General features: G+C 51.3%; 2 protein-coding genes across 4 annotated transcripts; one reads left to right on the top strand and one right to left on the bottom strand.

Moving 5' to 3' along the window:
* The first annotated feature begins 1,738 nt into the window (after nucleotides 1-1,738).
* On the top strand, nucleotides 1,739-39,155 carry ADAMTS14 (ADAM metallopeptidase with thrombospondin type 1 motif 14). Of its 3 annotated transcripts, none has more exons than XM_071564017.1 (22): nucleotides 1,739-1,885; nucleotides 2,293-2,699; nucleotides 10,190-10,346; nucleotides 11,271-11,467; nucleotides 20,616-20,699; nucleotides 22,649-22,805; nucleotides 26,061-26,166; nucleotides 26,890-27,033; nucleotides 27,646-27,778; nucleotides 27,900-28,013; nucleotides 28,674-28,822; nucleotides 29,033-29,208; nucleotides 30,380-30,513; nucleotides 30,693-30,816; nucleotides 30,913-30,993; nucleotides 31,143-31,306; nucleotides 31,783-31,948; nucleotides 32,692-32,824; nucleotides 33,955-34,162; nucleotides 34,801-34,927; nucleotides 35,393-35,503; nucleotides 36,095-39,155. In XM_071564017.1, the coding sequence occupies exons 1-22, from the start codon at nucleotides 1,813-1,815 to the stop codon at nucleotides 36,406-36,408; spliced, it is 3,459 nt and encodes a 1,152-aa protein (XP_071420118.1). In that variant the 5' UTR covers nucleotides 1,739-1,812; the 3' UTR covers nucleotides 36,409-39,155. The 3 variants fall into 3 exon arrangements, with proteins under 3 accessions (XP_071420118.1, XP_071420117.1, XP_071420116.1); XM_071564016.1 differs by having other exon boundaries at nucleotides 30,910-30,993; XM_071564015.1 differs by having other exon boundaries at nucleotides 30,693-30,993.
* Nucleotides 39,156-43,313: 4,158 nt separating this feature from the next.
* On the bottom strand, nucleotides 43,314-56,745 carry LOC139675623 (microsomal triglyceride transfer protein-like). The gene is made up of 19 exons (XM_071563542.1): nucleotides 56,665-56,745; nucleotides 55,362-55,482; nucleotides 54,094-54,275; nucleotides 53,750-53,893; nucleotides 53,148-53,255; nucleotides 52,406-52,522; nucleotides 51,202-51,341; nucleotides 50,969-51,122; nucleotides 50,352-50,509; nucleotides 49,956-50,121; nucleotides 49,416-49,523; nucleotides 49,076-49,288; nucleotides 48,756-48,970; nucleotides 48,056-48,153; nucleotides 46,824-46,945; nucleotides 46,207-46,434; nucleotides 45,763-45,887; nucleotides 45,337-45,507; nucleotides 43,314-45,058 (listed from the first exon to the last, which is right to left on the bottom strand). The coding sequence occupies exons 1-19, from the start codon at nucleotides 56,734-56,736 to the stop codon at nucleotides 44,911-44,913; spliced, it is 2,790 nt and encodes a 929-aa protein (XP_071419643.1). The 5' UTR covers nucleotides 56,737-56,745; the 3' UTR covers nucleotides 43,314-44,910.
* Between the last annotated feature and the right edge of the window lie 4,203 nt (nucleotides 56,746-60,948).

Genomic DNA, 60,948 nt, shown 5'->3' with positions numbered 1-60,948 from the left:
TCCAAGGGGTTCCCCATCCCCACATCTGGATCCTTCTCTGAGGGCTCAGCAGCCCCATCATCCACCTCACCTGCAGCAGAGGTAAGCAGAGCATTCCAAAGGTGGCTTTTCCCAAATGATGGTTCTCTCCTACCATTCCTGGCATTGCTGGGTTGGGAGCAAAGCTCCAACTGAGGTCCTACCAAGGAAATCCAAAGCAATGAACCTTAAGGGTAGAGCTGATGGGAAGCTTGTAGCCTGGCATGTTGTTTTCCCTGACTGCCTTTCCCATTGTGTCCTGGCTTCTGTGGCAGGTCGGACTACAAGGTCAAGGCAGGGGCAGGTTTAGGGTTGCTCAGCCCCTCGGGCTGTGCAATCCATGAACAAGCAGCACAACTGGTGTTATCAGTGCTGCAGCACAGTCCACTCCCTGGAGCTGGCCTTGGAGTCCTGTCCAGAAGAAAAGTTAGACACAGCAAATGGAAAAGGCACCAGAAGGTAAGTTCCTCTATGTTGATGGATGGCCCATCCCTGGAAGTGCCCAAGGCCAGGTTGGACAGGGCTTGGAGCAACCTGGGCTGGTGGGAGGTGTCCCTGCCCCTGGCAAGGGGTTGGAATGAGATGATCTTTAAGGTCCCTTCCAAACCATTCTATGACACTGTGATATGGGAAGCCCTGTTACCATGAGGTGCCTTTTTTTTTCCATTTTGTTTAGGTTTTTTTTTGTTGGTTGGTTGGTTGGGGTTTTATGTTTTGTTTGGGTTTTTTTTGTTTGCTTGTTTTGTTTTTTTTAGGGGAGTAGTTAATTTATTTGCCCCTTGTGAGGGTGGTGATGAGACAGAAAGCACAGCATTTACTGAACTGTGTGGTCCCAGCTTTGGAGCTTTGGTGATGCCATTGGGAAAACTTAAGTGGCTGTGAGGGGCATCTCTCTCCTGCCAGTGCCTTCTCCCAGCTGGCTCCTCCTTAAAACAGAGAGGGTAGAGAGAAAAGAAATAAATAATGCAATCATGGAATGGTTTGAGTTGGAAGGGATCTTAAAAAAATCATCTTATTCCACCTCCCTGCCATGGGCAGGGGCACCTTCCATTATCCCAGGTTGCTCCAAGCCCGGTCCACCCGGCTTTGAACACTTTCAGGGGTCGGGCATCCACAACTTCGCTGTTGTGGATGTTTCCACATCTGGAAAACATCCCCAATGTTTCCAAACGGGATGTTTACCTCCACCTCACGCCACGGCAGCGCTCTAAGAGCTGGGAGACGATTTGGTTCTCCCTATGGAGCATCTCTGCGCGGGGTCCCGCTCTAGGACGGGGTCGGGAGGTGGGATTTGGGGAGAGGGATCGGGGCAGAGCGAGGTGGGGGAACTCCGACTCCCGGCGCGTCTCGCCTTTGTTCGGGCAGCGCTGGAGCCGGGCGGCCGCGGGGCGGGGAGGGATGGGGAGGAGGGATGGTGGGAGGGCGGGCGGGCTGCCCGAAAAGGCTTTTTTTTTTTCTTTTTTTTCTTTAAATCTCCCAGAAAAAAAAAAAAAAAAACAACGATCCGGAGGCAACGCGAGAACTTTTTTTTGGCGTGTTTAATAAGAAAAGTAAATTTGAAAAAAAAAATCGAGACATTAAAAATCTAAAGGAAATGAATTAAAACAAGCCCCAACTCCCACCCCCTCGGCCAGAGCCGGCCCCCGGCCCGCCCCACGAGGCGGCAGAGGCGGCAGCGGCGGCGGCGGGAGCGCCGGCGGCCCCGGCGGCGGCGGCGGGGGGGAGGCGGTCGCCGGGCGCCGCCCGCCCCGCATCCCGCAGCCCGCCGGCCCCGCAGCCCGCCGCCGGCCCCAAATGGATTATCTGCGGCTGGTGCTGTCCTGCCTCGTCCCCCTGCACGGCTGCCTGGCCGCCGGCAGCGCCCCAGGTACGGCCGCTGCCCCGCCAGCGGGGCCCCCGCCGGGGTGCGCTGGGATGGGAAGGGGGGCACTGACAGGTGGCTGCACCCCGGAGAGTGGGGAGAAAGGGAGAGGGAATCTGCCGGCGGGGGGGTTTGGTTTCAATGGGAATTGGGGGAGATGGAGGCTGGGCGAGAAATAGTTGGCGTGCTTGGCGTGCGAGGGGACGTCAGCCCGAGTTCCTTCTGCTACGTTGGGCGCACCCGCTTAAAACTACAAAGCGGAGCTGGGTCGGGACGGAAAAGCAGTTGTTGGGTTTATCGAGCTCCGGCGGGGCTCGCCAAGGCTTCCCCCGGTCGCATTGGTCACCGAGATCCCGATGCCTGAGCGGGATGCTCCGTGCCCACGGCTCTTTCCCTCCGTCTTGTCTCCGCAGAGCTGCTCCTGTCCGGCAAACTCAGCGAGTATGGTGTGATCGTCCCGTTCAGCGCCGATTGCCGGGGTCGCTTCCTCTCGCACGTGGTGTCCGGGACTGGGGTGGAGGAGCCCGACGAGCCCTCCTGTCCCCCCGATCCATCCCCACCGCACCGCCGCGTCCCCCGCAGCCCCCCGCATGGGTCCCCGCAGCGCCGCTTGCTCTACTTCAACGTCACGGTTTTTGGGAAGGAGCTGCACCTCCGGCTGAGGCCCAACCGGCGGCTGCTGCCCCCGGGCGCCGTGGCTGAATGGCAGGAGGATTTCGAGGTGCTTTTCCGGGAACCCCTCCAACAGCGGTGCCTTTTCACCGGCGACATCTCCGGCATGCCCGGCGCCGCCGTGGCCATCAGCAACTGCGACGGACTGGTGAGCTGGGGGCTGGCGGGGCTGTTCGTGTGTGGTGCCTGTGGTTTGGTGTGGTTTTCCCCTGTGTGGTGCCCTGAAACCTTTATTTTTTGGTGACCGCACCGTGCGTTTCCCTTTACCCGCCGGCTGCGGCGAGTGGGTCCCCTTTCCCCACGTGGCACAGGGTTCTGTTCTCCTTTCCTGCTCCATCCTTCTGCTGGCTGTGCACCGGTATTTATTTAAAGGGCTTGAAAACATTGCCAGTCCCGTGCCTGAGCTGTCCACCCCCGGGCAGGAGACTGTGCCAGCTGCTGGCACACCCACGGGCTGTGCCCTGCTCTGGGATGCCAGTAGTGCCGTTCTATCCTTTCTCCCCCGTGTTTTACCTTGGGGTAGCTCCAGGAACTTTTTCTCTGCTTTTCCTGCTTCTTAAATGAGCCTGAGTGAGCTCGAGCATCTCCTGAAATCACTGTTAGCTGCAGTGTGGCTTTCACTAGGTGTTTGACTCTTTTTTTTTTCCCCAGCCTCTTGGCTTTCTGAGCACAGTTCAGCATCAGTAACTTGCTGCCACTGTGCTTTAATTCCTTTAAATTGCTCTCCTTACCCCGGTGTCTGCTCTGCCTGTGAGTTTCCTATCTATGATATGCTTGGGGAATTGCTTATTATTTACTACCTTTGGCCCATTGCCCTTCAGATTTCCTTTGAGCCAATTTAAATCTTGTTTTAGGTGCCAGCATTTGCTGTTTCCTCCTAGTACCACTCAATGTCACTTCTGGGTTGGAATAAATTTCTTATTTTGTGTCCTTTTGTTCTTGATATATATTTCTTTTTTGGTTGCTTTATTCTGGGAGTTCCTTAAGCCAATTTTGGCTCCTAGCATGAACAATTTGGCATTCCTTTCTTTTTATACAGCACCCAGTGTTACTGTACAAGCAGAAATGATAGAGCAGCACAGCTAGAAATACATATTTCGCCTACGTATAGTACTTAAATTTTTTTAGCACATAATCCACACCTTTTGAAGCATCCTTTTGGGAATTTTGCTAAGGCTGTGAACTTGCAGACACTTCTCTGTGACATGGATCACGCTGGGGCTGGTGAGTTTGGGCAGACTTGGAAGATTTAAAGGCATTTCCTTTAGCTCTAGTAAATAGTGCCATGTCTGGAATGGAGACCTGGATTTTAGGTGTGCAGGTTCTGTTGAAGGTCTCATTCCCTTTGGCATCATGAGCAAAGGGATGCTGGAAGCAACTGGAACCTGATCCATGTCTTTCTGTATCTGGGAAGCAATGAGAGAATTTCTCTTCCCTGGGGTCCACAGTGCTGTCAGCATCCATCCCCAGCAGGTTTTAATTGAACTTTTCTAGGCTTTAGCCCCAAGTTTTCCCCTCTCAGTGCCTTTCACACCTTCTCAGTGGGGTTTGTTGTTATTTTTGCCCATGTTCTGGCCATTGCTTGGCTGCTGGTAGTAGCAGCAGTGCTGGGTGGGGATGTAGCTGGAACCACAGGATGCTTTTCCATATGGATTATGCAGCCATACTTGTCCTGCCACCCATGCTACCTCAAGCCCACATAAAGGAAGAAGTGATTTCTCCCCTAGGATAAGGATTTTTTTTCCTTCTTTCAATGTGTTTTTTGCTCTGTGGCCAAAAACTAAATACTCTGACCTCAACCAAGAATTTCCCATTATCTGAGGAAGGGCGTGAGGCTGGGGAAAGAGTTTGGGAGGTCAGAGTCCAAGCAGGGCCTCTCCTCCCCACCCCAATAAAGAGGGTTTTGTGTTACATCCAATGTCACAGTTGGTTTCCTTCTTCCATGGATTTTTCTGGTGATAGGATTGTCTGGCTAAGGCAGCCTGACAGTTTCAGTCTGCTCAGGATCCATCTGCTTTGGACGACTTGGGAGCCCAAGAGGATCCACAAAAAGCAGTGGAAAGAGCTTGATTTAGGCCATGGAGCAAGAAATACAGTACTAGGTGTGGATGGGGTAGGAGGAGGATGTTTATGATCTTCAACATGACCAGAGAAGCAGCAGAACATCTGGAAAGGCTGTACATGGTCAGGACTGTTGTTACTGTGCTCCCCACTGGAGCACTGGCTGGAGGAAGCTCTTCCACAAGCAAGGAGCAGAACATCTGGAAAGGCTGTACATGGTCAGGACTGTTGTTACTGTGCTCCCCACTGGAGCACTGGCTGGAGGAAGCTCTTCCACAAGCAAGGAGCAGAACATCTGGAAAGGCTGTACATGGTCAGGACTGTTGTTACTGTGCTCCCCACTGGAGCACTGGCTGGAGGAAGCTCTTCCACAAGCAAGGAGCAGAACATCTGGAAAGGCTGTACATGGTCAGGACTGTTGTTACTGTGCTCCCCACTGGAGCACTGGCTGGAGGAAGCTCTTTCACAAGCAAGGAGCAGAACATCTGGAAAGGCTGTACATGGTCAGGACTGTTGTTACTGTGCTCCCCACTGGAGCACTGGCTGGAGGAAGCTCTTCCACAAGCAAGGAGCAGAACATCTGGAAAGGCTGTACATGGTCAGGACTGTTGTTACTGTGCTCCCCACTGGAGCACTGGCTGGAGGAAGCTCTTCCACAAGCAAGGAGCAGAACATCTGGAAAGGCTGTACATGGTCAGGACTGTTGTTACTGTGCTCCCCACTGGAGCACTGGCTGGAGGAAGCTCTTCCACAAGCAAGGAGCTCCTCCATAAGCAAGTCCATTGCTGTGGACTTTTGCTGGAAGTTTATCCACAAGCTTTGAAAGGGTGTTGTGGCTTTTGCCTCCCAGTATAGCGTGCGTGGGAGGTGCAGGACCAGGCTCAGCCACTGGTTCCTGGTCAGAGGAAACGTTCTGGGATGCTGCAGATGACGGCTGTGTACACAAAGAGATCAGGCTGTGTATAAACAGAGACTGAGATTATAAATAACAAGGGAGAAAAAAAACCCAAACCAGTTCTTGAAAAAGACAGTACACACAAAGTCTTTCCTAAATCCATATTTAGCCACGTAAGTGAAGCTGATTCTTTTCCCAGAGATGCCAAGCCCGTGGCACCTTCCACGGCTGTTTTTCACCCCGCGCATCCACGCGGGAAAATCCTCCCTTTGAGGTTTTTTTTTTTTTTTGCAAGGGTGTCTCGTACCAGGGTGGGAAGGTGCTGTGGCCCATAACATAATTTCAAAGCTGGTCTAAGCCACCGAATTCCTAACTGGTAAAGTAGCATTAGGCAGAAATCTCCCCTGGCAGGCACGTCTCGCTGCAGCAGAGGCATCCCATATCTTTCCATACTGGCTTCAGCGGTGTGTGGTCAACCTTTCTTCCTTCCTGCTTTGCTGGTGCAGGGATGGGTGAAGGATTGTCACCCAAGGCACTGTATTTACTTTTTGTGGATGAGTTTTCCCCCCTTTTTTTTTTTTGCTGTAGTCCCATAAACTGTAGAGCCAGCGTTTTCCAGCCCTGTGGCCCTGGCCTGCTTCAGATGGGTGGCAGCAGATAAGCAGAGCACAAAAGCCCTCAGGAACAGTAATTCATAGGGAGTGAAGGGAGAAACAGTCCCCAGAATGATGCCCCAGTGAAAAAAAGTATGGCTTTGTCTTCCAGGATTTTTCTTGCAGCTCCCGAACTTGTAGGGTTACTTTGGGAAGAAAAAACAGTGTGAGATGTCTCTTTGGTTACATAGATCCCACTGGCCTCAGCTGGTTTGGGTTTTACATGGGTGTGAGGGCTTTTCTTTGGGGGGATAATCCTAATTTTTGGCAGTGAGATGCAAACCAGACCCTGTTTGGGCTGAAAACCTCATTAAATAGCACTGAGCATGTCTTTGTGTCTTTACCCCACCAGGAGCTACATTTGAGCCCTGACTTGGGTCACCTGGAAAATCCAGGTCTGCAGCCATCCCAGAAATCTCTTGCCTTGGCAGGAAGACCAGGGAAAAGGAGTCAAGGAGGGCAAAGTGTGGTGTTTGATAGGCTGCAAAGCCTGTGCTGCAGGCAGAGAGGTCCCAAAATAGTGATGGAGCACCTGTGGACTCTGCACCCTTCTACCAAACCCACCCACGCTCTCACCAGGCAGTCCCTGGAGGGAAGAGGAGCAGTGGCTAATGGTGGTGTCTCTGTTCACACTGCCTGGTTTTCTAGGACTTTATGTCCAAATTAAGTGTGAACCTCATAGGAAAAATACATACTCTGCACGCAGTTGGCTCTCCCGCTCCTCACCACTGTTTGCTTCTCTGGCTGAGTGCAGCAACTTTATTAATTTTTCCACATGTCAGCTCTGTTGAAGTGTCAGAATTTCCTGAATTCCTGTGGGAGTTGGAGCTTTTTACCCAGTGGTGGTGGAGGAGTTGCTTACCCAGGGCTCTGGAGGGTCTCCCTTGGTGAGGCTGGAGTTCATCTCTTCCATAGTCTGGGGAGCTTCAGGAGAGCTGGAAAAGAGACTTCACCATCTGTAAGCTGACAGGAGTGAGTTTGGTGTTTTCCTTAAAAGAAAAAAAAAGGTGTGTTTTCCCTATTTCCAGTGGAATTGTCTTTAAAGGACCATTTTCTAGTTTGGGAATTACTTGCACCAAGAGCTGCAGACAGTGATGATGGTCCCACCGATCGATTTCATTTGATTTGGTATTATCAGACCAAATTAAAATCAAGGATGGGAAGCACATGGCAAATTGATCAATGAGGATGGGATTGATCTCTTGGAAAGAGCCCAAGCAAAGCTGAGTGGGGCTTTTCTGGCCTCTCTTGATGACTCCCTACAGTTAAAACCTTCCCAAAATGCTGAAATACAACCTAAGCTGCTCTTTAAGACCAAGCAGGTTGGTGCACGACTCTTGCAAAGGTGTTTTTTGGGTTCTTTGGTTTTTAATTAACTTGGTAAATGCCAAGGTGGCCACTGTGGTTTCTGTTTCATTTCCTGGGCTGCTCTGATCAGATGGGCACACCAATCCTTGCGTTACTGGCTTTGCTGCTGGTCAGCCCCGGAGTCGGCAGCATCTCCTGCCTTTGGGAGCAAGTCTGGGCTGCTTTATTTCTTGAGCCACATATAATTAGTCACGAGCTGCAGAGCTGCTCAAACCCAAGTGGGCTGTGGCTCAGGACCAGGCTCTTTCACGTTTTAATCCAGCCTTACCCTGGCGCGGTGGTGCAGCTTTTCCCCCGGCCGCCTGACTCAGCAAGTCCCGGCTTTCGCCATAAACCGGCTTTGAGGTGCCTGGTCCTGGGTAAAATGCCCCATGGCAGGGCTGGCAGGGGATAGTGGTGTCCCAGCAGAGCTCCTCCTGGGGCAGGGGCTGCTTCTCCTTCTCTTATAACATACTCTGTATTGGTGAGGTCACACCTCGAGTGTTGTGTTCAGTTCTGGGCCCCTCAGTTGAGGCAAGAGATTGAGGGGCTGGAGCGGGGCCAGAGAAAAGCAACGAGGCTGGAGAAGGGACTGGAGCACAAGTGCTGTGGGGAGAGGCTGAGGGAGCTGGGGGTGTTTAGCCTGGAGAAGAGGAGGCTCAGAGGTGACCTCAGCACTGTCTGGAACTGCCTGAAGGGAAGTTCTGGCCAGGTGGGGGTTGGTCTCTTCTCCCAGGCACTCAGCAATAGGACAAGGGGGCACGATGGGCTCAAGCTCTGCCAGGGGAAATTGAAGTTGGAGAGCAGAAAAAAATTCTTTGCAGAGAGAGTGCTCAGGCATTGGAATGGGCTGCCCAGAGAGGGGGTGGATTCCTCATCCCTGGAGGTTTTTAAGCTGAGATTGGCTGTGGCACTGAGTGCCATGATCTGGTAAAGGGACTGGAGTTGGCCCAAGGGTTGGACTTGATGATCTCGGAGGTCTTTTCAAACCCAATCCATTCTATGATTCTGTGATAAAGAGCGATGGCTTAGAATGGGAAATTTGGAAAAATTTCTCCATGGAAAGGCTTGTCAAACCATGTCGAGGGCAGTGGTGAATCCTCCTGGAGGGATTTAAAAGATGTGTGGATGTGGCTCTTGGAGATATGGGTTAGTGGTGGCCTTGGCAGTGTTAGGGGGTTGGTTGGACTTGATAATTTCAGAGGGCTTTTCCAGCCTTAATGATGCCATGATTCTGTGACCTGCCCCATCATCATGGACTTTTCAGCTATCCCTGAACCTGACTCGGGGGCTTGTTCTCTGCCTTATCACCACCACCTTTCCTGGTGCTCCAGCCTCATGACTGAACCTGGCTGTGGCCTTCATCTCCTTGGCTGAGGGTGGGGGACAGTCCCTGGCTGGAGAGGTCCTGCCCTGGTTTGACCTGAACGTCTCCCATGGGAAGGACCTGACATCCGTGTGTCGGGCAAGTACTCGGATTCCTCAGGAAGGAGGTGTAAAACAAAACCAGCCAAAAACCTGCTTTGCAGAGGAGTTAAGCAGCTCCTAAACCTCAAGTGAAGCAGGAAATTTGATGTAGTCTAACAGAGCCAGGTTGGCCGACGTCACGATGAATCCAACAGCATGCGAATGGGAAGGAGATCCAAAGATCCAGGCGGGCTTGGAAGAGCCTCAACCTCTGTCTAGAATATACCCATATATACATTTTGGGTTTATTTTATTTGATTTGGTGAAAACTGTTCCAATACCCCAGCCCTGATGAGGACTGCAGTAGGCACATGCTGCTGAAGGCTTTGCTGTAAGAACAGATCCATATGTCCTGCTGGGGCTTTCCAGGCAGCAGTTTGACAACGGGCAGAGCTGGAGGAAGGAACGCACGCGTGCGTGGTGGAGGGAGCTGGGAAAAATGCCTGGCTGGGGGAGCTGCCCGTGGGATGGAAGCCAAATCCTGGTGATCCTTTTCCTTGCCTGAGGTCTGAGCCGGCCGACGCAGCAGGGTATGAGAGCTCAGGCTGCTGTAAGGGGGATTTGATGGAGTTTGGTGTTAATTAGGAGCAGGTCGGTAGCCAGGACAACATTTCCAGCGATGTTTGCTCTCTCATTGATCTTCCCTGTGTTTGGGAGGTGGAGTTGTAATGCTTTCCAGCTTCTCCTCCAACGGGGTTCCCCTGTGCTAATTCCCAAGCATTTTGTGGGGCAGAGGATGGTTTCTTTTTCCTTCTTTTTCCTGCAGATCTTGGCATTAGTGAAATGGCAGATTTCCTCACCGACACATGGGGATGGGATGGGGAGGGTGCAGGGAGGTGAAGCTGCTTGTATCCTGTATCCCTCGAGTCCAGGGCTCATCAGAACTCCTCACTGATGGGAAGAAAGAGTTTCATAACCATATAAAGACATAACTTGAATTGAGGCCACTTTTTTTTTGTTGGTTAGTTTTTCCCTAGTTTCTTTCTTTTTTTTTTCCATCTACAGGAGAAATTAAGGATTGTCATAGATGAACATGGTAAGGAAGCCCATCCCAGTGTCATGGAGTAGCATCAGGGCAGGTTTATTCGGGAAACTCTTCCCTCTTGTGTGTGTATGCTCTGCATCAATATTTAACAAGTGTATGTGGTGTGTTTGTCCACCTGTGCTTATATAAAACCACACCTTTTTTTTCCCTTATTTCTTTGTGGGGTCCAGGCTGGCCTGATCCGGACAGACAGCAATGAGTTCTTCATCGAGCCCCTGGAGAGGGGACAGCAGGACACGGAGGAGCACGGCAGAGCCCACGTGGTCTATCGCCGCTCGGCCATCCGGCAGGACGGCGCCGCGCCGCGCCACGACCTCCACCCCGAAGGTAGGGGCTGCTGGAATCTGGTCATTCCCAGCAATTGATAGTAAGTATTCCTTGTGGGGGCAGGATTTCTCCTTCTGTGTGCCCTCTGGCTTGTACATCTCGCTGGTTTTGACTGCCAGCAGGGTCGTAGGTGAGAAGAGAGGAATAAAAATGCTGGGCTTTGGAGGGGCTGCAGTCTTGTTTTAATCATCTGTGTTGTGAAATGAGGGTGGTGGGTCACTGAAAGTTGTTGCCCAGAGAAGGTGTGGCTGCCTCATCCCTGGAAGTGTTAAAGGCCAGGTTGGGCAGGGCTTGGAGCAACCTGGGATGGTAGGAGGTGTCCCTGCCCACCCAAACCATTCAGTGGTTCTATGATGATTCTATGAAATGTGGCATCAGTTAACAGATCACAGAATCGTTTAGGTTGGAAAAGACCTTTAAGATCACAGAGTCCAACAATTAACGTGCATTTTAGCGCTGGTGCTCCCAGTTCAGAGCCATTCCCCCAGCACAGAGCAACCAGTCAGAGTCAAATATCCTTTTGGCGTTAAATACCCTGTCTAGTTGGTGGGGGTTGGTCTCTTCTCCCAGGCACTCAGCAATAGGACAAGGGGGCACGATGGGCTCAAGCTCTGCCAGGGGAAATTGAAGTTGGAGAGCAGAAAAAACTTCTTTGCAGAGAGAGTGCTCAGGCATTGGAATGGGCTGCCCAGAGAGGGGGTGGATTCCCCATCCCTGGAGGTTTTTCAGCTGAGCTTGACCGTGGCACTGAGTGCCATGATCTGGTAAAGGGACTGGAGTTGGACCAAGGGTTGGCCTTGATGATCTTGGAGGTCTTTTCCAACCCAATCCATTCTATGATTCTATTTTCTCTGCCTCATTGCTGTTTTTATGGAGTGTCACCTCAGTGGCTGTTTGTTTTTCTGCCCTCCATGCCTTGCCCAGTGCCAGGGCTGCAGGTGGGTGATCTGCCCAACTCCCTGGAGCCGCTGACGGAGCGCTTGGGGGACACGGAGCGCAAGAGGCGCCACGCCAGGAAGGATGACTACAACATCGAGGTCTTGCTGGCCGTGGATGACTCAGTCGTGCGCTTCCATGGCAAGGAGCACGTCCAGAACTATGTCCTCACCCTCATGAACATAGTAAGGCTTGGCTTTGGGGGATGTGGCTCCCACCCTTCCCTTGGCTTAGTGCTCTTCTGATGCTGCAAATCTGTTACCCTGGGAAAATGTGGGTTTGGGAGGGGGAGAAGTGCCGCAGGAAGGGCTGTGCCTTCACACAGCTGGCTCTGGCATTTAATAGCTGTGGGAATGGGAGGGATGGAAAGCAGAGTCCTTTGGTGTTCATCATGTTCCCCTGGCCAATGTGTTGGTGCTGTCACTGTCTGTCACCTGAGTCTAAGAGCATCTTCTCTTTCTCCTGGCTGAGAACATCTCCTGCTCATCACTGAAATCTCAACAAATGCTAGAAAGGAGAATGGTTATTACTTATTTTGTTAGAAGTTATGGTATTTATTATTTATTTTGTAATGGTGATGTTGATAATTTATTTTGAATAACATTTGTTGATGGAGGAAGTACTTTTACAGCTTTTCAGAAGCTTTTTCACGCCTTTTGGGAAACCAGTGCACCTTGAGAGTTAGTTAGATGTGTTTGAAAAGGAGTTTAAAGCAGCTTTACTTTACAGCCCCTGTACCTCTCCTCACTTGGAGGGATGGAGCAGCCTGTGCTGCTTCCCTACGTGCCTTTTCTTTCCTTCTAAAGATAAAATCATCCATATTCCCTGAGTCCTGAGAGATGTGGAGGGATCAGTATTTATTCACATAGTCATCTCACAGGAGGTTTGCTCTGCCAATACACAAATGTCAGCCAAGAGGGTCTGTGTTCAAGGATCTCTTTGTCCCTCTCAGTTCTGTTTTGTTTTCCATGTTTTATCTTTGTTTTCCATGCTTTATCTTTGCCTCTGTTTATTTGTTTTTCTTTAAGTATTCTCTTACATGGTGGTGGAAACTGTTGGAAAGACTCAACCAGCTCAGGAATAACCAAGTTACAAGGATGCTTTTGGTTTTTGGGTGGTTGGTTGTTGTTTTGGATATTTTTTCGGGTAACGAAGGGGAAATTATCAACATGGGGGTAAGGACTTGCAGGATTAAGGGATGATGGGGTGAAGGATGAGTAATGTGGCCTCTCCCAAGTAGAGAAAATGTTGGTTTAAAGAAGCAAATGACTTCATTGTGATGTTTTATTCTCCAGCATGTTGTCCCAATGCCTGTGGTTGGACACTCAGCATCACTCAAATTCACTCTCTGAACATTTCTCCCTTGTCCTTACTGAATCCTCCTGCAAGGGGGGAGCCACAGAGTTCCCTGCTCTGAACTCAGGCTCTTCCCACGTTAGGGGGGTCGGAGATGATGTAATTTTTCCTTTCCCAACTTGGGGGTGGTGGGATGGACGGTTTGGGCGCCTGGGGATTGTCAGCTCTAATCAAAAGGTTGGTTTTCAGGCGCATTTCGTGGTTCCTACCCCGCGGGCAGGACTTTTCAGGGAGTGAATGCAGGGGATGCTGTGCTGGGAGAAGGGAGGGTGCTGCCTATTCAATTAAAGGCAGCACTGGAGACCATAATGAATTAAATAAAGGGGGGCAAAAAAGCAGCAGCAATAAAAGAGGGGAGGAAAAAAACCCCAGGATAATTCAGGAAACAAATACGTCCCCCAAGTGTTATTTCCTTTTATATATTCTTCCCCCACTCGCTTCCCTTTCTTTCTTTCTGGTTTTTAGTGCATTTTCTTCCCAGCTTTGCCATGACCTCCATCCGCCTCCTCCTCCCTTGGCGCCGCCTCATTTCCTTACCGGCTCAGATTGCCTCAAAATACCCGATTCAGCAGAAAAAAAGTGTCCTGCTTTCTGGCCTGGATGGCAGAGGGAGGGAGAGAGGAGGGTGGTGGGGAGGAGCGTGCTGGGACCACACAGCTGTACACTAATCCCATTACTTGGAGGTAAGAGGAAGGAGAAGGGGCTTGGCCAGCCCTCTGATGAGGAAAGGACTTAATGAGCTGGGCTGGAGTATGCTGGGAGATGCTGGGAAGGTTTTCCTGTCTAGGAGTTTTCCTATCAAGATATGTGAGTGGGCAGTGGGCTTGGAAGTTGATAATTAACTTCTCTGGCTCTTTCTGGGGTCTCTGTTGGGTGCTGAGACAGGGGTAGGACTTGTACCCCTTCCCAGCACTGCTGTAGGTGAGGTCCTGGGGCTCTCCCAAGACACAAACTCCATTATTAGGAACTCAGTGTTGGCTGAAGCTCAGTGATAAATGATTCGTCACGGAGAACTCTTTTTTAACAACCCCCCCCAACCCTTATTTCATTGCCAGAAATGTGGATGGTTTTCATTCAAGGGCACTGTGTCCATCCCAGGAAGCTGACAGGAGGATGACTGCTCCTTTTGTGCACTTAAGAGCTTCCCTGCAGGCAAGCTGCCTTCCCTGCTATCTCCCAGCCTGTATTCTCAGCCCATCCTTCCCTTCTTGGCTCAGATGCCACACAGGAATCTGGGGGCAGTTTGGAGAGAGTGGGAAATGCATCCTTAGCCATTGCTTGCCAAGCATATCTCAGTGCTCAGAGCTGAGCATTGCTGCGTCCACCATCCCGGAACCTGTTCCATCTCCCTGTCACTGGGCTCTTGGGATGAGGAATTAGTGATGTGGTGCCTGGGAGAAGCTATTCCATCACCTGCTTGCTGCCTGTGGCAGGGATTGCAATGTTATGGAAGGAAAATTAGCATCCCCCAGCCAGGGTGAGAGCTGAGAGCGAGTGCTGGGAACAGTAACAAGGGCCACCCCAACCCCCTGCAGCGCTCCAGGCTGGGCACGAGTGGCTGGAGAGCAGCCAGGCAGAGGGACCTGGGGGGACTGAGGGACAGGAAGCTCAACAGGAGCCAACAGTGTGCCCAGGTGGCCAAGAAGGCCAATGGCATCCTGGCCTGGATCAAAACCAGCGTGGCCAGCAGGCCCAGGGCAGTGACCCTTCCCCTGGACTCTGCCTTGGGGAGGCCACACCTTGAGTGTTGTGTTCAGTTCTGGGCCCCTCAGTTGAGGAAAGAGATTGAGGGGCTGGAGCGGGGCCAGAGAAGAGCAACGAGGCTGGAGAAGGGACTGGAGCACAAGTGCTGTGGGGAGAGGCTGAGGGAGCTGGGGGTGTTTAGCCTGGAGAAGAGGAGGCTCAGAGGTGACCTCATCACTGTCTGGAACTGCCTGAAGGGAAGTTCTGGCCAGGTGGGGGTTGGTCTATTCTCTCAGGCAACCAACATTAGGACAAGAGGACATGGGCTTAAGCTCTGCCAGGGGAGGTTTAGGTTGGATATCAGGAAGAAGTTCTTTCCAGGGAGAGTAATCAGGTATTAGAATAGCCTGCCCAGGGAGGTGGTGGATTCTGACCCTGGAGGTTTTTAAGGTGAGACTGGATGTGGCACTGAGTGCCATGATCTGGTAAAGGGACTGGAGTTGGACCAAGGGTTGGACTTGATGATCTTGGAGGTCTCTTCCAACCCAATCCATTCTATGATTCTGTGAACTGGGAGTGGATCCAGCACCCTGCAAGGGGGAGAGGAGAGGAAATACTTTGCGTCCTGCTCTGCTTCTCAGCCTCTTGTCATGCAGTTGGGCTCCTTGGTTTTCTCCTCTGGGCTTCCCACCACTCGTCCCTGATCCTCTCAAGCCTGGGGGTGCCCCCACTCCCATGGGAAAAGCCAAGCCCTGGGCTGTGTTAAGCCTGGCCCTGGCCTCAACTGCTCTGCTGGGTTTTTGTCGGATATTGCCCATGATTTGGTTGAGGATGCAAAGGTACTTGGTGTTTTCCTGTTGTTTCGGGTTACTAGGGAAACCCCATGAGTCAGAGCCCTCTCCAGGCTGGGACTTGCCTGGCTCCAGCTGAAATTATTGTTCCCAGGGGCTGAGCAACAAAGAGTGTCACTGAGACCCCATGGAGGGGAGAGGGTTTGGGGAAAGAAATTAAACCTTCTGCTGTAATTTTAACCTGGGCTTATCTGAAAAGCCAGACTGGAGTGTGGATTGCTCAAGGCATGAGCTTGATGCTGTTTCAGGAGGCCAGTGTAAAATAATAGGAAATTCTAATTCTTCTGGTGTATGAGTTTTTTGGGGGGGGTTCATGAGTCACCTCCTTGCTAACTGCTAATAACAAAAATACCTCTGATGTCTCATGTGTCCATGCACTTTTTCCCACCCTCTCACAGGCTTGTGTGCCTGTTGCTGTGTTTCTGGGACGACATACCTTGTTGATTAGAGAGCTCTGATAAAATCTAGAGTCGTGCCCTGCAGAGCAAACCCCCCTTCCCTCTGTTCCCCTGCACAGATAACATGGCTCAGCCCTTGCAGAGGTGTTGACAGCAGCTTTGTGCATCCCTATAGGGAATGCAAGCCCAAAAATGTGATTGGGGGACTTTTCCCTCCATTCCTAACCCCTCAACCCCAGTAAAGAGCCTCAGGGTGAATCCACCAGCGTGAAAACTGAGCCAGGGAATAAAAGAAAGGAGTTTAAAGATGACTTGGCTGTTGTGAGTAAGCGATCTGGGCTTTTGAAATGTCAGCTATTCTGCTGGTTTGGCAAATTCTTGTCGTGTCTCTCCCTTTGTTTTCCTTCCCTGAAGAACGGCGAGGTCTAGACCTCGTTGCCAGTGCGGTTTGCTGTCGGGATCTCACGTCTGGGGCTGCAGACTCGGGGCTGGCCAGAGGCTTGCAGGGGTTTGGGTGGGAGGCATTCCCTGCTCCCGGCACCAGCGAGGGGCTGAGGTGGGTCCCATGCACAGGATGAGCTCGTTGAGCACTTTGGAGAGGGTGCCCAGGGCTTTAATGTTCCTTTCACTGTAAAATATTTGTGCCATCCGTGTGGTGAGGATGGTCCTGTGGGCTGGTTTTCCCTTTATTCACTGTGAGCCTTAAGGGCTGGGCTGTTTGTCCGTGGAAAAATTCCCTTTTAAATGAAATAGGAGAGCATTTCTTGCCAGGGGACAGTGTGAAACAGGCTGGGCATGTAACCACAAGGGCAAGAGGGATAAGAAGATCTCTATCCTGTGTCTTCAGGGATGTGGATCCCTTTACCAGAGCCCTTTGTGAATAGGTATTTTTTTGGGGGAAGGGGTTTCTCTGAAGCCACTGACTCACATAATGGCATCTGCAGAGGGCAGGGGGAGTTGTGCCAAGCCTGCAGACTGCTCTCTGGGCCAGTTTCCATCCCCTCTGCTGGCCTGAACCAGCTCCAGGGTGGGCTGATGGGGAGCAAGGAGGTGATGCCCAGTTCTCCTTCCCAAGGCACTGGAGCCCTTGAGGGGATGCAGACCCTGCTTATTCCCTCCCCAACCCTAAAACTTGGGGACTGTGGGGTCACAGACCCCCAGCAGCAAACACTAAGCCCTTTGGATATGATTTCCCCCCCCTCAATCAATTATTTATGTCTGAGTGTTAAGTCCATAGCCTTGGGCAGTCTGGTTTCACATCTGCTTTCTGAATTAACCCTGAAGGTCACTGCTGGGCTGGTATTAGTTGGGTACAGATCCCTTTCTAAACCCTGGACTAAACAGGGGCTGGGGTTTAGGGTTAACCCTTCAGTTCAGAGGCTGAGGGGCTGTACCTGTGAGCTGGAGCAGAGTGGGATTTAGCACTGCTTTATAAGGAAGATTTAGGGGCTTAAATCCCACCTTGGAATATTAGAGCTTCTTTCTTGTTCTTAGTCCTTTAATGAGCTGTTTCCAAGCTGCTCCTGGTCCTGCTGCTTCTCCAGCGAGGCTGAGGAAGGATGTGCAGTGCTGACAGGGTGGTGATGAGCCTATTCATCAATGCCTGTAAAAAATACTGCCCCTCCCCAATTTTTTTTTCTCCTAGGGCAGCTAATGTTGTTTAGAGTGCATGGCTTGGGGCAGGGAGCTCCTCTCAGACCTGGGGACTGTTTGTAGGTCCTGCAGGTTGGAAGAGCCATTGCTGAGAGGAGGGGACTGCCTGCCATGGAGCAAAGAATCATAGAATGGATTGGGTTGGAAAAGACCTCTGAGATCATCAAGTCCAACCCTTGGTCCAACTCCAGTCCCTTTACCAGATCATGGCACTCAGTGCCACGGCCAAGCTCACCTTAAAAACCTCCAGGGATGGGGAATCCACCCCCTCTCTGGGCAGCCCATTCCAATCCCTGAGCACTCTCTCTGCAAAGAATTTTCTTCAGATCTCCAACTTCAATTTCCCCTGGCAGAGCTTGAGCCCATCGTGCCCCCTTGTCCTATTGCTGAGTGCCTGGGAGAAGAGACCAACCCCCACCTGGCCAGAACTTCCCTTCAGGCAGTTCCAGACAGTGCTGAGGTCACCTCTGAGCCTCCTCTTCTCCAGGCTAAACACCCCCAGCTCCCTCAGCCTCTCCCCACAGCACTTGTGCTCCAGTCCCTTCTCCAGCCTCGTTGCTCTTCTCTGGCCCCGCTCCAGCCCCTCAATCTCTTTCCTCAACTGAGGGGCCCAGAACTGAACACAACACTCAAGGTGTGGCCTCCCCAAGGCAGAGTCCAGGGGAAGGGTCACTGTCCTGGGCCTGCTGGCCACGCTAGTTTGGATCCAGGCCAGGATCCCATTGGCCTTCTTGGCCACCTGGGCACACTGTTGGCTCATGTAGAGCTTCCTGTCAATTAGTACCCCCAGCTCCTGCTCTGGCAGCTCCTCTGCTTGTGCTCCTTCCTTGCCTGTGTGCAGCCCTCCTCTTGCTGGCTGGGGCTGCCATGCGCCAGATTGTCATGGAAAACCCTTTTCTACTGCCTGTGGGATCTGCTGAGCATCCTGACAAAGTGTCCTGTGGAGCTGGGAAGGGAGAGGTCTGTGCTGCTCCGCTGGGTGCTCCCAGCCACAGCAAATGGCTTGGCCAGGAGCTCTGGCTGGCAGAGATGTCCCTAAGGCAGGAACAGGGTTCATCCTGATGGATTGAGGGGTCCTCAGGAGTGGGGAGCAAGCAGCAGAGGATGACCATAGAATCCTTGAATCATGGAATGGTTTGGGTTGGAAGGGGCCTTAAAGATTATCCAGTCAATACTCCTGCCATTGGAACACCTCCCACCAGCCCAGGTTGCTCCAAGCCCTGTCCAGCCTGGCCTTGGACACTTCCAGGGATGGGGCAGCCACAGCTTCTCTGGGCACCTGTGCCAGGGCCTGCCACCCTAACAGGGAAGAGGTTCATTCCAATATCCCATCTAAACCTGCCTTCTGAAGCTCCTGACAAGTGCCGGTGGTGAAGGAAAATGTCTAAAGGTTTAGGAAAGGGAAGGAATGGGTGTGTTTCTCCCCTTTTCCCCTGAACCATCACCCAGTCAAGCTTTGTCTCTTAAAGCACAATTTTAATTTCTGCCTCTCTCCCCACTTTCCCACCCTTTTATATTGACTCTCATAGGACACACATGAAGGCTGGAATATTTTTGTCAAGGGTCAAACTCCTGATGTGGGACTCCTTAGATCCACTAATGTTTTCACTGGGATGCCAAAGCCTCTTGCATCCCAAACCCCAGGCCTGAGCCTCACAGCCCTGGGGAGTTGCAGCTCCTTGCTGGGATGGATCCTTCATGCTTTGGTGGGACTGTAGGTCTGAGTAATATTTGCAGCTGCAACGCTGCACAGCTTTCCTCCCATCTGTGCACATCCCCCAAAAATAGAGCCAGGATCAGAAGAAATCCATCATATCCTCATTATTTTTCCAAAGTGCCTTTGAAAGGTGCAGGGTGAGGGAGCATCCCAACCGTGGGAACAAGGGGTGAAGTGAGGATGGGTGACCAGTGTTGTCTTTCCACACTGATAAATAAATAGCCCTGTGGCTCTTGCAGCCTGTGCATCCGAAGGGATGAGTTGATGGGGATGGACTGGCAGTTTATTGATGGATTTTATTTTTTGTTTAATCAATTTTGCTGCATTCAGGGCTCAGGATCTGCATTACCTCTCTGCATGGCTCAGAGCCACCCCACAGCAGTATTGGTTGTCGTGGGAAAACGTCAATGCTGGGTTTTTGGGTTTGAAAATGGCCTGAGTGGGTGTTTCAAACAGATACACAGGCTGTAAACTGGGGGGCTTGTATAACATCCTGGGATGTGGCTGACTTGGATTTGGGCAGCAGTAAAAGGGTAATTGTCCTCCATTCCTTGATATAAGCTTAAAAACCCAAAAGGAATGGGGAAAAAAATAGAAAAGCTCCATAAATCTGGTTTTATAATCTTCATCAAGTCCTGAAAACTGTGATAGAGCTGAGGCAAATTATTTGCCTCTTGGGCAAAGCTGTAAAAGTGTATTTTAATTTAAACATAAATTAATGTTTATTAACATTAATTGATTAGTGTTAATCATAATGATTGTAGTCAATATTAAAAATGGCTTTAATTTGGTGAACCCTCATTTGTGGAATTGTTCATTTTGGAGACTTCTTTGGGCCAAAGGGAGTCCCATTCTCAACAATCAGTGTGTTTTTTTCCTGGCTGTATTTTCCCATGTGCTTTACAGTTGGATGAAGGATCATGGCATCACATGGGCATGTGGCTGCCCACTCTGCCTCTCTGTGGCTGTCACCACACTTGGCTCTCAGAGACCTTTCCCACCTGGATGTCTTCTCTTGGTAGCACTTAGCAGTAGAATTTGTTTATTCATCCTGGAAACACAGAAGGAAAAGGTTTATAGCTCGTTATTTCCTTTGCAAGGTCATTTTTAATAGCCTGGGATGATAAGAAATCTCATTGACTCACAAACCTTCCCTGTTCTTTTCTTTGTGTTGTCTTCTCCTGGCATTTCTGAAGCCGTAGGTCAAGTTTGACTCACTGGTGTGACTGAATAATGCCTTTGCTTTGATACAATCCTTTGCCTCTCCTCAAAAAGCCATTTTTCCTTTCCACCAAGCAAAGGATGTTGGAGGCTGAAGCATTTCCATCCCTCTGAGGGTGGAAATATTCCAAAGGGCAATGGCTCATGGTGAGATGTGGTGGAGGAAACGGAGTCCACCTCCACTCTCTTGATGGAATGGGTGATGTCACTGACTGTCTGAGCCACCCATCCTGGGAAAAACTGGCTTCTTCCAGCTTGGCTTTTTGCCTTTGTGGTTTTTACACATGGAGGGAAAAATCCCACCACTGAGGGTGGGAGGAAAGAGATGAGATCTTTGCACCTGGTCTTGGAAAGCTGGGTCAGATGCTGAACGTGGGAGCGTGGAGGACAGGAGGGGCTTGAGAGCTGGGATAATCTTAACTTCTTCCCTGTTGTGTTTCCCTCCTTTCTTCAGGTGGATGAGATTTATCACGATGAGTCCCTGGGCGTTCACATCAACATCGTGCTGGTCAGGATGATCATGGTGGGATACCGGCAGGTAACTACAGCGCTCGGGCACACCGAGCAGGAGGTGCTGGGATGTTTAGCACTTTGGTCAGCCCTGGCTTGGAGAAATGTGGCTGTTCAGGTCAGCTGTTGAAGCCCAAATGACAATTGGGTTGAGCAGGGCTGAATCTGAACCTTCCTTGGCCTGGATTTTGGAGTTCGAAGGTCTGGAGAGCCCCATAGCTAAGGAGAGGTCCTTAAGGAGATGTTGGGTGATCTGCCATTATCTGTGTGCTCTGGGATGTGAGAAAAGCCACAAGGGGCTTCCTCAGGAGCTCAGGGGTGGATGTAGATGATGAGGGGAAGGTGGCTTTCCAAGTTAGTAGGAGCTGGGTATTAATGAGGAGAAGCTGAGGCTGGGATCTCTTGTTTCCCAGCCTTGACACAGCTCCCTGGAAGGCTTTGCTGGCTGTCCAGCTCTCAAGTAGCTTGGGCATGGACAGAAAAAAGCATGGGAAGGTTTCCTGGGAAGGTTTCTCAGGTTGGATTTATTTTTTAATGTTTGTTCAAGCATGGCAGCCAGAAGATTTTCTTTACAACAATGTGATTTTCCTATTTTTTTGGGCAAGCCTGTATCCCACATGAAGTGTTCTACAAGGGTGTTAATGACTCAACACGGTGATGTGTCTGTGTGTGTGACCCTTTAGGTCTTGGAAAACCCCCTCCTTGTTACAGAAATATGCTCAGCTGGCAGAAACACAACAGATCCAGGGCTGACCCTGAGCAGCAGGGATGAGGATGGAGAGTGGCTTGGTTTTGGAGGTTTCTAGGGGATCAGGAACATCATCTCCACCTGAGAAAGCCAATAATCTGTCTGGCTTCTTCCCAGTGGTGTCTGTGCTCTGGGCTGGAGGATGATGTATGGAGGGGAAGGGATTTGGAGCTGCGGCGTTATGGCCAATAATCAGAGGGATGAGACTCGCTGGGCTCTGTTTAGGATGATTTATCCTCCCAAAAGCCGGGGCTGGAGGCAGCTGCTTTGTCCTGTTATGTCGTGGTTCAGGGGATGATGCAGGAAATAATGAGCAGATGTTTGAATGCAGGCGAGATCTCAGCTCACCACTGCTTAGACCTGATGCCTCCCCAGCGAGTCCTGCCTCTTCTTGTCTCCCACCTGGAACTTTGTAGGATAAAACCTCAGTGGCTTCCAGCTAAGAGCCAAGGGAAGGGCAATATGTCTTTCTTTGCTTCCCACCTGTGCTGGCTTAAAGGTAAACCAGCAGGAGAAACGAACCCAACACAAAAGAGATTATAAGTCAGAGTTACAATCTAATAACAATATTACAATAAATGCAATGGCACAAAAAGAAATTGCTTTTACCCCACAAAACCCAGAAATGTAACCCAGCATCCTGGGGTACAAACACAGTGAGGTTTGTTGGCCCCTGTGCTGAGCCCCACGTGGTTCCCCCAAGTCCAAAGGAAAAGGAGGTGAAAAACCTGTTGGTGCAGATGATGGTCAGTCTGGTTGAGAGCAGTGATCTCCTCCTGTTGAGGTTCTGCTCCTCCTCTGGATCCAACGAGTGGGGTTCTCAAGTCCCAAAACCTCCAAGATTCTCTCCCCTCAGGTGCAGGTGGGAGCCCCCAGTACCTCTCCCAGGGTGGGGAATTACACACTGGGGGATCTGACTCTGTGAGTTGTGGGGGATTTTGGAATCGTTGCTGGCCCATGAGCAGACCTGACCCCTCAGGTGGATGTGGAGGTGCCAAGGACTCCCTGGAGGGGAGTTCTCCCAGCTCCTCTCCCAGGCTTCTTTCACACCCTTGAGGAGGGGTCAGGTGTGCCCTGGGCAGCTGCTGCAAATGGACCATTGGTAACAGTTCATGAGAAATGGCACAGAGGGTTTCGAATCCACAGCTTTGGTCACACCCACACAGCAATAAACTGGTCCCACCTGCTGAACTGGGGCACCACCACTGAATTTGGGACTCTCTTGGCAGTCAGTGAGCCTGATCGAGCGCGGGAACCCGTCGCGGAGCCTGGAGCAGGTGTGTCGCTGGGCGCACTCGCAGCAACGCTCCGACCCGGCGCACGCCGAGCACCACGACCACGCCGTCTTCCTCACCAGGCAAGATTTTGGTCCCGCAGGTATGCAAGGTACTGTATTTATCTCGATCAGGTATGTGCAGTTTGCTGGGGGAAAGCCAGACAGGGGAGAGGATTTCTTGCAAGCACAGTCTTGGCCAGCAAGGTCCAGAAAAAAGTTATAAAAATTGGTATTTTTTTTCCCCCCCCACCATGTGAAGTAGAAGAAAGAATTAATCCAGAGCACCAACCTGAATGGATAAAATATCTGTTCATTTGCTTTTCTTTGATTTCAGGTGCCAGTCCTTCCCTTGTCCCAAAATGCCTTAAAAATATAAAAATAAGATAAAAAAGATGAAATATCACAGGAAGCTTCATTGGGATACTCAGTCCTGGAGGGCCTTTAAAACCTGTTTTTTAATGGATTGGTTACTTGATATGGGAGCACTGAATGAACCCTGAGCGACAGAGGAGGTTTTACTGCAAGGATCTGTCACCCGCTTGGTGCAGAGGTTATGCTGGTGTGGTCTGGCAAGTTTAAAACCTTGGCAAAAAGTTTGCAGGAAAAGCTTCTGGTGTTTCACAGCTCTGTTAGGAAATCAGGTGCTTTGGTGTCATCATGAGAGTTGACTTCTCCCACTCCTAAGCCTGCTGTCTCCAGATTGCCACCGCCTTCTTCCCACACTGGTGGCCAGGTCTCAATTTCCATCAGGAGGTGGATTTCCATCAGGAGGCTCCATTTGATGGTGGTAACGTCATGCTGATTTGTAGCACGAGTCCTCCTGGAGGAAGGAGAGGTGGAGAAGACCTATCCTCACTTGGATTACCTGCCTGAAAAGGATCTCCCCACAGCAGGAGATATCCAGCTGGAAACCCTCTTGAATGTGCTGTTGGCCACCAAAGAGCAGAGCTGGGGTTGTGCCAGCAGCCTCCTGTCCAAGCCGTTGTCATGCCCTGGGCTCCTTGTCTGGGGTCGCATGTCAGTGTGGGCAAAATACCAGGTTTTGTTTCATTTTTCTAGACCCTTCCTGGCAAAGTGACTGTGTCCAAAGGCATTGGTGAGAGGACCTTTTTTGGCATGTTGGCAGAAGGGGGAGACTCCCTGAGCTCCCCCTTGGTGGGAAGGAGTTATAAGATCAGTGGAGTAGCCCTGCTCTAGGGGTGCTCATTCCAGCTCCTTCTCCTTTTCCCTGGGGTTCTGACTCCCTGCTTGTCACACATCTCTGGGATGGACCTTGGCTTTCTGCAAGTCCCTGTGGCTGCTGTGTCCTTGCCTGGCTGTGTTGCATGGCACAAGGTGCAGGTGCTCCTCATCCAGTGGGAACTGCCCTCTGGTTGGGCTGCTGGAGCTGTAACACTTCACTTCCTCTGCCTCTTTTCCTCAAAACCAAGTCCTCTGGGATCCCTGTCACTCCTGCAGAGCTCAGGGGTTGTGTGGAGTGGAGGACCAGACTGTGGCATCTCCAGGACTTGCTTGTAAGGCTGGAAGGGGAAGGGCCTTGTTGCCCTCACACGTGGATTGCAGATAAACCCCTGCCCTTCAGAAAGAAAGGCATTGGATAGATGTGTTGTAAATTATTAATTACTGCTGCAGAAGTCTTGTTAATACACAGAGGGTTTCTGTGTCCCTCTGCAGTGTGTGGCACAGAGGGATTCTGGCCCAGGCTGAAGGATTCTTGTGTTTAGGTATCATTTGTTACCCTGTCATCACCTGTGGTTGGCTCATCACCTTAGAGCAGGCTGGTGGTCTGTGTAGAAGGTCAGAGAGGCTGAAGTTGGGTAGGAAATGTCCATAAAGAAGAACTAAGTGCATGTGGAGGAAGAAGGAGATTGACTGGTGTCTTGCTGTGCTGGTGAGGACAGATGATTGTTGAAACCAGATATCTTTAAGGTCCCTTCCAACCCAAACCATTCCATGATCCTCTCACATGCTGCTTCTCCTAAGTGTGTGTGTCTGGGAGGCCTTTGCAGGCTAATCTAGTCTTTTACCAGTGGAATATTTTCCAGGTAGTTACTTCACACCATTCTTCTCCCATGGAGAACCCTTTATACTACTTCCAATTCTTATTGGGGTCTTCATTATGAAAGACCAGTGTCTGCTTTCCTGAGCATCCATCCTTTCATATTCCCTAATCCCATCTCCCATCCCAAGCCTCTTTATTTAGGAATTTATCCCATTTTCATCCTAGACAAAATATATTTGCTCTTCCCTTGGACATAAAACTTCCCACATCTTTACTCTTTCTTGTGGAAAGTTTCATGGGGGGGAAAAAAAGTCTTTTAAAATGATACAACCAGGATTTGATTTATTACTGTGTGGATAAACCCAGTTCTGGGTGTGACTTGGTGTGGAGCTGGTGTCCCACCAGGGTGCTGAGCTCTGTGGATCCCATGGTTTGGCCAGGGTGGGTGCAGGAGGGCAGGTGAAGGGGTGTGCATCCCCCCTCAGCTCATCACCACCCCTGTCCTGCTGCAGCTCAGCTCCCCCCTCTTGGCTCACTGAGCTCTCCTCTTCCAGCATCCCTATCCCCAGGGCACGGTTATCCAGCATGGTCCTGCCCTGCTTTTGCCTCCTGGACCTGTAAGCCCTTTCTTCACTAACCCCCTTGATGCCAAAAAGGGTCGGTCTTAAAAAACCCCCAACATATATTTATGTAAAAATATTTGGAAAGTAAATTCTGGCATGTGCCAAGGAATTGATTGAATTAGACAAAAATAATGTGAGGAAAAACAAAGGGAAAAGTGACCAAAATGGAGGTGATGTGATGCTGACTGGGCAGGGAAGGTTCCCTGCCCAGAGCTGCCCCACTGCACTGCACTTGATCGAGGGCTGGGGATCGGGGCGGTGCATGGTTGTGGTGGCACGTTTGGGAGCATCCCAGGGGAGTAGGGCTGTGGTTCTGGCAGGGCTCTGGGGTGCACCTCGTGCCTTTGGTTCTCTCTCTTGTTCTAAATAAAGAAGAATGCAGGGGATGCTGTTCCTGGGCTGGGAGGTGGTGGTCACCCATAGCCATAAAGCACCCACAGAGTGTCCCCCTGCCTGCCCAGGTGTGTTGGCACAGCAGCAGAGAGGTGCTGCTGAGCCTCCGAGTAACCTCAAAGGGCTTTTAGCCACTGGTGGGCAAGTCCTTGGCCTGCCCTCCAAGTGACCTGGGCACCTCCTCCTTCTCAGGGCCTTCCTCTTCATTTTCCCCTCCTGTCACAGTGAAGCCAGGTTGTGTTTTTGTTGTTTTTTCTTTTTTTCTTAATTTGTCATTTTTTCCTTCCTCCCTCAAAGGTTTTCTCTCTCCTCTCCTCCTCTCTCCTTCCCCTCTCTCTTTGCCCCAGGCTACGCTCCGGTGACAGGGATGTGCCACCCTCTCCGCAGCTGCACCCTCAACCACGAGGACGGATTCTCCTCGGCGTTCGTGGTGGCCCACGAGACCGGCCATGTGTAAGTTGATAAGCAAAAACACCGTAAAAAAAGAACTGCTAAGAGAGAGTTTTGTATTCTAATGGCAGCAAAGTATTTATTGACAACATTGAAGTTCATGCTGGGCAAAAACTTGTCTAACTTGTTTGTGTAAAATGAGCCATTTATAGTCAAGTTCATAGTTAACACCTTCTAATTTCCGTATTAATGACTGGGTGAAATCTTGGGTGGAGCTTTTCTTTTGGCTTTGAATTTGGGTGATGGTCTCTTGACTTCATCCCTTGGGATGGTCTTGAAGTGTCTTCATCACTATTGGACTTCTGCCTTTCCTTTGTTCAATGACATGACCTGTCAAACTTGTAAAACCTTGGCTCTAACTCTACAAAATCTGGGATCTTTACTATTTCATCCTATTGAAATGTCCAGCTTAGTTTAATGTATGACTTCTAACCCGTGGTACATGAGTTTTTGTAATTGCTGGACAATTTGTACCAGAACAAACCAGTTCAGCACTTCATGCTGTTCAGAATCCCTGCCATGCAAACAACATTTTGCAAAGCATTATCAGAAATTTCACAAAACTAGGGATTTTTTGGTCTCTTTTCTCTTTCAAGTCACGGGGGCAGAGCGGGCTGTCCCTTCGGTGAGGGGACAAACATGGTGGGGGCCCTTTCTTTGCAAAGCATACTCTGCTGGTGCAGAAATCCCTTGGGAATTTGACTATCCCTTGGCTTTCCCCGCCAGGTTAGGCATGGAGCACGATGGGCAGGGCAACCGCTGCGCCGACGAGACCAGCATGGGGAGCATCATGGCCCCGCTGGTCCAGGCCGCCTTCCACCGCTACCACTGGTCCCGCTGCAGCAAACAGGAGCTCAACCGCTACATCCAGTGAGTCAGTTCTGGCTGGGAGGGGACGTTCTCCCTTCAGATGGCACAACTGGTGGTATTTTGTCTCCAAAGATGCTCTGAGGGCTGGAGCGACTCTGCTCTGGAGGCAGGCAGGGAGAGCTGGGGGTGTTCACCTGGAGAAGGGAAGGTTCCAGGAAGACTTTAGAGCCCTTCCAGTGCCTGAAGGTGCTCCAGGAGAGACAGGGAGGGACTGTGGACAAGGGCATGGAGTGACAGGACAAGGAGGAATGGCTTCTCACTGCCAGAGGGAGGGGTTAGATGACACACTGGGAAGAAATCCTTTCCTGTGTGGATGGGGAGGCCCTGGCACAGGTTGCCCAGAAAAGCTGTGGCTGCCCCCATCCCTGCAAGTGTCCGAGGCCAGGCTGTACAGGGCTTGGAGCAACCTGGGATAGTGGAAGGTGTCCCTGTCCATGGCAGGAGAGGGGGGGAACTAGATGGCCTTGAAGGACCCTTCCAACCCAAACCATTCTAGGATTCCATTGATAATTCAGATGTCTCAAAACCTGAACTTTGAGAGAGGCCTGGAGCTGAGGGAGGGGGTGGCAGAGGGAAATGTTCCATGTCTGACTGTGCCTTGGATCTCTCCAGCTCCTACGACTGCCTCCTGGATGACCCCTTCGAGCACCAGTGGCCCACACTGCCTGAGCTGCCAGGGATTAACTACTCCATGGACGAGCAGTGCCGCTTCGACTTCGGCGTGGGCTACAAGACGTGCACGGCGGTGAGTACGGGTTGTACGGCCACGCCGTGCCCCCTCCCCGGGACCCCCAGCCAGGCTGGGTGCCACGAGCCTGCCGGGACTCGCCACTGCCGTCCCAGCCCAGCCCCTCTGTGCTCCCCAGTTCCGCACCTTCGACCCCTGCAAGCAGCTGTGGTGTAGCCACCCGGACAACCCCTACTTCTGCAAGACCAAGAAGGGACCACCTTTGGATGGGACTGAGTGCTCTCCAGGCAAGGTAGGGGCTGGTTCTGCTTCCAGTGGGAGGGATGTGGCCAAGGGAATAATGAAAAGCATTTTCCTCCCGTGCTGTACATCTTGAGCGTTGTGTTCAGTTCTGGGCCCCTCAGTTCAGGAAAGAGATTGAGGGGCTGGAGCAGGGCCAGAGAAGAGCAACGAGGCTGGAGAAGGGACTGGAGCACAAGTGCTGTGGGGAGAGGCTGAGGGAGCTGGGGGTGTTTAGCCTGGAGAAGAGGAGGCTCAGGAGAGACCTTATCACTCTCTACAATTCCCTGAAAAGATGTTGTAGCCAGGTGGGGATTGGTCTCTTCTCCCAGGCACTCAGCAATAGGACAAGAGGGCAGGGGCTTAAGCTCTGCCGGGGAGATTTAGGTTGGATATCAGGAAGAAATTCTTTCTAGAGAGAGTGCTCAGGGATTGGAATGACCTGCCCAGGGAGGTGGTGGATTCTCTGACCCTGGAGGTTTTTAAGGTGAGACTGGACGTGGCACTGAGTGCCATGATCTGGTAATCAATGTGGGGCTGGACCAAGGGTTGGACTTGATGATCTTGAGGTCTTTTCCAACCCAACTGATTCTATGATTCTGTAGTACTGTGGGTGCAGAGCTTTTTACTGAGCACTTCACTTGAGCTCACCCCTCCTTCTCCTCCCTTTCAGTGGTGCTTTAAGGGCCACTGCATCTGGAAGACGTCGGAGCAGCCTTACAGCCAGGACGGCAGCTGGAGCTCCTGGTCCAAGTTTGGCTCCTGCTCCAGGACCTGCGGGGGCGGTGTGCGATCCCGCAGCCGGAGCTGCGACAACCCGCCGTACGTTTGGATTCCTCCTCCCTCCCTTTTAGCAGAGGGAAATCTGAAAGTGGTCAAGAGCCAGAGATTCCTGGCTCTTCCCTTTGTTGGCAGGGATGGGGACATCTGCTCCTGTGTGAGCTGTGCTGTGCATTTGGGTGCTGAGCTGTGTTGGGTTTGAACATCCTCCCCTCTCCAGCATCCTTATAACCCGCTGGATTTATTTTCCAGCCCGGCATATGGGGGGCGCCACTGCCCGGGAGCCACCTACGAGTACCAGGTGTGCAATGCCGAGGAGTGCCCGGGGCCCTACCAGGATTTCCGCGCTCAGCAGTGCTCCAAACGCAACTCCTACTACACCCACCAGAACAGCAAACATTCCTGGCTTCCCTATGAGCATCACGACGGTGAGTCCCGGCAAAGGAGCAGTAGCCAAACTGCATCCCCTTCCCCAGAGGCTTGTGGCTGTCACCATGGGATGGCGGCTGTGCCAGCTGCACTGAGGTTGGGTGGTGGGAAGATCATAGACTTGATTGGGTTGGAAAAGACCTCCGAGATCATCAAGCCCAACCCTTGGTCCCACTCCAGTCCCTTTACCAGATCATGGCACTCAGTGCCACAGCCAATCTCAGTTGAAAAACCTCCAGGGATGGGAAATCCACCCCCTCTCTGGGCAGCCCATTCTAATGCCTGATTACTCTCTCTGGAAAGAATTTTTTTCTGCTCTCCAACTTCAATTTCCCCTGGCAGAGCTTGAGCCCATTGTGCCCCCTTGTCCTATTGCTGAGTGCCTGGGATCCGGAGCTGGAAACTGTTGTTCAGGAAACCAGCATGAAGCCACACCTTTAAAATCAGAGAATCATAGAATGATTTGGGTTGGAAGGGACCTTAAAGCTCATCTCATTCTATTCCCCGTACACCTTCCACTAGACCAGGTTGCTCTCACCCTTATCCAGCCTGGCCTTGCACATTTCCAGGGATGGGGCAGTCACAGCTTCTTCTCTGCCCAACCTGTGCCAGGGCCTCAGCACCTCACAGGGAAGAATTTCTTCCCAATGCCCAATCTAACCCTGCCTTTTGTCAGTTTGAAGCCACTCCCCCTTGTCCTATAACTCTACCATTCTCCTTTGTCCCAAATGCATCTTGAGCTCTCTTAGAGCCTCTTTAGGTACTGGAGGGGGCTCTCAAGTCTCCCTGGAACCTTCTCTTCTCCAGGCTGAACAGCCTCAGCTCTCCCAGCCTGTCTCCGTGGCACAGCTGCCTGCTCACTGATGGAGCTGCAGTGAGGAGTGTTCTGCTCCAGCCTGGGCCAGGAGCCAGAGCCATCTTGCATTTTAGTGTCATGTAGTGTGTCCTGTCCTTATCTTAATTTCCTGAGTGTGCTGGGCACAAATGCAAGTTCTTGAGCAGCAAATGGACATGGGAGATTAGGCATGGGAATAACCCAGGCTTTGGAAACCTGGCTGTGCCCAGGGGTATGAGCTGAGGTGTGCTTCATTCTTCACTCACCCTAATGTATTTCCACAACCCCCTTTCCCTGCTCCTTTTTTCCCCCCTTTCATTTTTCTTTTGCTGCAGATGCTCAGAAGTGTGAGCTGATCTGCCAGTCCGAGGGCACAGGGGATGTGGTGTTCATGAACCAGGTTGTTCACGACGGGACCCGCTGCAGCTACCGAGACCCCTACAGTGTCTGTGTCCGGGGAGAGTGCGTGGTGAGGAGCTGCTGTGGGACTGTCCCTGTCCTTTCCCTGTCCAGGGAGAGCTTGTGCATCTCCTCAACCCCTTGGGGATGTGTGTTTTAGCCTGGGTGCAGCAAAAAGGATGGTGGAGTGTCAGACTGGGCTGTGGGGATGTAACCTCAGGCTTGTCTTCTCGTCCCCACGGGTGACAGCACGTTGGCTGTGACAAGGAGGTCGGCTCCCTGAAGCAGGATGACAAGTGTGGGGTCTGTGGTGGGGACAACTCCCACTGCCGGACAGTGAAGGGCACGCTGGCCAAGACCCCCAAGCAGCCAGGTGAGAGGGCTGGGTTTGGGAGCAGATTTGGTCAGGGCCAGCTGAATTCATCTGCGTGTCCAGTTGGCTCCATCCTTGCTCCTTCCCTTTCAGCAGGTGTTTTGAAGATGTTTGAGATTCCAGCTGGAGCAAGGTACCTGCAGATAGAAGAGGTGGAGCCGGCACCCCACAGCATCGGTGAGTACGCTGTAGGCCACCTCTCCCTTCACTCTTTCTCAACTCTACTCTGATAGTCCCCACCAAAACGGGTCTTGTTTGAGTCATTCTAGTCCTCCAAAGGCAGTGACTAGAGGGAATGCTGTTGAAATACCTCCTGTCTCCTCCAGCTGTTAAGAATCAAGCCACAGGTAACTTCATTCTGAACACCAAGGGTAAAGAAGCCAAAAGCCAAGTGTTCATTGAGATGGGCTTGGAGTGGGAATACACCATTGAACATGGCAAGGAGAGCCTGAAAACCAGTGGTCCCCTGCATGAGGCCATCAGTGTTTTGGTAAGCCTGACTGGAAGTGCTCAGAGGGGTTTGGGGATGATCATCACAGAGAAGGGGAGGTGGTCTCAGGTGAGATGGAAGGATGTCAGTAGAGAAAGGGTGTAGAGTATGTCATTAAATCCTTGGAATGAGCTAGCTAAAAGAAAGGGACGTGTACAAGAATGGCATAAGGAAGTGTTGCTTGGGCACTTGCCTTTGAGTCCAGCTGCATTTGGATCTATGAAGCAATTGCTTATGACCCCACATGCCATTTTAGTTATGCTGGAATTTGGGAGAGTTAGGGATTGGGTTCTCTGGGCACCTAGAGAAGGGCAGGTCTGTGCTCCTGTCCATCCTGGTGTGTCCCCCTCTGGTTTTGGGTGTAGACCACTATACCATGTGGTCACTGATGACTTACTTTATCCTTTGATGGCCTCCTCTTCCCTTCCCTCTCCCATGGCATCACTCCTCCTCCCTCTCCCCCGCTGTGCCTGCAGGTCATCCCTCAGGAGGAGGAGGCGAGGAGCAGCCTGATGTACAGGTACATCATCCATGAAGACCTGCTGCCCATGATTGGAAACAACAATGTCCTGCTTGAGGAGATGGATTCCTATGAGTGGGCCCTCAAGAGCTGGTCCCAGTGCTCCAAGGCGTGTGGAGGAGGTAGCTTTCCCTTCATAGCAGCCTACAGTGGATGGGGGGATGCTTGGGTATGTTAGAAGGTGTGGGAGCCCTTTGGGGCATCTCTGGCTTGGGAAAATTATTGCAGAGCAGTTTACAGAAACAGACTTACATGAGTGTGTGTGCATAACCTTTGCCTGTCTACCCGTGGGCCTGCTATGATTTTTTGAATTCCTTGGCTGTTTTTATCCAGATTTGAGCCCAAGGAATATTGATCTTACAGATGACTGCTCCTTAAGTATGCACAGACATAGGTGTGCCCACAGCAGGAGGTACTGAGAGGGAGGGCAGGTAGCACGTGGGAGGTCCTGGCAGAATTATTTTTGGGTTTTTTCCCCTGGGAAGAAGCACATTTGCCCATACACTGTTGTTTTGGGGGTTGCTGATGAAAGCCTTGCTTCCATATGGCCAGTGGGATCTGATCTTCAAATAATGGGGAAGACATTATAGAATTATGGTGTATTTTGGGTTGAAAGGAACCTTTAAAGGTCATCTAGTCCAAATCCCCCTGCAGTGAGGAGGGACACCTGCACCCTGTGGCAGCTGGGGTGACCCCAGGAGTCTGGGGGGTTCCAGGATTCACATGAGCGTCCTCTGCAAGCTGGGGTCCCACCTGAGCAGTGACATCTGAGAGCACGTGTCCCAGCAGAGGCAGGAGAGGGACCTGGTGGGGAACCAGTGTGACCCACACACCCATCCCCTCACTGCCTGTGCTGTCCCCCCAGGCATCCAGTACACCAAGTATGGCTGCCGTCGGAAAAGCGACAACCGGATGGTGCACAGAAACTTCTGTGACAACGGCAAGAAGCCAAAGCCAATCCGGCGGCGCTGTAACCTCCAGGAGTGCTCCCAGCCCATGTGAGTCCTCCCTGCCTGGCCTGAGGGGCTCCCATCCCTTTGTAGAATCATAGAATGGATTGGGTTGGAAAAGACCTCCGAGATCATCAAGCCCAACCCTTGGTCCAACTCCAGTCCCTTTACCAGATCATGGCACTCAGTGCCACGGCCAATCTCAGTTGAAAAACCTCCAGGGATGGGGAATCCACCCCCTCTCTGGGCAGCCCATTCCAATGCCTGAGCACTCTCTCTGCAAAGAAGTTTTTTCTGGTCTCCAGAACTTAAATTTCCCCTGGCAGAGCTTGAGCCCATTGTGCCCCCTTGTCCTATTGCTGAGTGCCTGGGAGAAGAGACCAACCCCCACCTGGCCAGAACTTCCCTTCAGGGAGTTCCAGACAGTGCTGAGGTCACCTCTGAGCCTCCTCTTCTCCAGGCTAAACACCCCCAGCTCCCTCAGCCTCTCCCCACAGCACTTGTGCTCCAGTCTCTTCTCCAGCCTCGTTGCTCTTCTCTGGCCCCTCAATCTCTTTCCTGAGCTGAGGGGCCCAGAACTGAACACAACACTCAAGGTGTGGCCTCCCCAAGGCAGAGTCCAGGGGAAGGGTCACTGCCCTGGGCCTGCTGGCCACGCTAGTTTTGGATCCAGGCCAGGATCCCCTTGGCCTTCTTGGCCACCTGGGCACACTGGTGGCTCCTGTTGAGCTTCCTGTCCCTCAGTCCCCCCAGGTCCCTCTGCCTGGCTGCTCTCCAGCCACTCTGTGCCCAGCCTGGAGCGCTGCAGGGGGTTGGGGTGGCCAAAGGGCAGGACCTGCACTTGGCCTTGTTGAACTTCATCCCATTGGAATCAGCCCATCTCTCAAGTCTATCCAGATCCCTCTGCAGAGCCCTCCTGCCTTCCAGCAGGTCGACACTCCCTCCCAACTTGGTGTCATCAGCAAATTTGCTGCTGATGGTCTCAATCCCCTCATCTAAATCATCAATAGAGATGTTAAACAGGACTGGACCCAACACAGACCCCTGGGGAACACCACTGGTACTCCCTTGCCTGGCCTGAGGGGCTCCCATCCCTCCATAGGGTCTGCACTGGGAGCACTCCCAGCACAAGCCTCGCCTCTGTCACCTTCTCTATGTCCATCTTCCCTCCCTGGCAGCTGGGTGGCCGAGGAATGGGGCGCCTGCAGCCGGTCCTGTGGGAAGCTGGGGGTGCAGGCACGGGCAGTGCAGTGTGTGCAGCACCTGCAGGACGGCACCAACCGCACCCTGCACACCAAGTACTGCCCCGGGCAGCGCCCCGAGACGCGCCGGCCCTGCAGCCGCCTGCCCTGCCCCGCACAGTGGAGGACGGGGGCCTGGTCTGAGGTGAGCTGGGGGTGGGTGGAGGTGGTGGGAGATGCCTGAGAGAAGGGGTGTGGGAGCTGAGTGTGAAGGACAGGTGCTTGTAGGGGTCATGGAATTGGATCCTGGAATGGTTTGGGTTGAAATGGACCTTTAAAGGTCATCTGGTCCAAATACCCTGCTGTGGGCAGGGACACCTTCCATGAGAGCAGGTTGCTCCACCTTGAACACTCCCAGGGATGGAGATAAGGCTACAGGAGCCAGTGATATTTTTGTAGAATTCTGTAACGGTTTGGGTTGGAAGGGACCTTCAAGATCATCTCCTTCCAACCCTTGCTATGGGCACAGACACCTTCCACCAGACCAGGTTGTTCCAAGCTCTGTCCAGCCTGGCCTTGAGCACTCCCAGGGATGGAGATAAGAGTACAAGAGCCAGCGATGTTACTGGTTCACTCAAAATGAGTGTGGGGAACATCCCTGCGCACCCTGATGGAGAGTTGAGGGATTTGCAGGAGACAACAGGGAGGGAAATCCCATATGAGAAATTAATATCTACCCAAGCAGTCGTGTCTGCACATACCTCAGATGCCCCCTTGGTGCTGTTGGGGTGTGTGGGCTCCCCCCACCCTGTCACTGCCTGTCTGTCCGTCTGTCTGGCGCAGTGCTCGGCGACCTGTGGGGAAGGAGTCCAGCAGCGGCAGGTGGTGTGCAAGGGCAGCGAGAGCGGCGGGCACTGTGAGGGGGACAAGCCAGAGGCCATCCAGGGCTGCCAGGTGGCCCTCTGCCCAGGTGAGAGGAGGAGGAGGGAGCTGTGGAGGTGCCACTGGGATGGGGCACACACCAGTGGGGAATCAACCTCCATGCATGTCTCCAGCCCATCGTGGCTTCAGGAGGTGCCAGCAGAGAAGGTCGGGTTGCACATCCCTGGTGCTGCTGGCAGAGAAAGGGTTAAATGCCAGCCCAAACATTTCTCTGTCTTGTTCTTAGCCCTGATATTGGCTGATTTTGGGTTTTCTGACAGTTGAGGATGGGATGAGCTGAGGATATGATAGAGATGGGCACCCTGGAGTTCATCTTGGGAGGGGGATTTTGGGTGAGTGAACTGCTGGGCCAACTGGGTGCTCCCTAAGGGGACTTCATCTCTAAGGAGATCCCTTCAAACAAAACAAATCCCCTACCAAAACACCCTCCCGAGGTATTTCGAGTGCCCCCAACCCCCTGTGGCTGCTGAGCATCCTGGTGCTCTCTCTTCAGGGAAGGTCTCTGGAATCACCACCAGTGCCGACGCCGGTGGCCACGGCACGACCAAAGGGCAGCGGGTGCACCAGGATGGAGCCAAAAACCCTGTTAGCAAGATCTCCTCCAGTAAGTGTGGAAGGGCTGTGCTTTCTGGGATAATCCTTCCGAGGGCTTCTGCATCTCCCTGTGGGAAGTGCAGGCAGGCTGGAGCAGGAACACACATCCAGCAGTGCTTCTGGGGAGTTTTACCTTTGGCCGCTCCTCCAAAGCCTGCAGCTGGGTTGCCACCTTGTGGAGTCTGGGCTCTTGCAGTTTCTGTGTTACATTCCTTTTGCCTCCTCCTGGATTTTATGCCCTTTTTATCTCGGAATTTTTTTGCTTTTTCTGGCTTTTGTCCCTTGCTCTGAGCAAGGGGTTGCCTAATCTTTCCTACCTGGGGTGAGGTGCATCCCATCCGATTTAAAATACTGGTTTGAGCATCCCTTGTTCTCTGTTTTTTGCCTCCATGCACAGAATCCTTGAGTTCTCTATTTTTTGCCTCCATGCACAGAATCCTTGAGTGCTTTAGCTCCATTTTCCAAGTCCCTCTTCCCCCCTTCCTTTTTGGGTAGGCAGCACCCTGAAAGGGCACCTTGTTACCTTTGGGACATTTGCAAAGCTGCAGGAGTGGGAACCTAATGCCACCTTTTGTGCTGATGCTGCTCTGTCTCTCTCCAGGGGAGCCTTGCCTTGGGGACAAGTCCATCTTCTGCCAGATGGAGGTCCTGGCTCGCTACTGCTCCATCCCTGGATACAACAAGCTCTGCTGTGAATCCTGTGGCAAGAAAGCCTCCTCCACCACGGGCTCACCCCCTGTCACCGGCCCCAGTGATCCCCCGGGGACCACCAATCCCAGCCCCGCTCCGGCGCTCTCCCTGTACCCCACCCCACGTGGGGACCCCACTCCAGCCCCTGGGGTATCCAGCAGTGGTGCTTTTCCTGGGGGGCTGCCAGCCCCCAGTGAGCCAAGTAGGGGTCAAGCAGCCAGGTAACCCACTTGGGACCACCTCACTGTGTGGCAGGGGAAGCCTTTCTCCCTCCTTCCCTTCCTTTCTCCACACTCTTTTTCCTCTCCCTCTCCACTTCCACCAATGGTTTTCACAGGTGCCACTGCCAGGTTTGGAAATGACCTGGCTCCACACCCAGAAATTCCCAGGGGAAACTATTTATTTCTCATGATCCCCCTTACCCTCCCAGCCATGGCATGGTGGGTTTTGACAGTGCCATGGAAAAAACAGTGAAAAGGGGCAAAAAAAGCTGTGGGTAGACAGGCTGCTTCCTCCCAAGGTGCTAAAAGGATTTGGGAGGAGAGTGGCTTTAATATTGTTTTTTCCTTCCCCTTGCTCCAAGCAGCAACATGGGATGTGCCAGAGAGGAGGGTCTTGGCAGTTCAGCTCTAGAGCAGCAATGGGAGGATACTGAGAATCTGAGGGGGCAAGGAAGTGGAAGGAGGTGGTGAGAGGAGGGGAAATATGAGGAAATCCCAAAATGCTGCTCTGGGTTGTCCATGTTGGGGTAGATATTTTGTGAAAAATGTCTGGGAGAAGGTGAAGTGTGAAAATCATAGAGCAGCTTCTGTCCTGGAGGCAGGAGATGGTCCAGGAAATTCCAATGTGAGCAATAAGAACCAGATCAAAGACTAAAAGTTGGTGTAAAAAATGCCTGTCACCTGAGTGTGACTTTTGTAGCCAATACTGCTCTTGGCCAGCCTTGAGCTGGTGCCCATGCCCAGCCTGCCTAGGACCACCAGCCTCATCCCTGCACCCTTGTACCCAATGCCTGTGGGGCATCAACACCTGGAGGGAAATGGTGGTGACCTGGGAAGCAGGGAGTGGATCTTAGGGGCAGTTACAAAGAGAGGAGAGAGGAAGGTTCATCTGCATCTCTTGTTGTGTGGGAAGGAGTGGAAGGGGGTGATTAATGCCATTAAAAATTATTGTGCCAAGTACTAAACGTATGCACAGCACTTTAGGAGCCTCAGGCTGGGCACACCTTGCCAGGTGTCAGGCCAGCTCTGGGCACAGGGTCTGTCTGGAGGAGTTAGTCCTCAAAACCTCCCCAAAAATGTGTCCTGAGGGGGCTGCCAGGGTTTTGGTGCTTAGGGCTGTGCAGCCTCCCGGGCGAGGGCATCTGGCACCTCCAGGTGCAGTGGTGGAGGCAGGTGGGTGTCTGTGGGGATGAATGAGAGATGCCAGTAGGGAGGAGGTTTTGGGGACAGAGAGGTGGAGTCTGAGGAAGGCAAGGCTTGGCAGAGAGACCAGTTTGGCATTGCAAAGTGAGATGTCTTGGGAATATGTGCATGGGGTGGGTGCATCCTCTGGCCTGGATGGTGCTGCTTCCCTGGTATCCGAGGAGCAGGGTGGGGCATCCCTGAGGACAAGTGTGTATAAGCTCTTCAGGTGTCTGGGGCTTGCTGGTCAGGTGGCCTGGAGTGACTTTCCTGGTCTGGCATGGATTGCAGCAGGGAAGAGGTCAAGGTATAAGCTTGGTTAAAATGGATGGAGACCCCTCTGCATTCCTGATTGGACACTGCGGTGCTCCCCCAGAGGTTCCCAACAGCACAGAGGGCTGAAGAGATGTAAAGAGAGTGGCTTGTTCACCCTCCTGCCTCTGGATGGCTGCCAAGTCACAGCTGGACGTGCATTTATCTAACTGCTCTTAAAGAACCTGAGGCTGGAGGTCCCCTGGTCCTGGGTGCTGCCCTTTGGCATTAGGTGGGCATCCCAAAAGCCCCCTATCTGTCTGAGCCAAGAAACTGGAACACCTCATGGGAGTGGGCATGTGGAGGGTGCCTGTGGGGTGCCCAGGTCTGAGTCATTCAGGTATTGGTACCCACAGGACCACCCGGATGCTGTGGGTGTGCCAGGCTGGGATTCATCCCTCGGACTGCTGCCACCACAGCCGTGCCCCTTGCCAGCCTCCCCACTGCCCTCCACGGGAGTGCCAGCTTTTATTTATTGTGCCAAAGATAACACTTGGTTTACTCTTCAAGCAGCATAAGAAAAAGACCTTCTCCCCTCCCTCAAAAATGGGCTGTGATGTCCTTCCTCCCAAATTCCCAGCTGCACCCACTCCCTTCAGTGCAGGCATTGGTGCTTTATTTCATTAGGAATATTTGCAGTGGTTCCTCGCTGTACCTTGGAGCAGAGCTGTGGCTCAGGACTGACCCAGCCCCCTCCCCTGACCCAGCACGGGGGGCTGTGCTGCTGGTGCTAACCCTGACCTCGAGCTGAGAGGGGGGGCAGATTTAAAGCAGGGTGTGATAACCCCCCCTGCTGCTCTGGGGTGGTGATGCTGCAGGGCTGGCACCCAGCATGGTGGGTATTTCATGGAATCCTGGAATGGCTGGGGTTGGAAGAGACCTTAAAGCCCATCTCATTCCAAGCCCCTGCCATGGGCAGGGACACCTTCTACTAGACCAGGTTACTCCAAGCCCCGTCCAAACTGGCCCTAAACACTTCCAGGGATGGGAAATTTATTCCAGCTGAGGACAGGCTGAGCTTGGGTCGCTCTGGCCACACAGGGATTTGATCCTGTCTCCAGGAGGAGAGGATGATTCTGGTCCTCTGCATCCCTGTGGACCTGACAGGACCATCGAGTCATTCCTGTGCTGTAACCTTGTCCAGTGTTACCATGATGTATAAAGTTTTGTACATACGAGATTCAGAGCTTTTTAACTTTTAATATTTATTAATTTTGTTGGGTTCCTTTTTTTTTTGAACTCTAACATAATGTAAAAAAAAATAAATCCACATAAAAATCTCTTGCTGTTAATTTATTTGTGGGGTGGGTGGGGGGAGAGGGAAATATGAGCATGACCTGTTTGTGGTTGTTGAAATGAACATGAATTCATGTTATTTCAACCCAGTCCCTCCGCTTTAGCAGCCAGAATTTCACATTGCTGGTTTGAGCAGGAGAAAAACCCCTATGTATAGAATCATAGAATGATGGAATGGATTGGGTTGGAAAAGATGTCCGAGATCATCCAGTCCAACCCTTGGTCCAACTCCAGTCCCTTTACCAGATCATGGCACTCAGTGCCATGGCCAAGCTCAGGTTAAAAACCTCCATGGATGGGAAATCCACCCCCTCTCTGGGCAGCCCATTCCAATGCCTGAGCACTCTCTCTGCAAAGAATTTTTTTCTGCTCTCCAACTTCCCCTGGCAGAGCTTGAGCCCATCATGCCCCCTTGTCCTATTGCTGAGTGCCTGGGAGAAGAGACCAACCCCCACCTGGCCAGAACTTCCCTTCAGGCAGTTCCAGACAGTGCTGAGGTCACCTCTGAGCCTCCTCTTCTCCAGGCTAAACACCCCCAGCTCCCTCAGCCTCTCCCCACAGCACTTGTGTTCCAGTCCCTTCTCCAGCCTCGTTGCTCTTCTCTGGCCCTGCTCCAGCCCCTCAATCTCTTGCCTCAACTGAGGGGCCCAGAACTGAACACAACACTCAAGGTGTGGCCTCCCCAAGGCAGAGTCCAGGGGAAGGGTCACTGCCCTGGGCCTGCTGGCCACGCTGGTTTTGATCCAGGCCAGGATCCCATTGGCCTTCTTGGTCACCTGGGCACACTGTTGGCTCCTGTTGAGCTTCCTGTTAGATGAGACAGGACTCAGCCCTGCAGGGTTGTTATGGGCAGGGAGGGTCTGCCCCGGGCGGACACGGGGGCAAAAGGAGATCCCAGAGCAAACACAACAGGGGTGCAGCCCTTGGTGTGTCTCCCTTGCTGTGCCTGGTGCCAACACTCATGGATGCAGCAGTGACCCCCCCCCCCCCTCTGCAGGGACTCCATACCCTGTGATGGTCATTTTTGGGAGCCAGGGGGTTACCTTACCTGATCCTTCCTGCATGGGTGGCAGTGCCCACCAGGCAGATGACAGTGTCCCTCTAAAGTAAACAATAAATACCATGGAGGAATAAGGACACCATGCATCAGACCAATGTGATCAAGTGAATGCCATTTATTACACAATGCACATGGTTTATATGGGGTTAAGGCTAAGTTCAATTGGCTAAATTGAACCTCACTCCATCTAACTGCAGATTCTAGTTGGTTATAATCCGTATCTCACAAGTCCAGTGTTTTGGTGAACTCCTCCTGACTGTTTACAGGAACATCTCTGGTATCCTGTGGGAAACCTGAGGAGTTCTCATGAGAAACTTCTGGGGAGTTGCTGAGAACTCCCAGAGAGTGATTTCTCCTTTAATGGTCTGCAGCAGCTGTGGCCTTGATTATTCTTAGCTCTTTTCAGTCTCAAAGGGTCTATATAGATCTGAATTGCTCACCTTTGATTTTTCTGTACCAACATCCCTCCTCCTGCAGTGCCCCACGCTGACCAATTCCCCGCCCCACCAGCTTCCCTGGGCTGGGAGTGGTGACTTGGCATGTCACCAGTGTGCCCATCCCGATGCCCACAGCACCTAACAGAGCAAGGAACATGCCAGGAATTAGGATTAGGTTCCCTGTACCTGCTCCTCTGGGGACATCCTTGACACCTCCACTTCGACCCCTGAGCAACCTTGGGACCTGCAGTGCAGGCAGAAGCAAGGTGAGGTTTTGGTGCTGGTACCTGGGGCTGGGAGCTGCAGTAGGAAGGCAGAGCAGTGTGAAAAATCCCCCCCTCAGCTTTGCCTGTGGATGTGGGTGTGGGTATAGAACTGCAAAGGAGCTGGAGCAGAGCAGTTTGTTTGCCCAGTCTTGGATCTTCCTTTGCAACTGATCCCCTGAAGGGCAGGAGGATGGTTTGGTCCAGAAAACCTTGCTGGCAGGAGCATCCCTGGCATCCATCTGCTGTCCTTGCTGACTGCTTGGAAAACTCTCTGAAATTGCTTTCCAAATCAATTCCCAGTAACACTGTGGTACAAATTGCACGTTGCTTGGGTGTTACTAACACTGCACAGGCAGCCTTTGGACTGAGCCACACTTCAAAAAAAGCAGATAAACTTGCCAGTTTTCAAGTCTTTAGGTAAGTAGTGGAACTAGGAACAGAGCAGGAATGCAGCAAAGCACAATTAAGTGTCTCTGACCTCTGCTAAAATCTTTGGCTGCCTCTACAGTGAGCAAATGTTATTTACCTTCCCAGAACCTCAGACTCTCCTGCTAACCTGACTTGAGATCAGAAAAAAATTCTTTGCAGAGAGAGTGCTCAGGCATTGGAATGGGCTGCCCAGAGAGGGGGTGGATTCCCCATCCCTGGAGGTTTTTAAAGTGAGATTGGCCGTGGCACTGAGTGCCATGATCTGGTAAAGGGACTGGAGTTGGACCAAGGGTTGGACTTGATGATCTCAGAGGTCTTCTCCAACCCAATCAAATCTATAATTCTATGAATGAACCCTGAGGGCATGGCTGAGAGGGGACACTTGAGTGGTCACCAGTGCCACTTTATTGAGGACTGTGCGGGCAAACTGGTGGCACTTGCATGGAGGGAAGGATGGGCTGGGAGATGAGAGCAGTGTGGCTTTGTTGTTGGGGAGTGTGGAAGCTGCTGTAAAGCCACACTCATGGAAAATGGTGCTTCCTTAGGAAACTTAATGGCTGTTGTGGTAGTGATTGATGCTGCTGTCAGCCCTCAAATAATGCTTTATTTTCCTCTTTCCTACTTTACTCCCTTCTGAAGTCTTCTGCAGACCTCTGGTGCTCACAGTGGGATCACTACATCTTTTTTTGGCAGAAAGTTACTCACTCCTTCCTCTTGTATTTTCAATGGCCCCTCTTAAAAGGTTAAACCCAAATCCTACCAGGTCACTCCTTAAAACAAAGTCACACTGGATTCCTCTGGATCTTTGCAGTGCCTGCTTTTTCAAGTGCTTTGAAAACCCTGCTTGATTTTTACCATGGAAAAGCTCTTCCACCTGTATATTGCCAAGTGGTTGGATGCTTCCCTCTCACACAGCATCACTAAGACTCATTGCAACTTCAGGATTTTAGGGAAGGAGGCCTTTTTTTGCTTTAAAAGGGATAGGAGAGACTTGAAGGCTTGTAAGCTGGAGTGGTTGTGGCCAGTGGATTTCTTGCTGGGATGGCCAAGGCCAAGTTGGACAGGGCTTGGAGAACCTGGTGTGGTGGAGGGTATCCTGACCATGGCAGGGGGTTGGAAGGAGATGAGCATAAAGGTCCTTTTCAAACCAAACCATTCTGGGATTCTGTGATTCTACGAGATGGGTCAGAGCAGATGCTTGTCCACATGTCACCCTTGGTACCCCAGTTCCACATGGGAGTTGGGACTCTGGCTGTGTCTCCAAACACCTTCTGCACTGCTAATGCCTATTTTCCTATAACAAGGAAAATACAACTTCTGGCTGGGATGAAGTGGGTGGAACAGTTTTCTAGGAAAACTTCAGCTTTTTTTTTTCCCAGGGGTTTTGGCCCTGCTGTGCTGGGTGGTTTTATCCCAGTCCTGGAGACTTGCTGGCTCAGTTCCCAGGCTCCCTACCTGACTCACCAGACCTGGCCCTGAGCTTTTCCCCCGGCTTTTCCTGCAGGGATAACCTCATGGCACAGCTGCTGTGGTTTGCCCAGCTGTGTCCCATTGCAGCTTCACAGCTTTTTCCCTCCATCCCTCATTGCTGGGCAGGTTAGAAAAGCAACCCTGAGAGGTGTTCCTCCTTGGATGCTCTGCTGCTTATCCATAGTCTGTTCCAGAGTGATTCCAGTATGCTGTGGCTCCCAGATAATTGTCCCTGTGCATGTCCCAGGCTCTCAGGAAAGCCTTGCAGGTATGTTGGTGTGATGTACGTGGCCCAAGGCTCTGCAGCAGAGGTTTGGGATGTGCAACTGCAGCCCCCACCTGAGATTTGCTACTGCCACAATTCAGTGCTGGGATTCACACCAGTGCTTTGGTGAGTTGCACATCACTTCTTTTGTTCATTTTTCATGGAGTCTGGGAAGTCACTGAGGCCCAGCAGTGGGAAAATACAATCTTTTTATTGCAAGCTGCCTAGGAAGGAGAGAGCAGTGGCTGATCAGAGTTCTGCCCCAGCACTTTAGGCCTGGTTCCCAGGGAGAGCTGGTCCCTGCCCATGGTCTATCACAGACTATTCTGAGTTGGAAGGGACCCAGAAAGATCATCAAGTCCAGCTCTTAAGTCAATGCCCCACACAGGGGATTGAACCCATGACCTTGGCATTATTACAAACAAGTTTTAACCAACTGAGCTCATCTCAGGGCATTCCCCTTACTTTTGTGCACACTTTCTCAGGTTAGGGGGTTTTTTTTCAGCTGGAATAGATAAGCAGATAATGTTTTATTGCCCCATTTGGTGAGTGGTGTCCATATGTTTTCCTGAAGGCTGTACGAGATATCCCAGGAATAGAGTGACTTGCAGGGGAAAAGCAAAGATGGGAAATGGCCTGTGATGGCAAGCCTGGAGGCCAGGAGAGGGTGGTATCCCCCACCAGAACCCAGCACAGAGCAGTGAGGGGCTGGCAGGGGTCAGCGTTGATCCATTAGAAAGGTCCCACGACCTTGTGTGCTGATTGTGGGACACCCCTGGGGGGCTGGAGCGGGGCGAGGGGGGGCTTTGTGCTGACATCTCCATTAGATTGGGCTGCGGCCGCTGGAGGTCACTGCAGATCCGCAGCTCCCCAGGCAAAGGCGCTCGAGGAGAGGCGGTAAGAGCCCTGCTCTGGACTGTTCTGCCTCTTACCCCTCACAGGGTCCCCGGGAGCTGAGTGGTGGCTGTGCTGAGGGATCTCTGCCAGGAATCAGATCATAGAATGGATTGGGTTGGAAAAGACCTCCAAGATCATCAAGTCCAACCCTTGGTCCAACTCCAGTCCCTTTACCAGATCATGGCACTCGGCGCCATGGCCAATCTCAGGTTAAAAACCTCCAGGGATGGGGAATCCACCCCCTCTCTGGGCAGCCCATTCCAATCCCTGAGGACTCTCTCTGCAAAGTTTTTTCTGCTCTCCAACTTCAATTTCCCCTGGCAGAGCTTGAGCCCATCGTGCCCCCTTGTCCTATTGCTGAGTGCCTGGGAGAAGAGACCAAGCCCCATCTGGCCAGAACTTCCCTTCAGGCAGTTCCAGACAGTGCCGAGGTCACCTCTGAGCCTCCTCTTCTCCAGGCTAAACACCCCCAGCTCTCTCAGCCTCTCCCCACAGCACTTGTGCTCCAGTCCCTTCACCAGCCTCGTTGCTTGCAGGAGGGTTTCTTGGGCTCTGAGAAACTCATGTTTTTTGCAAAATAAGGCTGTTTTTCCCAAGGACCAGCTCAGCTTCCAGGAAGGCCTTCCCCATTATGGGGAAGAGTCCAGGAGAGGGAAATCTCTGTCTCTGGGGTGTGAGGGCAAGTTTGGCTCCTCCAGCCCCAAGCAAGGGATGCCACTGGCTGTTCTGTAGCAGTTCCTCTTGTGGTCTCTTATTGCATTGTTTTTCTAATTAAAAGGTCATTGTGGAGGAGTTTGGCATAGCCCTTGACAGCTCATGTTGGGTCCACAGAGAACAAGGGTGTGTGGTGGGAGATGGGGCAGTTCTCCAGTCCTAAAATGCTCTGACTCCCCTATTCTTTCTCTGCAGTCAGCAGGAGTTTGCAGACCTTGGAATTGGTTTGGTGCAGGGCAAATTCCCTCCCGGGCACGGTGCCACGCCTGCCTTTTCGAGTGGTGCTGCTCTGGCTCCCAGCAGACTTGGAAACTGTGAAGATGTCTCTGTGGGACAAGGTGACAGCAAGATGGTCAGGAGGCTCTGCCGGTGGTGGACAGACTCTTCATCCCAGACCAGCACAGCCACCATCTCCTGATGGTCTGTGGGTGGTGCTTCCACTGTCATCATGAACTTGCAGTGTCCTTCCCTCATCCCTACCAGTTTCAGCCCACTCTGCTCAGTAATTGTACAACCATTAATTCCCACCTCTTCCCAAGAAATCCTCTTTTATCTCAAGCACATCATGATGTTTCTACAGTATCTGACAGTACCCAAGGACTACCTGTATGGGACCTGCTCCTCTCTCAGCTGCAGACACATGAGCACTGGGCTGCTGGAAAACCTCAGCATGGTGTCAAAGTGAATTGAGGTCTCCACCTCTGTCTGGCTCCTCAGGGTGGCCTGGAGGAAAGGGGAGTCTAGTTCTGCCTGGAAATCCATGGCAAGGCTTCCCCTGTGAGAGAGAAGCACATGAGCCTGGTCACCAAACAATGGCTCTGCACTGGGCACCACACACTGGCACCAAACAACTCCATCAGAACCTTAATTTGAGGTCTGGACATAGAAAAGTGTAACCAGGGCCCACCAGAGCCCTGTCCAACATGCCCACAGGAGAAGAGCAGGGGCTGTGGAATGCCACCATTGTGGTGGGTGTTGAGCCCCCCAGGTACCCCCATCCCCACAGCCAAGCAGTTCCCCACCCGCTGACCTCGTGTTCATGCTGGTTTTCAGCTCCTGCTCCCAAATGCTCACGTCCATGTCAGCTGAAATATCAAGCCCCAGCCCACCCTGGAGTTTGATGGTCACTTGGAGGCCAGACTGCAGTGGAATGACCTGGGAGATGGAGAAGGCAAAGGTTGCTGTGACTGGGCATTGCTCTTGGATGAGTGGCTGATACTGGCAGGGACTTGTGGCTGCTGGGACCGTTTATCCCAAACCTGCTGCAGGGTTTGCAAGGGAGGGACTTCAGCCAAGCCACCTATGTCCCAAGGCATAGCCAGCCATCCTGCTGTCTGCCAACACCAAGGCACATCCAGCAGTGCCACCTTGCTCTTAGATCTGTATCCATGGTGAGTAACATCCACCGGCTCATTTTATGGAATTCACTAGGACTTGGCATGGAGGCAGGTCACTGCTTCCCCCCACCCAGTACCTGGTGATGGTCCATCAGCAGGAGGTTCCCTTTGACTACACTTGTGGGCTCTCCACTGCTCAAGAGGACTTTGGCCATTAAGTCTGTGTATCCCTGGAAGAAGACGATCGGCCGCAACTGGACATCAAAGAACATGACAGACATCCCAGCCATGAGCTCCGGCTCCTCTTCCCCATCCGAGATGTTTTCTCCCATCATTGACTCCATCCCTTGTGCTTCAATGGTCACCTAGAACACAGAAGTGGACTTGGGCAGCTGGCACAGAGCAAAGCTGGAGAGTGCTTTGTGTTCTGCAACAGTCTTTGAATCACTCTGCTTGTCCAACCCTTGGGTGGGTACCCTTTGGATGAGAAGGTCAGTGGAATGGGTTGGGTGAGGCATCCCAACCTGAGTGCCCTGAGGTATCAGTATCACATCCTCTGTTTTTTGGGGGAGCAAGGGACTCCCTTCTCCAGAGCAGGCATGTCTGGCTTCACACTGGTGATTTGGGTATGAGTTCACCTGTTTCTGAGGATCTTTGCACACTGAGTGCAGAGGTGAGGTCAGGCACCCTAAGGGGGGTAGGAGGGGACACAGGGTTGGTGCTGTCACCCCCAGCCATTCTTCCAGCAGTGCACCTGAGCTGCCTGGAGCCGCTGGCCATGGCTGAGCAGCGAGAACTCAGAGATGCTCTTCCTCAGGAATCCTCCCTCCAAAAACAGCAGGTCCAGCCCGAAGGTGGAAAGCAGGTCCTGGGTGACTGAAAGGCAGAGAGATGTCTCTAAGGATTCCTGGACAGTGCCTGGCACACCTGGTCTAGTGCAAGGTGTCCCTGCCCATGGCAGAGGGGTTGGAACTAGATGAGCTTTAAGGTCCCTTTCAACCCAAACCATTCTGTGATTCTACGATCTCTTTTTGCATGTGAGTCACTGAGTGGGGTGAACCTTAAATGCTCTGAGAACAGCAGCAGGGATGAAGGCTGACAAGGAAATACAGAGGCTGTAGGTGGCATAAGCAAGGCTGGGATCCCAGTGAATGCATCTCCTGCACCCAGTGTCACCAAGTCAGTGCTCAGCAGGACAGGGTGGTTTCTTGGTAAAGCTCCTCTAGAAAAGTTGGAGGAATTGGGAGGTCACTAAAAGCAGGATGCTGATGGCTCCTTGGTAATTTGTAAGCCTCTCCAACAGAGTGTATGGCTGGTATATAGGGATGGATCTCCTGTGTTGGCCATTCAAGTTACATGATGCAGAGGGAAAGACACTGCACCTTCTCCTCCCATTCTTGCAACACTTGAAGGATTTAGAATTACAAGGTTGTTTTTTTATTTCCCAGCTGTTGGCAATTCCACCTTCACTGACCCCCTACAAAGCCACACTGAGCCTATTTGCAGAGGGACAGAAATCAGAGCTGACATGTGAAGAATTAAGCAGATATTTAGCAAGTGTTGCTTGTTGCAGTCTCTCTGAAGTTTGATTTTTTTTAATCTCAGTACAAGGATTGTCCTCTTTGAAGAGCTTATTCAAAATACCAAAGGAACTGAGGAATGGAGTGAAACATCTTGACTCAGGAAAAGCACAGAAACTCCCACCTACTATTGGTTTTAGCTCCAGCCGAAGCTCCTATCTAAAATTAGCAGGATTTGGGAGAAGTATGTGGTACAGCCCAGCCCTCCTACTGTAGGGGTGTTAGAGAAGGGTGTGCACAGATCTCAGGTGGTGCAACCAACTGGTGCTGGGGGACATGCTCAGAAACCTCAGAGATTTTGGGGCATTCTATAGAGTTTAAGCCTTTTCTGGAAGCTGCCTTTCCCTACCAGCCCCTCCCTTGCCCAGTGTGGGGACCATGGGATCAATGTGCTCTGTGTTGTCACCTGTCAGAGGTCCTGAGAAAGAAGAGGAGATGCCAGCTTTTGAGAAGAAGTTGTAATTATTTATCTGTGGGTCTCTCATGATGTCTTTCATTATCTTCCTGGAAACGAGAGGGAAAGAATATGTCAGCACTGGGAGGGAAGGAAGGGAAAATGCCAGTGGTCATTACAAGGCCGTGCAAAGAAGGAAATACAAATTTCCAAGGTATTTCTTTGGGCTGCTGACTGCCCAGAGCAAAGAATGAAGTGAGCAGACATGGGCTACCCTGGAATTTCCCTCTGGTTTATTAGTATAAACCAATCACATATTATTGTGCAGCTTTTGCTTAGCTCTGTAAAAATAAGAGTGCTTGGTTCATTTTGTGCAGATAGAAAGATTCATGCAGAGCACCCTGATACACCAAGACACAAATTGTGCACTGGCCTGGGAGCCAGAGCTTTGGCCTCCAAGGACTCTGCTGAAGCCACGAGCCTGGAACCTGCTGCCATGGGGCAGGAGGAGGAGGGATGTTGGGTTTTGGCTGGCTGGGTGGCATCTGCATCTCTCTTTTTCCTCCTGGAATTTCCATGCCAGCTCCAAGAAGGGGTGCTGGCACATTGAAAGGGCATTCTGGTCAAAAACTACAGATGGAGAGTGGAGGAGAAGGAGTGAAATAGTGATGTAGAGCAGGGGGAAAGACACAGCCTTCCCCTCCAAACTCACCTTGCTGGGTGGTGGTGGGCATGCAGGCTGTCCTGGACCTTCAGCAGCAGCAATGTTGCCATCTCTGTCTCCATCTCGTTGGTGGCCAGCAGGATGTTGATGACATCCATGGGTGAGGGGTGGTTGTCCAGGAGGATTTCTGCAGCAGCCAGGCGACAGGTTTTCTCATAGCTCTTCCTCTTCTCGTGGAAAATCCTCCTCATTGCTCTTTTCACCTGATGAAGGAAGAAAATTAAAACGGTGGGGATGTGCAAGTGCATCCCAGCAGCTTGGCTTTGAGTGGCAAGAGGACACCAAACCTCAGGAGCTTTGTTTCCTACCTTGGGGGAGATGTGCTGAGCAGGGAAGCGCCGCAGGGCAGAGATGGCTGTGGTGGTGACAGCAGCAGGACCCTCCTCAGCATGGCCCAGGAGGGTGGGGATGGTTTCAGGGAGCACTGCATTCCCCAGGGCCAGCAGGTAAATGACTGCCTCAGACTCCTCCTTGGCACCTGTCAGCCCCCTGAGGATGATTTCCACCCCACGCTCCACCTCCTGCTCCGGGTTTGCAGGAGAGCAGAAGGGGAGGAGTGTGAGGTGAGGGACAGGAGACATTCTGGGCACCCCTGGAGTTGGGGTGGGGTCTGAAAAAGCCAAGCACGAGGGTTTGCAGAGGACCCACCTGTAGCCCACACAGCTTCTGTTGGCACAGCTTGCCCACCAGAGAGCCCACGGCAACTATCCCTGTCTCCCAGATCTCAGGGGCCAGCTGCTTCCCAACCAGCTTGTCCTGGGCATCAGGAAAGGGGTATTATTATGCAGGGAAAAAAGGGGTGGAAAAGAGAGGAGGAGTATATTTTACCTCTTATCTCAGACTGTTTATTACAAAAGAAAGGAAAACCTTGTTCTTAACCTGCCTTGAAGGAGGCCATGCATAGTTTGATTGGATAAACCACTGATTTTTCACAATGGTTTTTAATTAAGCTTTTTATTATGTGTATCTTGATATAAAACATTCTCTGCTGAAAGCTTTTCCTCTGAGGAGCATCAGCTGTTGTCCCATGAAACACACATAAAATAATGCCAAAAGTAGGAAGATTTATTTCTACAGAAACATATTTCCCTTTTACAGGAAAACATGCTTGCTGTTCCCTCCTGCATGAAATGAGGATCCATCCCAGATGCAGGACCCCTGGGGATGTAGAGAGATGTCCATACTCACCAAGACCAGGCGGAGAAGCTCTGCTGAAGGCCGGGGAGAGAAAGCTGCTGCATAGAGAAACTTCTCCAGGAGGGACTTGGGCTCCTTGCTGAAATCCAGGAAGTCTGAGAGAGCTGCCAAGGAAGCCACTGACTGTGCAGCCACCGCTGCCTCCACGATGAAGAGGCTGGAGCAAGAGGAGGTCATCAGTGGCACGACCCACAAAAACCATTCAGTGTTTGTGCAGAAGGGGCATTAAGGGAAAGCAGAGCACATTGGCACTACAGCTGCCTGGAGCAGGGATGGGGCATTGAGCAGCACTAAATGACCCCAGTTGTCTCAGGCAGGAATGATGACTCTTCATGGCAGGGTTCTGCACACACAGAATTTTAGCAGGAAAGCTCTGGGGAGTCTCACCGCATCTCCTCGGGTGCTCTCCTCAGCAGCTCCAGAATGTCTCTCTTCTTGGCACTGCGCAGCATCTGGATGAACCTCTGGAACTGCCAGGTCGTGGCCACCTTGGCAGGGTCTGTTTTGATTCCCTGTCTGTCAAAAGCCTTCAGGAAGGCTCTCAGCTGCAAAGATGATGTTTGTCAGGTTGGATTTAGCCTCTTTTGCCTTGTTACACTCCGGAATGTTTCACTCGGGAAATATTTAGGAGTGGGAAGGGCTCAGGGGGCTCATGGTTCAGCCCATGATGCTGAAGCCAAAGTCCCCACATTTGTGGTGAGTTCCAGGAAAAGGGTAGGAGAAACTGTGAGCATCATGTTGTTGCAATTCCAGGTTTCCCTGGTGGAAAGTCTGGAGGATTTGGAGAGGCAGAAATAACACCTTGTTTGTCCTCTCCAGCCTGATCTGCAGTGGGAATATTTCCTGGCCTCAGAGCTGTGATGAGTTTAACCCAACTGTGTCTGCTCCCAGGGCCACATCCTGTCCCTCTAAAAGCACCACTGTGGTTTAACACCAAATCCTACATGTGTTCAGTTTTGGGGCAGAGCACGTGGTGAATTTTGGGGGGCAGTAGTGTCACTGACCGATGGGCAGTGGGTGCAGACCCTCCTGAAGGGCAAGCTGGCCATGCCAAGGTGCTGGTGCTGTCCCTCGGTGCCAGCCAGCACATCCTCAAGGCTTTGTCCAGACACCTCTGCTGGGCCAGGCATTGGAGGAGACAGTAGCTGGAGCTGCTGCCTGTGAAGGGAGAAGAAGCCACTAGGAAGTGCTCTGTGATTTACACCCTCTGAGGCTCATGGTTGGGTTCATCACTTACCTTGAACTGATCTTGATGCCGGAGCTGGACCTCAGGGCTGGAGCCACCACATGGGTTTCCTCTGCCAGGGCTGACTGCAGGAGGTTGTCTTTCACCACATACTGGCTTCTGCTGGTAGGCTGCCACTGGACTCCAAAAACCTTAAAAAAGGAAAAACAAGGGGAAAAAATGCAACCTTTACTTTCTGCCCCTCTCCCCAGGAGATTTCTCTCCTCTCTATCGGGAGTTCAGTCCAGAATGTCACATGCAGAATGTAGGAAAGGAAAATCCAGAGAAGTAAGATTCTTCCCAGATGTGGGAGAAGGCAGCACCAGGTGAGGACAAGGGGATGCTCGTGCCTGTGCCTCATGTGGGGAGACAGACTGGTGACACCACATGGGTTTTCATTACAGAGTGGTGTCACCCGGGCTCAGCCACAGCAGAGGGAGCAGGGGATGCTCCTTCCTGGTATGGGTGATGCCTGGAGACTGCAAACTGGGAATAAATGCCTCCCAAAGCACTGCATTTCCTCCAAGTCCATTTGACAGCATCAGCTGCATGGTGTGGGAAGAGGAATGGCCCTCAATGCCCTGGGGAGCATCAGCAAGGACACTCTCTAAGCAAAAGGGAAAGCAACAGCAATTTCCACCAAGCCCATGCCAAAAAATGCTCAACTTCCTTGCTGTGCTGTGCGGTGACCTTGGGGAAGCTCTCTGGATTTTTTCCTTCTGAAAGAAATGACACACTTGTTGACTTCACCTCTGCCTTGAGAGTCCTGGGAGATGTTACTAGAGCAGCTGGACCTGCAGATGGCAGGGTCTGAGGAAGGGAAGAGCTGGACTGTGTGCAGGTGGTGGTTTTAGACAGCAAATGGCATTAGTGATGATGATATCATTATATGACTGTTGGGCATGGAGATTCCAGCCAAGGCCTGTGGGCTCTCTGTGGTGATGTCCATTTTTATAATGAATTCAGTAGAATTTATGTACTTTTAAAAACCCTTCAATGTTGGTCATGGCAGCTGTATCTGCAATAAGACCCACAGAACTTAATCTATTTATGTCAGGGCTGAACACAGGCTACTGCTTTAAACTGACCAAACAGAGATCTGTGGTCCTCTCAACCTAATCTCCAATGCAATGAGCCTGATGTCCAGAAAACATCCCTTGGGGATGGCCCTGATTTATTTGACCTGAGCCCACCACGGCAAGAACAATAGACTTGCTTTGTTCACAGAGGTAAATCCAGAGTTCTGCTTTGCACAGCTGAGGAGATCTTTGGTCTTGGTGATGGAATGGTTGGACACGGTGTAGGTAACTTGGCAGCTCCCAGAGGTGTCCTCCTGAAACACAGAGGTGAGTGTCCATGAGTGGTAAGCCTTGGTAACTCTGAATAAAACAATCTGTGTAGAGGACAGACACACAGACAGCCTAATAAATAGAAAAATAGTCAAAAAGCTGGAAAGTGGGATGAATTTTGGGGGATTTGGATAGTTTCAAGTCCATCTGGGCATCTTGGCAAATTCAGGCTGACACCAGCAGCAGCACCTTCATGCCTGCATTTTGGGTTCTGAGGTTATTCCTTATTGTTTATAGATCTCTCCAGCCTCAGTTGAGCTCCAGAGGGAGGGATTTCCTTGCCATTTGCTGGCTGCTGGCACAGCAAATCCCACTTGGCAGGAATGCTTGTGGAGTGTTTTCTCCACTATTCCTACTGTCCAGGAAAAAACTGTTATTTTGTAAGTGTGCCCATTCCTGAAAATCGTTTATAGACTATTTTAAGTCATCTGCCTTCCCAATAGCCATCTTTCCTGACTGCCCAGTTGGAGCAGCAAACCCTGTGCTATTTATCCTGAATTTTGCCTCCTCTACTGAAGAAACTGGGCTGGCTGTGCTCCAGGGCCAGCTCTCCTGGTCCATCACAGACCCTGGATTTTGGGTGGGATTTGGCCCCAGCTCTGCACGTACCTCCACCGTGGTGCCAGCGTGGGGCTGGAGCTGGAGCAGACTGATGATGCCTCGCTTCAGGTTGGAGATCAGGATGTTTTCTGCTTCATTCCCATAGAAAGCTCTGACCTGGAGCAGGGCAAGAGGTGGTGCCTGGCTGAGGGGACATCTCTGGGGTTCCTGCAGGCTCTCTGCTGCCAAAAAGCATCTCCCCTGCAACCTGAGCAACACACTGGAGGCACCTGAAGAGTTTTCTCAGGGAGGATTGTATCCCTCAATAGCAGGAGCTTTGTGAATGTATGCCCACAAGATTTCCCTTTCCTCCTCACCCTGATTTTCCAAAGCTTTAGAGAAGTTCAGAAAGGAGCTTATATCCCATAGTTAGGACTAAAAAACATGGGATGCTGCAGCCCCTTTGGAGCATGGGGCAATATCTGGGGTCATACCGGACCCTGTGGGAGACCAGATAGTCCAACACTGGACACTGTCCAGTTTCTTCTGCTCTGACATGAAATCAGAGGTGGAGCAGGAGTTCCTATGGGCTTCATAGCCAGGAAAATTTGGGATGTGGGCAGCAGTGCTTTGTAGAGGGCATGAATAATCCCAGGAGGTGTTCAGCTGACCTTCCCACTGTTCCAGGAGATGAACACTGGCTGCTGGAGCTCTGCCTGTGCCTCCTGGCTCAATTCAATCTCTGCAGGGGGACCTCCAGTGCCATCCTGGCTCTTCTCCTTGGCTGGCTCATGTTGGGCTTTCAGGTCACGGATCTACGACAGCAGAAGATGGCAGAGAGCAGTGACCAAGCATGTCTGCTCTAAGGCTGGCATGTATTTTACCTGCAGGTGATGGGTTTTGGTCAGAGAGGTCATTTTTCAGATGACTTGGGCTAGAAAGGGAAGGGGGCTCCACCTCCTGGGGTGTTCCCAGGAGGAGTATCCAGCTGTGATGGCTTTCCCACCCCACACACCTGCAGCTGGAGCAGCTCCTCCCCACCTTGGTCCCTCCAGAGCTGGTGCACATGGAGCAGCGCCTCAGCCCTCAGCCAGGCTCCCCCAGGGGATGGTGTGGACACATGGTCCAGCTGGACAGCCAGGCTATAGTGGTACTGATACAGGGTCCTGGGCTGGAAAGAAAGCAGCTGCAAATCCCCTATGGAAAGATGGAAATGTTGAAAGGAATCACTCACGGACCTCAGTTCCTCCACTTCTGCGCTCAGCAACCTCCAGCCCAGAGGGGACCCAGACCTGCAGGGATGCTTGAGACCTGCATCACTCTGCCTCCAGAAGTGCCAGTTTAATTCTGGTGTGGGAGTATAGTCAGTGGGAAGGGTTTCATGGGGAATTATTTGTGCCTGTGGTTTGGATATTTGGGTGTTCTCATGATGGCAGCTGATTCCTGCTTGCACTTCTAGTCCTGCCTGAGAAGTGATGGCTGGAGTGGGAGCTCTGCTTGGGGACTTCAGGACTTTCAGAAAGTGCCAGAGAAACACAATTTAATGCTGAAGTAGTTTCCTGAGCATGCCCACAGACAGGAAGGATATCTCACAGTGCCTTTTCAGCATTGTGCATCAACTGGGGCACAATTAACATTTTTAGGGGATAAGAGAGGCCATATTCTTTATATTATGTGTTCCCCCATAGAACTTATTAAAGTACTGACTTGTGATCAGGCAAAATGAAGTTGGCAGGGCAGCTTTAGGTCAAAACTCCCTGCTTTAATCTTATTTATCTGGAATCCCTTGTATTGTTTATATACCAGTTTGATTGTAGAAGGGAGTTTTGCCTTTTCCATGACAAAACCAGTCAAACCTATTTTCTAAAGTCACTTGAAATTCTCCTGCAAATCTGATGCACTTGCTGGGCTTCTGAAATGTTTTATAGCTTTGCTGCTTTTGTTTATAACAACAAAAGAAAGAAATCAATGGAAATCTAGCTCATTCCCTGAAGTCTTTTTCTGGGAGACAGACTTAAGAGGTTTTATATTTTGGCACTTTGTGCTGTTTAAACAGCTCCAGCTCTCTGGTTCCTCATCCCCCAGGGAAGACTTCAACAATCCCCAAAATTTCCCTGCCTTGGGAGATGCTCAGGCTGTTTGCAGTTTGGCAATCACTCTTCCCTCCCTAGTTGGAGACTGGGAGGATATTGTCTTATGTTGAGTCAGGGAGGATCTTTGTGCCCCTCTGGGCATCCAAACCCCATTGTACCCCTGGACCCAAATCAGCCCAAAGTCTCTTACCTTTTGCTGCATTCATGAAGGAAAAGCAAAGCAGGCAAAAGCATCCCCAAACCGCCTGTGGATTCATGGTGGGCTCTGGGAGCTGGGCGGGAGGCAGGGAGGGAAGGGGGTGGGAGAGGGACTGAACAACAAAAGTGGGCAAGATTAGCAGTGTCAGGCGATGGGGCCCGACCTTCTCCCTATCCCCGCCTTACACACCCAAAGGAAAGCAAATAATTAAACCCCTGTACCAACCCCCAGGCTTTGGAAATCAGCTGAGGTTTGCCAAAGAGTGGCATGAGGGGAGGAAAGCTGGAAAAAAGCTGCCAGAAGCAGTGTAGGGTGGAGAAGCTGCCAGTTTGCTTTGATGTGGGAGAGCAATGCTCAGAAAGCTGCTCTGTCCCTTGGTGAATCCATGTCTTCCCATCAAAAGGGAAAGGGGAAGAGACAGTAGCTTTCAAAAGAAAGGACCCAGAAGGGGGAAGGGGGAAAATGCTTTTCCATTCTTTTATTTCGAGACTGGGATTTGCAGCCCAGAGGCTCAAGTTACTTAAAGGGCCAGGCAGGAGGGGATGGGGACAGCCTGTTGGTGGGTTGTACCATGAGCACGTTATCCCTGAAAACAAGGTGGGAAAGGGTTTGGCAGGTGGGTGCTGTGCTGGTTGTGCTAAACACGCTGCCTGGAGAGGAAAGGCAAACAGAAATAGCCAGTGGAAAAAAACCCCTGCAGATAAGGAGGTCTCAAACTGAAACTGAACTTTGACATGTTGCTTATTTAGGCTTTTTTAGGCTTGGCTGCTGAGTCCTTCCAGGACTGGCACGTGGGAAGGTGACAACCTGCTTTCTCATAGGCATCTCTGGACTGCTGATTTTAACCCACTGGGAAGTCTGAGAGGTGAAACCATGGAATAGACACTTAGAAGCATTTTCCCAGTGGTCCCAAGGAAGGGAGTTTATCCACTGCTTGTGCTACCAAGGATGAGCTGTGGAGCTCCCACTGGAAAACTGGAGTGGGGAGGGAGTGTATTGCTGTCATTCTGTGATCTCAGTTCTAATCTCATCCTCATGACAGGGTAGCAGAGGGCAGGGAAAGTAGTCATGGAGCTGGAAAGTCACCTGGGATGGGATTTATCTCTAGCTTCCTATGTCAGGTCTGTAGACTAAACCCACCACCTCAGATCCTTCTAAAGGCAGTGGGAAGGATGAGGTGTCTTAGGAGGACACCATGTGCCCCTGAGCTCAGGCACTGCCTTGCTGTGCCAATAATATCCCTCTGATGGTATTTATTTCACTCCACTAGTTATGTAGGAAATTTAATACCTACCTCAGGCTTTGATGTGTCCCTTTGAAATGAATCCTGTCCTCTGACCTGCCTCTTTCTCAGTCGCTCTGTCATTTTCTCTGCCCTGAGAGAAACCTCCTGCAGGTTTGTTAGAGCTGGAGGGGAGGGCAAGAGGCAAGGGTAGTTGTAGTGCCTGTTTTCACCTGGTTTCTCTTCCTCCAAACCCAGTTTTGCTTTTGTCTGGGAGAATCTGTGAAAGAGTAAAAGCAGAAGAAAGTAATGAGAGTTATAAACTTTGTGAAGCTTTCTTCCCAAACCAATCTGGGGCTGTCATGCTCTTGGAAAGGTGCCTTATGGAACTTTGAAAACCTATGGACAGATGTATGGTCCTAAAATCAGTGCTGCTGAAATCCTGGATGCTCCTCCAGCCTCTTGTGTATCACCCAAGGGAAACTTGAACTCCCATTTCTATCCAGGCCCAACCTGCCAGTGCAAATCCTCTTCTCATAAATTAAATCAATGTAGTGTGGACAAAGATCTCCACTTCACTTTCTTATTTGCACACTGTGCTACCAATTCCCTTGGAAATGACTTGGTGGGAAGCTTTGCAGACAGAATTGGGGTGCTGAGCCCCCCACCCTTGTGCTCCAGGTGGTCCTTGCCATGCTGGTGGCAACTGGACCACCATGGGGGACTCTGGCTGCAGGATCTGATGTGGCAGCTCTGAAATCCATGGGCAGAGCAGGGCGGTCAGTGTAACCAGGTCACTGTGCCCAGGTCAGAGAGGCTTGTGGGGACCTTGCCACCAAGGTGTGACATCAGGGTGGACTTTGGCAAGGGGTGGTCAGTGTGCTCACAGCTGAACCCAGATAAAAGCAGGATGGAGGCAACAGGGGCTGTTGCATCAAAGCCTGCAAGCCTCAAACCCTGGGTGCTTTCAGGGCATTTTCACATCCAGGTTCTCATCAAAAATATTGAGTGGAAATAAAGAGACCCAAACACTCCTTAACCAGTACCAGTAGTCAGTCTCTATGCTTGGAAGCTGCTGTACCATTTCAGGGTTTAGCCAGCACTGCTCTTGGCTAGCTGGAGAATTTCCAGCTGTTTCCAGTATCTGACCACTCTTCGGCAGGTGGAGGGTGGAAGCAAAGGCTCCCTAAGGCTTCAGTTGCTTTCTAATTTTTTTTATTTAATTTTGTGTATAGTCTTTAGTTAAGCACCCATTCCAGCCTTTTATTATTCAAGAATTTTTAGGAAAGACATGGAAGCAAGTAGAAAAAACCCTCACTGATTAAATATGCAGCCAGAGGGGGAAGGAGGAGATAACTGAGTACACAGCAGGCCCTGGGGGTAAATCTTTATGGGGTGACTCAGTGAAAAAGAGTAAAGGCAAAGTAGCAAAGGAAAAGAGTCAATTTCTCAAGGGACATTGCTAACCAGTAGGTCCCCTTAGCAGTGAGGATGATTCACCATACAGCACAGTGCCAAGGGAATCAGGGGATGCTCCATCCCTCACTAACCTCAAAGCCAAAAGGAGGGGTTTGCTGGAAGACATTCAACAACAGAGAACAACCAGCTGAAATTCTTCACCTCTGCAAAACACAGAAGATGATGTGTTATAATAACTATAGTGGCTTTACATTCTGTTCAGTGCCATCCATGTTTTCTGCTATGAACCAGAAGCTTTTGAAAGCAGGTCTGTCTGTCTTACCTGTCACAGCCACCTCAGCTCCAGTTCCTTCCTGCTCATTCCAATCTCTTTTCCTTACCATGAGCTCTTGCTTCTGGAAGGGGAGGACAGCTTGGACTTCACTGAGTGTTGTGCTGTGCTTAGCTCCTCATTTTCACAGGTCTCCCATTCCAGCTTCTGCTCGAGTCTCTTAATTCCTGCCCTGTATCAGCTTTTCCATGTCCTGTGATCCTCTGTGGTTTTCTCCTGTGGTCCTCTTTGCCTTTCATCTGCAGCCACTGATGGATACCAGTCCTGTCTCCAGGGTGTTGCAGTCAGGAGTCTGTCAGCTCAGTTGTGTGCTGAGGCTTGTGATCTAAGAAGGGAAAATCAGCTGCATCAAACCAGTTCTTGGTTTGGCTCAAGCCCCTCGGTTTGTGCTGCTGGAGGGCTTGGCTTTGAGTAGTGAGGGCAGGTTTCCAGTGCTGCAGCGAAGGGGTTTGTGGGCTCCAGAGAGTACCAGTTTGTACATGATAAAGGGATGCTTATTGCATGGGCTCAATAATTTAGATGGGAAATCTCAAATCCTGGACTGGGGAGCTGGATTCCTCTTGTTGTGCTTCTCACCCTGAGCAAGGTGTTCTTTTAAACTTCCCTTGTCACAACCCTTGGAATCCTGAATCCACCCCAAACCCCAGGACTTATAAAATCAATGGAGCATCCTCTGAATGAATTTAAATATTTTTTTCCTCTTGTTGCATCCTCTATTACTTTCTTTCCTTCTAAAAGACCTTCAGTTGTAAAACCTCCCCATCATGCCTCCCCAGCACCTTTTCCTGCTTTCCCACCTCCCTTTTTGCCTCTGTAATAGTAGGGAAAGCACTGACTTTGCCAACAAGCTCCATCAATCCTTCCCTCTAAGAGAAAAATCAAAGGTGAGTGAGCAGCTCCCACATAATTGTACTGGTGGCACTCAAAAGTCTCCAAAAATCCCTGAGGAGAGAGGTTCCCCTTTCTTCTTCACCCTTTTGCCTTTGCTGCCCTCCAAATTGTATGTCAAACTTTATTAGAGCAATTAGAGGTAAATACAACCATCCAACACTTTCTAAACACTTGTTCAGGTGTGCCTGATGGGTCCTTCCTCAGTGCTGTTCTAGTTCTTGTACTTTTAAACATGTGCAGACTCCCTTTCTGCTAGAATCCATGCTTTTTGTGCAGAGAGAGCCTTCCCTCCATCCCTGTTAGATGGGAAGAACTGTATGGTCCAGGTGCCCTGGGGTTCTATAGGACACATTGGTCAAGAGGACTCAGGTGTATCCAGTGTAGACCTGAGGGCCCTAATGGGCTTTAATGGCCCTAATGAGCCTCACCTGTGGTCTCCACCCACATCCCTGGGCTCAGGAGCATATTTAAGCTTGGCCTCCAAGGTGCAAGAGCTTTTCAGCTTGTGCTGGGGCTTTGTTGCTTTAGTATCTGCTGTTCCTACAGGGACCCAAAGTTCCTTTTTGCCTTTGCTGAGTTAGAGAGGGATGATGGAGCTTTTTGTGGTGACCCAGCCTCAAATGCTTCTGGAGACACCCTGTTGGTGAGGGCACTGTACTGGGTCACCCCAGCTCATCCCCCTGCATTGTGTGGGACTATGGATCATCCAAGGAGCTGTTGGCATTCCCAAAACATCTGCTTCTTCCTCCTGCTCCACCATGCCACGTGTCTCTGAGGTAGGTGAACTGTATTCTGGGACTCTTTGCTGTGCCATAGTTTTTGTTGGGGAGGTATCTTGAGTACCTGAGGCCTCTAGAGCTCATCATGTAAATGTCAAGAGATAACAAGAGCAATATTGTGTAAATATCCTTTTTATTTCCTGCAAAATAAATAGCTTAAGAGATGATATATATTCCTCCAAAGCAGCCTATCACCTGCCTTGGGAGCAAGGGTGTGGAAGTGTAAGACTGGTCCTATCTGTTTAAAAAACAAACAATATTAAGTAAAAGGTCGAATATGCTCAGTGAATATTGGGCTTTGAAAGGTTTGGAGCTGTTTTATTTGAGTCTGATTTTTTTTCAGTACAGGTCTGGTGTTGGACCAGCCCTTTTAAAGACAGCTCACCTAAGCTGGGTCTGGCAGTCTGAAATGTTCTCTTCCCAGCCTGTTTTTTAGGCAGTTGCTTAGGAATTTGCTATGAGAACACTGAGACTGTGCTACCTGTGTGGAGGAAAACAGTCCCCACCAGGGATGAGAGGTATAAAAAGAGCCACTCCCCACCAGCCCTTCAGAGAGGCTCATGAGCCCTCCATTTGCAAGGCACTGTCAGTGCCCTTTGTGTTTTATTGTGTGGAGGTTGCCAGGCTGCATTTTCCAGGACAGTAGCAGAGCCAAACTCCTTTTTGTCTTTCTTTTTTTCTCTTTCCCCCTGCCTGAAACAGGCTGTGAAATAACCCCACGGCTTGGCTGGCTCCTGGTGAGTTGCTGGTTGCTCACCATGGCTACGTCTCGGGGGGGGCTCAATTGGTGGGGTCACGGGGAGAGTCTGAGCACAACAAAGTGGTATGAGATGGGTTTACATCTCAATCTGAGGTGGTTCAAGGCCTGATAAGCTCAAGGAGAAACTTTGCTGTGCTAATGCACAATGATATTTTGTGCAGTTGTTGGAAAATAGG

This window comes from Pithys albifrons, chromosome 9 (genome assembly GCF_047495875.1).
Source record: "Pithys albifrons albifrons isolate INPA30051 chromosome 9, PitAlb_v1, whole genome shotgun sequence".
Classification (NCBI taxonomy): Eukaryota; Metazoa; Chordata; class Aves; order Passeriformes; family Thamnophilidae; genus Pithys; species Pithys albifrons.
This window is presented reverse-complemented; position numbering and strand designations above follow the sequence as displayed.

Coding starts and splice junctions, on each gene's coding strand:
- ADAMTS14 (XM_071564015.1), top strand. CDS start 1,813: ATGGATTATCTGCGGCTGGTGCTGTCCTGCCTCGTCCCCCTGCACGGC. Junction 31,307..31,782: donor ATGAGGCCATCAGTGTTTTG/GTAAGCCTGACT, acceptor CTGTGCCTGCAG/GTCATCCCTCAGGAGGAGGA. Junction 31,949..32,691: donor CTCCAAGGCGTGTGGAGGAG/GTAGCTTTCCCT, acceptor CTGTCCCCCCAG/GCATCCAGTACACCAAGTAT.
- LOC139675623 (XM_071563542.1), bottom strand. CDS start 56,736: ATGACAGAGCGACTGAGAAAGAGGCAGGTCAGAGGACAGGATTCATTT. Junction 53,894..54,093: donor AGGAGCTGCTCCAGCTGCAG/GTGTGTGGGGTG, acceptor CTGCTGTCGTAG/ATCCGTGACCTGAAAGCCCA. Junction 52,523..53,147: donor ACGCTGGCACCACGGTGGAG/GTACGTGCAGAG, acceptor TCTGTGTTTCAG/GAGGACACCTCTGGGAGCTG.